We start from the raw sequence: 60948 nt of genomic DNA on the forward strand, positions 1-60948 counted from the left end.
CACATGATATGCACAACACAAAACTCTAAATAATAGTTTTATTGCAGCCTGATAGTATTATTACGCACAGATGTCCAATTCTGCATTAAAATGTTGTGTGGCGTGCAATTCGCCTAAGCAAACATCACACTTTTTGCCCAAGACAAAAAGGGTGGCCCGGAATGACTCTTCGTACCCCTAGTGAAAATTTCTCTCAAAGGCCCTGATGATAGGTCGCAAAAATGGTGTACAAAATGGCTTCGTGATTAATTTCCAGACATTGTGGTGTGGTATTGTGCAACCATAGATTGGAACTATCGGTTCGTCACACTGTAAAATCAGTCAGTAATTTGAATCGATTTCGATCTTTTATGGACAAACGCTATAGCCTTTACCACGCTTCTCCTAACAATAGCAGGGAATTGGGTGAATGTGCAGCGGCTGTTGAAGTGCAGTTGTTGAAAATCGGAAGGGTAGGCCTACTGGACACACGTTGGGTAGCCTCGAGTATCCGCACAGTTAGTGCCGTCTGGAATGATTTCCCAGCACTTTTCAAAAAGGAGGCTATTAGCGACACAAGAGATTCTCTGAAACGTGTGAAATATCAAGGACTCTTGTAGAAGATAACATCCACGGACCACGGATTTCTTGTTGGACTTGGCTTTGATGTACGAATACTCGCAAGAATTATCCGAAATAGCCTAAACCTTTAACTGTAAAACAGAGCATGTAGGCTACTATTTGAGATGCAGATAACAAAATTAATAATCTTGCAAAATTATTTGAAACACGAAGGAACGGACCCAGACGACATTATGGCATTGCTAGGGATGCTGAAGAAAACTGTAAGGTCTAGGATTACATGTAAACAATTGCAGAAATAGCCCGCTAATCAATCCCCGCATCTTCTACACTGTAAGGGACCGTTCAAATATTACGTAACGCTATCGAGGGGGAGGGGGGGGGTTATGAAAAGCGTTACGTTAGCGTGACATCGGGGGGGAGGGGGTTCAAGCAAAACATTACGTAACGCTTACGAGTACGGTAGTTTATTTGTGCTGGCTGGTATCGTCGTTTGGATACTAAATTAAGCTAAAATCATAGGCCTATCCAACAGCACCAGCAAAATCTCTATCAAGTATCAACTACGGTACTGTAATTCCATACAGGTTCTAAGCGCTTAAAACTTCGCATTGCGAAATTGCAAGGCAGCATTTTTACAGTATAGCAACTTACTACTGTACTTACTCGTATACCGGTACCTCACAAATAGCAATGTTTAATTGTGCACAGGAAGTAAAAAAAAACAACTAATAATTAATTAATTGTTTGTTAAAGTGATTATAGTAGTCTTGAACTGGGCACAAGAAACTACGCGTGCAAAAGTGCAAAAAACGTCAAAATTGAAGTTGATTTAATGGCTAGCTTGTTGTTACATTGTTTCGGCAAGTTGGACATAACGTGGTGTTAGCTCTTACTCTATTCTTCCCCGCATTAAAGAATCAATGTCAAGTAGCCTATCGAGTTTTGTTTGTTTGACTTGATCTCAACAAGACTGGGAAAATCCTTCTTCACACTAACAAGTGGTAGGCATTTGCACCAAGATATCAATGGCTTTTTGCTCGAGATTTTTGTACGGTATTCGGGAAATTCAAGAAGGGAAACCCAACATTCTGTGCAATCCACTTCTCGGAATGAGTATTTTTGACTTAAATCAGCCCGTAGTTCCAATAATTCCTCATCCTCAGTTGGTTCTTCATTAAATGGTTGGATAATCTACAAGTTTGCTTCCAGACATTGGTCGTTATCTTCAGGAAAATACGTACGGTAGACAAATTGTCGGCAGGTACTTTCAGGTGACCAACAATAAGGGCAGACAAGTTATCTTCAGTAGAGACGTCCTCAAACTCCCAGCTAAACTCTTTCATGTATTCACTTAATACAGGAAAGTCATTAAAGTTCCTCGACAAAGCATTCTCTTTCCAGAGTGCAATTTTCATTCTCAGCGCATTGATCTTGCTAGTTGACCGAAATATATCACCCCCTCTCCCTTGAAGACTGATTTTCACTTGGTTTAAACGATCAAAAATCGACACCAAGTATGCCAATTTTGCAATCCAGAATATGTCACGAAACTTGGAAGCCCTTGGGTCTGCGTGCAGTGTAAAACGCTGTGAATGCTTGGCACCTAGCAAACAAAATGAGTTTACGCTAGTGTATGCGCTGACGCTGTGACGCCGCCAACTTTTTTTACAAGTTACGTTGACGCATACGGCGTATGGTGTTTCGAGCGTTTACGCTGACAGTGTCAATATTTTTTGCATGCGCGTACATCACTGTTGGCGAGTAATAACCGCACACCATAGTAGGTCCGGTTAAAAGTTTACAAATATGCCAATTGCTGTCTCTGTTGTGACTTCCACTATCACAGATCTTAGCTGTATACCCTTCTCCAGCTGTATAGGCTACCCTAGTTTTGATCTGGTATACACTTGGGTATACAGTAGGCTATACACGGTTGAATAGCACTGGCCCAGGCCTACATATGTTCATTAAGAACCAAACGACTTTGACACAAACCTCTCAACAGGTAGAAGACATTCATACGTGCGAGTCTGAAGATGACAAATATGCATCAAGTTCGAACCACACAAGCGAGAGTACTGCTCCAATATATCATAGAAACATTTTTGAAGCATTGATGACCCCATTCGAAGATGCTTAGCTTTCCTTGCGGTTTCTTTTGCGCTTTTGTGATGTTTCTTTCAAGTTTCAATACATAACTAAACAATGAAAGGCTTGGATCGAAACATTTTGGAAAGTGGGCTACTAAACGTTTTCAGTAGGTAGCCTACATAACGTTTTAATTCCAAAATAAGAATATAGCTAAAATTTCATGTCTCAAACGTAAGCTTTAGGTGCATACAAACCAAGAGATTTTATCAGCACGTGTGTCCACGTCATAATTTTGATATAAACTGGCAAAACGGGCTTTGTAATGGAAAAGCGTCACGTGGGGAAGGGGGGGGGGGGGGGTTGACAAAAACGTTACGTTGGCGTCACATGGGGGAGGGGGGTCAAAAATCCGGAAAAACAGCGTTACGTAATATTTGAACGCTCCCTAAATCAAAAAGTGCAGTTTTAACCACTTCTAGAGGTGGTCCAAAAATTCCACTTCTACTTTTTCATTTCCACCCCACAGCCTATTGGAAAGATGGTCATTTCCACCCTACCAAAAGGTGGTATTTTCCACCCAACAGAGAAGGGTGTATATAATCACTAAGGAAATTCCATCCAAGATCGCTTGTTGAATTCAACAGACTTGTCATTTATTAACAGCTGAAAAATACTTGATTCAACTATTTGGCCAGAGGACACAGTAATGACACACGGAGAAAACGAAATCATTGAAGTGGCAAAGAGATTGCGCTTAGATGAACGCGAAGCTGCTGTGAGAGGACTTTGTTAATATACAACTACGAAAAGAAGATCCCAGAGTCCTCAAAATTTGATAACGTCACTATAATCCCTTCCAATTTCATCGAACGAGTGTGAGCGCGGATTTTCACAAATGAACCTCATACTGACATCTGACCGTGCTTCTCTACACACTATGCAACTGTTTCAAGTTTATTCTTTACACGAATGATTCGTCTTCCACTGAGAAATTTTTAACCAGCAAAATACTGTATGTTGGATCCTGATTACGCCATGAACGTAACCCGGCAATTGAGACCCGAAGTCGCCAGAGGTTTTATGATTTTGAATACGATAAGTGTCTTAAAAATTGTAGGCTATAGGCTATAACTTGAAAAATCAAAAATGGAAAAAACTAAAAACAAATTTTTTTCAAGGCTATAACTTGTATTTTTTTGTATTATTGTTTCACTAAAATATGAATATTTGCATTGAACAACGCTATACCATCTATAAACCATGATACTTACTTTAGCAACGTTTTAGGTACCGTATATCAAGTGTGTTGTTTCAAAGTGTTATAAAGACATATTTCTGAATTTCTTCTACGGCACCTAGCGCATTCGGAAAGTAAAAAAACTAGCGCTCCGGAAGCTAATCTTCTGGAAATCCACCACTGGTAATAACTACAGTATATTTGATTTGATCTTATTAAAATTTTAAACTAAATGCAAGCCCACAGCTTAGCTCAATCAAATCTTTCACTAATCTGGGCCTTGTTACCAAATGACTCAACCCAGTATCAACCAGCAAGCTGTGTCCGTGATAAAACCTTTCAAAAAAATTGAACCCAATAAATTGAATGACTTATACTGCTCCAAGTTTGCCCACACAATCAAGCAGCTTATCGTTGGGGGTATACGTCATATATGGGTCTTCCTTCATGTTCCGGCGGTAGAATTGTTAATGAGGGCGATTTTAACTCCCATAAAGAAAACAACCTTTGCAGAGGTTCTTATGACATGTTTAACACAATCACTGGTTTAATTCAACTTTGAAATATTCGAGCAACATCCGAGGAATAAAATCGAAAGTAGATTTCATTTCCGAAATGATAAAACACAGTGACGAAACATGATCAGTGGAAGAGCTCATCATTAAGACTAGTCTTTCACGTGATCCGGGAGCTTCACCCAGTCCTCTGACAACATCCACAGTTTCTTCGCATCTTCCTCGTCAAGCGCGTTGGCTTCAAGCGGCGTTGCCGTGCACAAGCTGTCCAGGGATTGCAAAGTTATCAGATGTTTACAAATAGACATTGTGGGAAAAGCTTCATTATAATAATTTATCTTTTTTATTTATCGAATATAGTTACTACTTTCTAAAACCACAACAACCTGTGTCACACTAAAAGGAGGATCATCCGAAGGTCCTTATTTAAATAAAATATATTCCATTTGAATAAGGACCTTCTGATGATCCCCCTTTTAAGGGGAAACAGACTGTAGAGGGTTTAGAAAGTAATAACTATATTTGGTGTAATTTGCTCTGCTTGGCATTGAGCACTTTTTGTAGTAATAATAGCATGTAATGTTTATCTATTTTTGTATATACGTTACGTAGGTTACACAATTACTTGAAATATTCTCCCGAAACAGTTTTCAGTTCTGGTGCTATGGCACAATAAATGGAGGTCTGCGCCCCCTCCTTGGGGCTAATGGAACCACACAATCGCAGGCAGCACCAACAGACGCAGAGCATCGCTCGGATGGAGCTAGAAACGTGATTCCCCTTGCCGTGCTGAAACAAGTTCGTTCTGACCACTCCAGGGTGCACGCAGTTGCAGGTGACTCCGGTCCCTAAACAGAAAATTGTCTTCATTGGAAAAGAATTGAATTAAATTACTTGTTAGAGCATAAAACTAGCTTGAATAAGGTAGGCCCTGAGGGATATGTTGTTTAAGTTAACATACTTAAGCGTAATTGGCAACATTTCTCTTGGCAACGCCAATTTTGAAACAAAAAATCGTTGGATCAACTGTCGAAACAATAACGCAACTATAGTTTATATCACCCAATTTTGGACACTTGAGATTTTAATGTCCACCAAAGGGTTAAAAAAAAGACTGAAAACAAACGAGTAGAGAAACCAGCCCACCTTCCAACCTCCTACTCAGCTCTTTGCAGTGAAGTATGTTCGCCAACTTGCTGGCGCAGTAGGCCTCAGCAGCCTCGTAGCCTTCAGTGTACATCACATCATTCCAGTTTATCGTTCCGCGCCTGTACGCCATGGACGAGAGAATGATGATTCTACTCGGAGCACTTTTCTGCATATGTGTGTTTTAGTATTTTAACAAATAGTACTTTTTTGCAAACAATTTTTATTGGAATTCTTTAACAGTTTTGAAACACGCTACTTTGCTACGAACAATTTGGAATAAATTGCCCTTTCGTGCGACCTGAAGTTCTAAAGTTATTTTTACATCTCAGCATCCGTTTAATCGGCTAGCTGTAAAGAATATAAACTAATAACTTTAATTAACACCTGCAATAAGTGGTTTACATAACGACATGGCCACATCATCCATACATATTTTGCAAGGATACTATTACCGTACAGACGTAGCCTAAATGGAAGTAAATAAAATCTACAAACAACTTTTCGAAAATGTAGATATAGCCTACATTGTATACTATACAGAAAACTAAGAATAGACTAAACTTTGAAAAAATGGACCAGGTTCGAATGTGAATTATGTAATTGAACACAATCAGAGTGGTAATTGAACACAATCAGAGTGCTCGGTTGCATGTGCCTAACCTTGCTAATGGAACAACGGCAAGACCAAGCCACAATAATTGGACTCTCGGACTGTGCACGAACAAAGCAATTGAACGGCAGCGTTCCATTCAGTGGCATCGAGTGGATAAAATAGATAATTTGCAAACCACAACACTTTAATAACAAGATTTAACTCTGTAAGGCCTCTTACATGTAACTGCCTCGAACAACTGAAAAGGCTTTGTTAGTGCGAAAGTAAAGATTCTCACAACCTTTTTTAAAGTTGAGAATAGTCTCGCCATGTGGGCTTGTCCATAAATGACATATTACCTTCAGCAAGTCCAAAAGAAGATTTGTGAATAGAAAATGTCCAATATGATTGACACCAAGTTGCATTTCGTAACCTTCTTTTGTTTTCCAATAAGGACACATCATAATACCTGGAAAAACAATAGGCTACTGTGAATACAAAACACCAGTGTTTAGACCTTATGATACAAATTAAAAGTGCAAGTCAGATTGTTGTGTGCCTGAGAATCAGTACAAGTCGGACATAGGACAGAAACACAAAACAAAGAAGATGTGACATGGCATCTTAAGCAGAAGGCTTCATTGACTGAGACTGTACACAACCTACGGTAAGTTAAGCTACACTTGAACCGCTTTTGGTCTGACCTACCATCAGTTGGTTATCTCAGCAGCTACAATTTTTATGTGAAAGCAAAAAAACTTTTTAAATATTTTTGGGTTGCAGGTGTGGCACTAATGATTCATTGATTCCAATCTACCTGCATTATTTATTAAAATATCCAACCGGTCCTCAGAAGCTATTATCTTTTCTGCACAGTTTCGAACAGAATCAAGAGAAGACAAGTCTATTCTTTTCAAGTCAATTTTGGCCTTGCTGTGAACTTTCAAAATCTGCATTCAAAATACAAACATGACAAATGTGTGGCATGAAACATACACATCATTTTAAATTGTCCAGGCAGATGAAAAGGCACAAAATTGTTCCATTTATTAGGATTTGTATTTTATTTTGCAATCAATAGACATTTAAATTTGTAATAAACAATGCACAGCTGTATATCGAAACCTGAAAGATAACCTTGTGATCAGAGTTGATGTCAGTGCGTCAATCAATTTTTAGCATTGACTTGCACAATTAGAATTAGCTTTGCTGTACCTCATTTTTTGCTTTTTTTGCCAGTTCCACATTTCTACATGCCATAATTACTTTAGCACCTCTACCAGCCAAGTCAAAAGCAGTTTCATAACCGATTCCTTGATTTGCTCCAGTGATTACCACAGTTTTTCCATTTAGCTTTACATCCGATTTTACTTTTCCTTTTACACTTGACTTGTTAGCTAAGTCAGTGACCGGGGGCTGAGAGGGTTCCGAAGAAGTTGAGGGTTCAGATGATGAAGCAGGTTTTTTCACTGAAATTGATTTCTTTGGCCTAGAAGCCTCAAGTTCTGGAGCTGTTGTCTCAGAAACTGGTTCGGCATCACTTTCTGTACTCTGGGTCGGATCTGGGCCATCTTGTTCGGCATCAATTTCAATGGTTTGGATGGCAGGATCTGAAGTGGCAACAACCAACTTATATGTTGTCACTTGGCTGCAGTCAGTAAGCTTACTGCTGACTTAATCAAAAATCTATCAGAAGTTAGTTACACATTATTTATTATAGCTACCTGTGTAATCAAAATATCAAAGGGTTTAGTAACTAAATTCATCAAAGCAGAATTAGATCTGGGTTAAACTTTTGGTTTAAAATTTAAGTTATAGCTTTGGCAGAGAGGTACTTTTTAAAAACCATAGACAGATAATTGATAACAACTTAATAACATTGAATTGCATAATTCAAAATTAATACAGAAATAAAATAGATACATAATTTCAAACGTTTTCGGCAAAACTTTCTATATTTTCCTGAAGAGGGCAGAAAGTTTTGCCGAAAACGTTTGAAATTATGTATCTATTTTATTTCTGTATTAATTTTGAATTATGCAAATTTAAGTTAGTCTACCATTTTCATTTAAAATAATTTTGTTTACGACCACAAAAAGATTTCAATATTTTATTTCTTAAAAGTTTGAATAGCCGTTTAGCAGACTAGAACTTTCAAAATCTATCTGCAGGCCTAGAAAAAAAAAAAAAAAACAGGCCTAGAAATTCACGGCGGACATGTCCGCAATCACAGCATGTGATGCTGCGGAAAGTGCCATCTAGATCGGTCATATTTGTCCGCCGAGAAATAACACAGGAACTAGCGATACAAATCGTCATTGCATAGCACGAACAATTGTTGGGAGATTATAAATTTCCGCGCATATAGAAAATGTGAATACTGTGTCTCTTAGCTTCCATCCAAGCAGGAAAACTTTCAATTTTTACGTTGCTTCAACAATTGATGACATTGAATCAGCGTAACAAAGGTGAATTCTTCGCCAAGAATCGATCGGAATACAGGCACTTTTACACTATAATCAGTACGGTAATCACGTGCAAATTAGTTCAAATCTTACGTCATAATGTCTGGCTTTGATCTCCAAGTAATGTAGGGCCATTGTTATTTTGACATAAAAAAAATTTTTTTTTGACTTAATTTTTATCAAATTTTGACTTTATATTGACCTAACGAAGTTGCTTATTTGTAGAGGGCACAGTTCTTCCTTGAATTGATACCAGTTACCCAAACATAATATTTTGTCGATTTCAGACCCAAACGTGTTCAATAAAAGGGGCTTGTACAATGAAAGTTTGCCTTGATTGCGATGCTTGTTGTCGCTTCAATCCAGCTTTATGGCGTTTACTTTTCCTGTGGCTTTCAACAAAATACTTTTTATCGCACTTCACTATAAACTCGCAAAAATTGCACCTTAAATCACCCCCGGGAGTTGCATTAAATTTATCAGCAAAATTTGACAAATCTGTAACTTTTTCTGAAGACGATTTAGCTTGCTTAGGCATTTTTGTGTTACCGTACCGAATGTCAGTAAGCTATTCCAAAAATCGAAACTGTTGATCATCGAAAAGACCATGGACATTGGTGAAGAGGAAATGTTTTATAAGAATTAATTATTTAAATACGTAACAATGAATAAACAATGGACAATTTGCGATAAAAGTTACTGCTGATCCAAGTAGGCATTGTGACATATTTCCTGCTTTTATGGGTTAATATGGTTTAATTGTGTCGCAGTTCTTGATTTACAATGCTTCTACGAGGATTTTGACAAAAATTACTCTCAAGAAACACAAAAATTTGTCAAAAGCCATAATTTGACAAATTTGACTTTATTGAAAATTTTGACTTCATTGTCAATTTGGCTTTATTTTGACCTATAAACTTCTTATAAACAGCCCCTTAAGTGCTGAAAACAACTTTATAAATTGATTCGTGGACAGACAAGGTCCTTAAAAAAATTTAGCTTTATTGACTTTTGCGGGTCCTATTAATAAGGCAAGTGTGGTTACAAAATTTGTTAAGTTTTGATATATATACAGAAAGAAAAGACCCAGGAAAAATTCACTTTCGCTCAGAATATGACATGCAAAAATAAACCTAAACAAAAAAGCCTAGTGATGATGGCTATCCCTCGTCTTCGAGGATGATGGCCTTCGCAATAAAATAAAAGCTAACGGTGAGTTCTTAAATGGCTAATTAGTCCAATCTTGGCTTTAAAAGTTCGGTTACATTTGGTACATTTAAGATCGTTTGGGAGAGTTGGTTGTGGGTGTGATTGTCGTTCTTTTCTTTGCATTCTTTTTTCTTTTAACCTTTTGGATTTAACCTTTTAACCTTCTCAAACGTGGCGACACCTTTTTGAGTGGCAGATCTCCAGAGCAGCCTGTCCTCTGCGGTTTCCTCCCAGTTTGTATAATTGATGTTACACACTTTAAGATTACTCTTCAGTGAGTCTTTATACCGCTTCTTTTGTCCACCTACCGAACGCTTACCCTTAACAAATTCCGAGTAGAACATTTGTTTAGGGAGACGCTGATCTGGCATTCGCACTACATGCCCGCACCATCTAAATTGATTTCAAATAATGCGGGACTCAATGCTTGTTGTTTCATCCTCTTCTAGCACGCTCAAATTTGTTCTTTTCTCTTCCCAGCTGATATTCAGAATATTGCGCAGGCAGCGTTGTTGGAATCTTTCAAGAGTTTTAATATGGTTTCGGTAGGTGGTCCAGGTCTCGGAAGCATATAATAGTGTTGTGATAACTACTGCACTGTAGACGGCGAGCTTTGTACTTTTTCGTATGTTATGGTTGTCAAATATTTGTGAGCGAAGTTTTCCAAATGCAGTGCTAGCACAATTTAAACGATGTTGTATTTCATCCTGAAGGTCAGCGTTGTCTGAAATTTCACTTCCGAGGTAGCAGAAGTGTTTCACATTTTTTAGAGGTGTACCATCGAGAAGGATTTCTGGCAGAGCACTGGTACGATCTTTAAGAAGTGGTTGAAAGAGGGCCTGAGTCTTGTTGATATTGACGCTAAGTCCAAGCCTCTTGTATGCTTTATGGAAAGCATTCAGAATCTGCTGTAGGTGGTTTTCACTCAGTGCTGCTACACAGTTATCATCGGCATATTGAAATTCCATAATACTCCGTGTTGTAGTCTTTGATTTACTTTTAAGGCGGACGAGGTTAAAGAGCTTTCCATCCATGCGGTAAGATATGTCAATGCCAGATGGAAGGTCATGGTGGACTATTTCCAAGATAGATGCAATAAAAATTACAAAAAGAGTTGGTGCTATTACGCAGCCCTGTTTCACTCCAGAGTTAACCAGGAAAGGTTCAGAACTGTTGTTGCTGGTCTGTACTCTGGCAAACATACCATCATGAAGAAGACGCAGAATACGAAGAAATTTGTCTGGACATCCGTATTTCGAAAGTACATCCCACAGGAGATCTCTGGAGACGCGGTCGAAGGCCTTAGATAGGTCAATAAACGCCATGTACAGTGGTTGATGTTGTTTACGGCACTTTTCTTGCAATTGTCTGAGGGAAAATATCATGTCTGTGGTGCTACGCGATGGCCTGAAGCCAGCCTGAGATTCGGGAAGGATCTTCTCGGATATCAGTTTGAGGCGATTGTTTAAAATACGTGCTAAAATCTTGCCAGCAGTTGCTAACAGAGAGATCCCACGGTAATTTCCACACTCTGATCGATTACCTTTGCGCTTGTATATGGTGATGATATTAGCATCTTTGAAATCAGATGGAACAATTTCATTTGTCCAAATTTTGATTAGCAGTTGATGAAGGTTACGTTAGATTAAACTGCCACCTACTTTGTAAATCTCTGCTGGGATTCCATCAGGGCCCGCTGTTTTGTTGTTTTTCATGGCCATGATGGCAGTTTTGACCTCTCCGAGAGATGGTGTCTGAGAAAGAGAGTCTTCTTGTGTCATGTTGGGAATAATGTCAATCACGCATTTGTCAATAACAGCTGCATGGTTGAGAAGCTCCTCAAAATGTTCCTTCCATCGAGATCTTATTTCGGCTTCGCTCTTAAGTATCGTTTCTCCATCCTTACTTCTCAGAGGGGATTGTCCATGCGTGGATGGTCCGTAGACTTCTCTCATTGCATTAAAAAAGCCATGTGTGTTATTGGCATCTGCCAGCTGTTGCATTTCGTGGGCTTTCTTTTCCCACCACTCATCCTTGAGAATACGAGTAGTTCTTTGGACTTCAACCTTACATTTTTTGTACAGGTCACGTTTTATATCAGATTGAGGGTCATTCTGGAGCGTGATAAAGGTTTCTCGCTTTCTATCGATTAGTTCCCTAAGAACTTTATCGTTCTCATTGAACCAATCTTGATGGTTCTTCTTCTTATGACCAACAGTTTCTTTGCATGTGTCGAGAATAGCCGTTTTAAGGTGATTCCAGCAATCTTCAACAGAGTCAGAAATCGAATTTTCCTGAAGACGAGTTTGGAGGCACTGTTGAAAAGTCTCACGTGACTTCGTGTCCTGAAGAGCTTCAATATTGTATTTTTGTGGAACTTTTGCTGGATCGTGGTGTTTTAATTTAGTATGTAGTCTTATCTTTAGAATCGATGCAATGAGACGATGGTCTGTCCAGCACTCATCGGCTCCAGTGACAGCTCTAGTAAGGAGCACATCTTGTTGGTCACGAGATCTTACAATCACATAGTCGATGAGATGCCAATGTTTTGACCGCGGATGTTGCCAAGAAACTTTCAGGCGGTTTCTTTGGCGAAATAAAGTGTTGGTTATCACCAGGTTGTGCTCTGCACACTTAGTGAGAAGAAGGGTTCCGTTAGAGTTGACCTTTCCCACTCCCTCTTTTCCAATTGTACCTCTCTCCTCGGACTACTACCTTAACGTGGTGAGAGAGTTTCCGTACCTCAATGACCTCTAGAGCTGTAGCCTACTGGCGGGAGCTAACTGCTCCCAGAAGGGTCACTCATGCCAGGTTAGTCGAAAGGTAGAGGTCAGACAAAACGTAGTCCAAAGTCCCCAACGGCGGAACAGGCGGATAAAGCCAGCCAGGCTCAACGACTGTGAAGGCGGATGAAGGCTGCAGCATGCCACCAGCTCCAATCGTCTTGGTTTGCTTGCCATTGGATAAAGCTGATGGCCTTGTCAAGTTTATGTGTGCTTGTTGAGTGTGCGCCAGCAAGTCCACGCTAATCAATTCACGCACAGGCGTCTTCGCAAGACACTCAAACCTAACGGCGATCGATAATGCATAACGGGAACAGGCAAGTGAAAGCTGGAAGTTTCTAGTGCGGAACCGACACGTTAGTGGTGGTAACTTGATTCAGTCGCTCTATCTTTTGGAAGAAGCAGGAAAGATGTTCGGCAGCAGTTATCACGACTTCACCTTACCTGACTTCACCTTATTTACCTTACCTGCGGTCGAAAAACGAAATATGTAACTATGAAATTTGGAACCTGGAATGTTAGGACTCTAATGGATAACTCCAGCTCAAATAGGCCAGAAAGACGAATTGCTATCATTGCTCGTGAACTACAGCGTTTCAACTTTGACATCGTGGCTCTTAGCGAAACCAGGAGAGATGGAGAGGGCCAACTAAGGGAAGAATGTGGCAATTTTACTCTTTTCTGGAAGGGCTATGATCTTGTACATCCGAGAATCCACGGCGTAGGTTTTGCGATTAGAAATTGCCTCCTCCCAAAACTGACAGAACAGCCAGTTGGAATAAATGCTCGACTGATGACATTCCGAATCCAATTGGCTAACAATCAACATGCAACTGTTATCAGTGCTTATGCCCCCACACTTGATGCAGAGGATGCAGTCAAGGAAGCTTTCTATAACCAACTCGATCATGTTCTTTCCCACACTTTACGAGAAGACAAAGTTATTCTTCTTGGAGACTTTAATGCAAGAGTCGGAAAACAAGTGGATCTCTGGAGAGGTACAACTAGTAAAACTTTGCACAGTAGAAAATAGTAGCGTTATAGTGTACAAGTTTTCCAACTCGTGCCCAAAGCATTTTGACGCAAGAAGCCACACGACCTTGTTCGGTGGAAGTTAATCAGTTATGCGGCGTATTGAGCAGCTACACGGCGCTTTGACTCTTCAAGCGTTTGTCGTTGGTCTAGTGAAAGAATTTCAGAGTGACTTCGCTGAAATTTTAAAAAGCCTTCTAAACCGTAGCTATAGTTTTGAAATGGCGAAGAATTATCAAGATGAAGTGATTAAGCATGACGATCGATGTTAAAAACTGTAGTGTCAGCCGTGAAACTTAATTTGTCCATCGAGATAGCTGCTCCGATCGGACACGTTTGTCCGCCGTCAACAAAAACGAATTTCGAGGTCTGTACACTGTTTTTTTTTTCAGTCATTTATGGGTCATTTACATACAGAGTTTTTAGCAAAATGTCCAAAAAAAATATAGTCAATTCGGTCAAAATGTCCGAAAAAATATGTAGTCAATTTGGTCAAAATGTCCGAAAAAAACAATTTTTCTCAGCGAAACTTAATGTTGCAGCTAGTCAGGAAGTGCACATTTTGGTTTGTATTAGCTACTTGAAAGGGAATATTTTCATCAGAAAAAATGACCAAAATAAAAAAAAATGACCGAATTTTTTCAAGTCATTTCGGACAAATGACCGAGAAGTCCCAGCCTGTACAATGTACATTGTTACAAAACTCAACCATTATCATGAGGAAGTGCAAAAGCGTCATTGTCACAACTGAAAAACTAGAAAATACCATAAATGATTAAAACTTTTAAAAACAAACGTTACGTTGCAAAGATTTGACAACTCAAAAAAATTTCATATTCTTAAAATGCATTTAGTTCGGACAGATATTTTAGAGAAAGTCATGTGCATGCCACAAATGTAGCATTGTGTAAATTTGAAACCATCTAAATTTGCTCAACACAAAACAATGTGTTTGATAGATATTTAACCCATAACAGTTTAAAAATGATCTATTGTGACATCTTGACATCCTACTCCTCAAATTGGGTATTACAGAAAAAAATAGAAAACTTAAGTCATTATGAAATTTTATTTTAGCCTCAGTGGACCACTAATAAATGGTAGGATAATTAATTGATCACAATTAGGCTACAGAAAGTTTTCCTTTGAATTCTAGCCTATTATCCCTACGGTACGGTAACTAATGGGGTAATTATGGGCTATCCGACTTACCATCCATAGCGCAAACAAAAATTCAAAGCTACAAAGCAAAATAACAAATTTCGGTAACAATTAAAACTTTGCATCACTCCACATTTGCACAAAAAACTGAACCAACAAAACAAAATTTTTGAAGAAAACAAACTTCAAAACAGTGAGACCAACACATTGCAGCAATAATTGCTTCTGTGATGTAATAATTCATGAAAAATTATATAAAAAGAAAAAAGGAGCAACATAGTTCAGGAAGATAGTGTCAGTGGCAGTGTTTCCACTTTTAGGGAAATTTCCCTAAATTAGGGAAATTTGGAGTAAATTTTTGGCTGTAGGGAAATATTTAGGGAATTGCTTGTTTTAGGGAAATATTTAGGGAAATTTAAATTTTACAAAACGAAATCAATTTTTTTTTATAAATTAGAATTTGGCTGGTAATTAAAAAAAAAAAGCTTTAAATTTAAGTTCTTCAATTTTATTTTGAAACACTGGAATTTCGCAGGAAATTTTCAGGCCAGGAGTCAACAAAGTTGAAAATTTAAATGGCCTTGCGCCCCTTGCACTGATTCGCTACGGTATAGAATTTATCGAAGCTGGCTGCTGCGAAGTGCCTTCAAAAGTTCAAATTGTGTTTTAGGCAGCCCATTTTTGAAAACGTGTTTGTTTAAGTATCACTTGTATTTTGTTGTAACTTTTTATTTGGTGGAGTCTTCTCTGACATCAAAATTCATTTTTAAAAATGCCCTTAAAATAAGAAGTTTACAAAATTCGATTTTACAATAATAATACACAATGTACACTCACATTAAAACTTAATTGATTATAAAAGTACATTTACGCTGCTAGAAAAAAAAAACAATGAATCCAAAAAATGAATGAATGCAACGAGTCCAAAAACCGCCTACTGTTGTTCTTTAGCATTTTGCGTGCTGCAAATCGGATCAGAAGTAAACGAGGAGTGTTCAGCAATCAGTGAAATATTCTGTTGTATCATCAACTTGTTCACAGACCAATCTAGTACGAAACTAATCCGTTTACGATGTCATCAGAACTAAAACCAATAGTCATTCTGGAAATTTTTTAAGCAGCAAACAAAATACAACATGACTGCACTAATGGAATACAAACAAATAAACAAACCAGGCAAGCGTAGACCTTACAATTTACAGCAGGTGAATTGATTGTTACAATTTTGGTTGTTCGTTTAACCTAATACTTGCTGCCCTTTGAGGTCAATTTATGTGATTACTTATCACAGCAACGCACAAAGAAAAGTGACCCTATTGGTGTATAAAATGGTTTTCAGTTCCACAGAGTTTCCAATCCCGTAGTTATAGATATCCCTGGGTAAACCATAATCTCTTCGTGGGAAAATTGTAACATAAGATTTCCGGATCCGTTCGTCTGTATGTAATGACCGAAAAAGAAACACTCCTTTGAAACGTCTATTCAAAAAGTGTATTTCTGTAAAATTAGCCCGCGGCTATCGAAAATGGGGTGCAACGCGATACACCACTAAAACTTGTCACTACAATCCAAATTACTTAGATAAAAGACGGAAATTTTATCCAGCTGGCAAGCACTAAGCAAACAGTTAAATATGCCTCCAACTTTCAAGCAACCATTTTACGAATGACTAGAATAATTTGCAATATCTCAAACTCACGTAAACAGTAACTGTGACGCAATAATGAAAGACATTGTCACGCAATTTAAACAGGTGTTCAAAGGTGATGATGCAATGTTTCGTCAGGTCTTACGAACGATGGTGCAATATTTGGACATTTTCTAGCAATTTCCATGACGTAAGATGCCAGCTAGGTCAAGTAGACCATAACGTTTTTTTATGACGTTTGATTTGGTGAAAATTGTCCGTAACAACTAGATCTGGTGTTTTTGGGTTGCATCTAGTGTTCTAGTGTTTTTTTTTGCTATCTAGTGTTTTTTTAGCTATTTACCGCTATGTTGGTGTGCATAAGTTTGGACAGTGTTCAAAGTAGCCCCACCTATTTTTGTTTGGCTGCATCAATGTGTTTGTAGTGCTTTTCAAAATGGACTCGAGTTTTTTGTCTAGTTACACCCAATGATGACCAAATTTGAGATATTTAGCATAAATACTTTAAAAAATACACACAATTGTGTGAAAAGTGTTCAAAGTAGACTAAAGTAGGTAGCGTAGCTTACCATATGGTACCGGAGGCTTATATTTCGTCGCTTACATTTGATGAGTGTGGACAGTGGCGTACGCAGGTACGGTGGACAGTGGCGTACGCAGGATTTTCTGAAGGGGGGGGGGGGCATTGACAGTAGTGTAGCCAGGAATTTTGAAAGGGGGGGTTTTGACGACCGGCGGGCGAAGCCCGATTGCGTATTCGCCTAAGACGACACCCAGCGGCGGGGGGTCTGGGGGGCCTCTCCCAGAAAATTTTGAAAAATTACTTTGAATTTGGTGCATTCTGAGAGCATTTTCAACAAAAATGTAGGTATGAATATTCCTGTAAAATGGTGCTGTCAGGTGGCATAGCAAAAGGATAAGATCATGTTTTCTTCCGCATGTTTAGGAAATAAAGCTAAGTCTCTATGTTTTCTTGTTGCTAATTCCTAACTGAGATGTTTAAATGTTCGGTATGGGCAAAACTTGCTCTTTTAATGGAGTTTTGTTTAAAATTAGGCAAGTTTTTTTTAGACTGAAAGCATCATTCTCAATATCGTGACGTCACACACGTGCTAAAAAGAAGTTGTAACCACCCCCCCTGGCTACGCCACTGGTCATTGATATCCCAGACGTCTTCATGACATCCCAGAATGGTTTTAGTTTAGACTTTATCCATTTCTTTCTCACTATAATAAGCCTACAGATCACTATGCTACATTGGCATACCTGGGGTGGGATAGGTGGATTGGGCCATGTATTTCGTATTAGCTTAGTCTATAAAACAACATTGTTATGCTTTGTCAGTGCAATCCGAAACATATTAAATGCCTTAATCTACGTCGTTAACTACTAAAACATTTTTAAGAGGGGAGGGGCATGGCCCAATGCCCCCCCTGCGTACGCTAGTGAGTGTGGAGTTCTTAAAATGATTGTGAGTAATATTGCATTTTTGACAATATCTTTGCAAAGGCTAAATTTGAGGAAAATTTTGTTCGCCCCCCAAAATGTTTTACTCTCCTACAGCTATGACTTCAGGGCTCTCACTTTCAAGGAAATTCAGTTCTACTTTGAAATTTTAAGGACTTTTAACACTCATTGACGCCATTGGCTGTCATTTTTGTACATTATGCGTGTAAATGATCGTGTATTTATGATGCTAGTGTTTTTTTTGTAAATCTAGTGTTTTTTTTTTAGTCAAATCTAGTACTTTTCCATGACAAGAGAGTGGCAACAGTGGATAGTGTAGCCTACAATTAACTTTGACTGCTACGTAACTTTGACTGACCACCTACTTTTAAAATGGTTCCTCCATCCCTGCTCCAAACCGCATGGTCATATTATCTGCTGTACATTCGTCAGTGGGACGACGACACCCCAGGGCACAATGGTGGCGAGGGGTGATCGAGCCACGAGGTCTTATGATGAGCATACAGTCTTCAATTCTTCATGCAGGACTTATTTTAATAGTACCGTAGCCTACAACTTCAAACAGGAAAGTAAAACATAACTCAGCTAAACGAAGGCAAAATAAATTTAATAGAAACGGAGAATTGGCACTAAAAACGTCACCAGATGAATAGAAACGATAGACCGTCCATGCTTTCAGTGTCACCAAGCTAAACTGTGAAGTGTGAACGGTTCGATAACTGAACATAAACTATGAGAAAGAACCGTTCCATCAGAACAAAAATAAGAATTGCAGGGTATTTGGTTTTATACGTTTTTCTTGAGAGGAAAGTTTGAATTGATAGATGTTTGGTTTTTGATATGTAAGAAATGACTTTGAGAACAGCAGAACCGTTGTCCGTTGCTGACATGACGCTTTCTTTGATGACGCAAGATAGCTTGTGAATGTCAATTCTTTTATTTTCATGAGTTGTTGCTAGACGATGAAAGAACAAAACGAGACTGCGTTTGACAAACAAATTCTGATGTGAATTGAATGATTCTCAGAAAGTTTCTGAACCGCTCAAACAGTAATTGAGACAGTACCGGTATAGAATACTTTTTCCAAACCACAAGGAATTCGAACAATGACTGAATCGTGAATAAGTGATTCAAGAATATCATAATCGGTAAAAAATCTGGAAAAAAATAATAATCAGCAATGCCTATTGTTTAACATTGGTTTGTATGGAGTATTTATAGCATCTCCAGCGTAGAAAAAGGTGGTGCAACTGTAGCAAAAATGTTCAAATATGGGAATTAAAGCAGAGTGGTCAAGTCAAGATAGCTTGTTCAAAAAGTTAAAAAAGGTGAAGTTAGAAAAGGTGAAACATAAGTTCGATAGATTACGCAATAAATTAATCCCTTTCCACATTGGTACAACGATTGCAGACGTTGCATTAACGCAAAAAGTAACGATCCGTTGAAGAGATGGTTTTTAGCCGAATCCAAAGTCCAAATTAACAAAAACGCCGGAGGTAGCCTAAAGATGTTCGAAATAACAAAATTTGAGATTGGTTTCACTTTGGTGTTGCTAGATTTAAAATAATTTCTCCAGTCAAAGAATAGCCTAATTCAGAAATTTGATAGACGTGTGTGGTAACAAAATTGCAATGGAGGACATTTTGTGATTCTAAAAAGTGGTCAGTAGTTATCTACCTCAGGGGTCCGCAAATACTTTTTGGTGCGACCCAAAAAGCAATCGTTCGAAGTCTTCGCGACCCAAACGTTTCGGAAGCATATAATTTTGCGCAAAACACTTTGCAAATTAATATTAATTCCAATACGGTCGTCCCCACTTATTAAGGCCACATCGGGGCCAGACAATTTTGGCTGCAGGAGACAATTTTCTACCACTCCTATACCTTCAGTAATTCCGGAATAGACCAAATTGGGCTTAATAAGCGGGTGGACCTATTAACCGTGCGCTTCGTCGTCGTGCAAGCCTCTGGGGCCGAGGGTCTACTCTATCCTTTTACCAGCCCAGACTCAAGATGTTCGCGGACTACACTGGAAGGCTATTAGAGAGCAGCCAGTCTTTGGTTTCATCATCCATGACACGCAGACCTTCCACTCCGTTAGGTGGCTTGAAGATGGTACAGTTATTAATGATGTGGTCTGCAGTCTGTTCCTCGGCACCACATTCACAGGAGGAGGAAGAGACTAATTCCCCAATGGCGCATGGTTGACCGGAAAAGCCCGACGCACGTACGAAGACGGCTGAGGCGCACGCATGCTTGTCTTTGTAGTGTCAGGCCGATGGGGCATGTGTCGGCGTTGGTGCACGGTCGTTTGGTCGACAGACATTTGGTCGACAGGACGTTTGGTCGACAGGACGTTTGGTCGACAGGACGTTAGGTCGACAGAACGATTCATTTTTGGGTTAATGTTAGAGTCAGGGTTAGATTAGGGTTATGGTTAGTTAACTAATCCTAACCCTAAAATAAATCGTTCTTTCGACCTAACGTCCTGTCGACCAAACGTCCTGTCGACCAAATGTCTGTCGACCAAACGTCCTGTCGACCAAATGACCGGGTACCGTCGGCGTTGGGGATGAACGAATGAAGTCCGGTGGTACTTGACTTCCTTTCAGAATTCCATTTATAGTCCGCCCAAGTAGCCGCAGAGATGAAGTTCATCTGCTGCGTTGATCAGAAGTTGAGCGGCTGGCACGAATGGTTGTCTTGACTTCAGTCGACTGGGGTGCTGGTTTGGGGAAGCAGAGATCTTGTGGTGGAGAAGATGGTTAGGCTTTAGTGCCCGTCGGCTAAGAAACAGAGTGGCTTCTTCGTGACGAAGCTCAGAAGGTTGGATGCCAGCGAGAATGGCAAAATTATCCAATGGTGTGGGACGCATGCATCCGGTAACTGTGCGCAGGGCGCTGTTCATGGCAGTGCCGATGTTATGGCAGTGTGCACTGCAGCACCAAACAGGTGCACAGTGCTCTGCTGAAGAGTAGGGCTAAGGCTGCTATACGCAAAGTGTCAGCCCTCGCCCCCCAGCTGTGGCCTGCCAGGCGCTTGAGTAGTGCAGCGTGGGATGTCATTTTCTGGCGCAGTGATACCAAATGGTGGCGGTATGTGTACGATCTGTCTAGTGTCACCCCAAGATACTCTGGTTCGAGGCAGAAGGTCAGAGGTTTTCCATTGTTCTGAACATGTAGCTCACGATCAACTTCCCGACTGTAGGCTATAGGTGGAAAGCTGCCGCCAAAGTTTTGTTTTCGCTAAGTTTCAGTCGCCAGTTCTGGAGATAGCCTAAGCTGAGAGAGTTTTCATGCCCTGGCTCAAGCTGTCTTCCAGGCTATATATATAACCGTGGCCCCGTGGGCTTAACTACTGTACTACAATCGAAAGTATAAATTTTCTTGTAGCCTACCAAATTGTACGAAACTCAGCACTTCAAAGACTATATGATTGTATTTATTTTTGCCATACAAGTTATATTTATGGTAATTTTAAACCGTTTTGCGACCCACTGTGAATGGTCTCGCGACCCAAATTTGGGTCGCGACCCAGTATTTGCGGACCCCTGATCTACCTCATGCATATGTGAATCAATAGCCTACAACACAGACAAATTCTTTTAGTTTATGCAGTAAAAAAATTCATTAAAACTGTTTGCATTTGTTCACTTTCTTCGAGTTCAAATTCCTTGTTTCAATACGAAGACAAATAATCAGTGTTGTACGTTGACGCTGTCAATTTGACGGCGTCAATTTTTTATTGACACTGAGGCTAGCGCCGTCTTTTTTTTTTGATGACGGATTTTTTGTTATCTTGTTTCACAATGAGAGTTTCACAATGTTGTTTGGCCAGCGCGACTCAACCGAATTACCGGCTTTGGAATGGCTACCTGGAATAAATGTGGAAGAAGTGCGCCAAATGGTGATCACTCATATTGTGAGCATCAGTATCGAGAACGAGGGATCAGAGAGAGAAAGCGAAAAATCAATGAATGTCATCGCGGAGATTGAAGATGCTTTATTTAAAGAGCTCTATGCCCCTGAAAAGAGCGATTTTGTTGCAGTGGACATCGTTAAAAGATTTATATATGCTCAGTGTTGTACGCGTCATTGAAATAAATTGACGGCGTCAGCGTCAGCGCGAATTGCCTAAAAACTTTACGGCGTAAAGTACTGCGTAAGCTTTTAAAGAAATTGACGGCGTCAGCGTCAGCGCTAATTTCTAGCGCTATTTTTTGCCAGCGTCTCATAAAACGGAAATATTTCAACCAAGTTTAGGCTAACAATAGCTAAAAATAAAGAGCAGATATTATGTTTTGAGACTGTATTGTAATTAGCTGCTTAGCCTATTAGTTATTTCCTTACAGAAAAAGCAAGCATTTCAAAACGTTTGTCTGACAATTTGCTGCGTTTGGGACGCATAGCCTAAGCTATTGTCCTTTCCAAGTGAAAACATGCGTTCCACAGCAGCGCTGGTTGGTATTGGTGTGTTGTATTTCAAAAATAAATTGAAAACGTTTACTCGGAAAGGTATCCCTGTTCCTAACGTGCTGTGATAGTTTAGCATGTATAAATCTTTTAACCAGGTTCACTGCACCAACATCGCTCTTTTCAGAGGCATAAAGCTCTTGAAATAAAGTATCTTCAACGTTCCGCGAAGCCGATCATGGATTTTTTCGCTTTCTGTCTCTGATCTCTCGTTCTCAATACATGGGTGATCACTAGGGCCCGCAAAAGTCAATAAAGTCAAAAATTTTTAAGGACCTCGTCTATCCACAAATCCAAGAATAAAGTTATTTTTAGCACCTAGAGGACTGTTTCTAAGAAGTTTATAGGTCAATTTAAAGTCAAAATTGACAATAAAGTCAAAATTTTCAATAAAGTCAAAATTTGTCAAATTATGGCTTTTGACAAACTTTTTGTGTTTCTTGAAAGTAATTTTTGTCAAAATCCTCGTGGAAGCATTGTAAATCAGGAACTGCGACAAAAGCAGGAAATATGTCACAATGCTGACGGATCAGCACTACCTTTTATCGCAAATTGCCCATTGTTTATTCATTGTTACGTATTTAAATATTTTTTATAAAAAGGTCCATCTTCACAAACGTATAGGCTAGTCTTTTCGAAAATCAACAGTTTGGATTTTAGGAATAGGCCTAGCCAAGCTAAATCGTCTTCAGCAAAAGTTAGACAGATTTGTGGAGATTTTCCTATCGGCGAAAAACACGACGCACATTTTACAATCCATAAAAACCTTGACTTTTCGACAAAATATTACGTTTGGGTCTGAAATCGACAAAATATTATGTTTGGATAACTAGTATCAATTCAAGGAAGAAATGTGAGCAATTTCGTTAGGTCAAAATAAAGTCAAAATTTGATAAAAATAAAGTCAAAAAATTTTTTTTTTAGGTAAAAATAAAAATGGCCCTAGACTGATCATCATTTGGCGAACTTCTTCCGCGTGTATTCCAGGGAGCCATTCTAACCAACGCAAAAGCCGGTAATTCGGATGAGTCGCGCTGGCCAGAATACATTGTGAAACCATAGGTGAAACTCTAATTGTGAAACGAGATTTTTCATTTTTTTTCCATGAAAATAAAAAATGACGCATAGCGCTTGACGCTTAAAATCGGAAAAATAGTTGACGGCGCTATCACTTCCGTCAACTGAAAAATAAATTGACGGCGCTAGCCTCAGCGTCAACAAAAAGTTGACGCCGTCAAATGACGCCATCAAATTGACGGCGTCAACGTACAACACTGTAGACCTATATGCTAAACTATCAAAGCACGCTTGGAACAGTGATACCTTTCCAAGTAAACGTTTTCAAGGCTTGTTTTTGAAATACAACACACCAATACCATCCAGCGCTGCTGTGGAACACATGTTTTCACTTGGAAAGGATATTATGCGTCCCAAACGCAGCAGATTGTCCGACAAACGTTTTGAAATGCTTGTGTTTGTACAAGGAAATAACTAATAGGTTAAACAGCTAATTACAATACAGTCTCAAATTCAAAACATAATATCTGCTCTTTATTCATAGCTATTGTTAGCCTAAACTTGGTTGAAATACTTTCGTTTTGTGAGACCCTGGCTAAAATAGCGCTAGAAATTAGCGCTGACGCCGTCAATTTCTTTAACCGTATCTGTTACTGTTTCCTTTTGGCGGCAAGAGTTACTGGCCGAGACCATCAGGTCTACGTCTTTCTTATTGCTAATTACTCCATCGGCTTATATCAAATAACAACGGAAAAAGTATGCCGTTGGTCAAAAGCCTTATCTATCACTTCAATCAATTTATTTCCCAAAATATATTCGTAATTGTGCAGCCTATTTTAGGTAGAAAAAGTGATAAAGACTCGGTTTTTGACCTATTTTCGCCATTTCTTGGTCAAATTTCTCAGTTTATTTTTTAATTTGAAAGTCTTCTTGCGTTGAACGCAGAATTTCATCAATTTTTTTTTCCGTATCTGTGCAAACAGTATTCCATGCACTTTTTGCACTACAAAGCAATTTGCGCAAATAACAAATTACCTTCCTAATTATTGTCTGCCAGCAAAGAATGACTCATATCTCGTCAGATCGCGACTCCCTACCCAGACAGCAAAATCGACATTGAATCAATGTAAAAATGACGGATTTTGCTGCCTGGGTAGAGAATGGAATTTTAGCGCCGCCGACAAACACAAAATGAAACCGCACGCTAATAGTAAACTGTCAATCAAGCTATTGAATATCAGCAAATTTCTTGCATTTCATAACTGGTTGTGACAAAAAGTTTATTGTGAACTTTACAATTATCCGATACCAACATAATCGGGATTAAAAGTTGGAGCAAGAAAAAAAAAGTAAAACTCAAGAAATCTCAGGTTTCTAGCGTCACTGCTTCTATGTGAAATTGCTGAATTAGCAGAGGGCGAGACCATAGAGTCTACGCCAGTAACAGATACGGTTAAGAGCTGACGCAGTACTTTACGCCGTAAAGTTTGTCGGCAATTCGCGATGACGCTGACGCCGTCAATTTATTTCATTAACGCGTACAATACTGCTAATAACAATTAGTACGGTATCCCGTATTTTTGGTTTTATATGTCTGCCCGGATAACTCAGTTGGTTAGAGCGTGACTTCGTGAACGAAGAAGCTTCAAGATCAAGTGGCGCTGGTTCGACTCTCGGGGTGTGCGCTTGAACAACGCAATGTAAGGACTGCTCTCCATTCACCGGCACCTAATGGATGGAATAATTCCCCAGCAACAACACTTCAACAATCGGAAACTTCACTCTGTCACATTTGGAAACCGGCCCTGCGTCAAGAGCCTCTACAAGTATGCCAAACTACCAAGAATAACTTATTAAGGCTTTGTCAGTCCGAGGATAAAGATTCAAAACCAAAACCAATCAAATATGTTTATAAGCTACACGGGTTGTGGTGTGTCTTAATGGCGTTTGAGAAATTAAGGAATGGATATCTGGCAACACAATGACAGCTTTGGTGACACGTCATTGAGCATCAGCCAGCAAACAAAATCTGTTGTGTGCTTTTACTCGTTTTTTTTTTTACATCAAACTGTTAGCTGGATATTTTTCAAGTTTTCCTTTTCATATGCCGAATATTCAATATTGTAGCATTCAATAACAGTTATTTCAAGGTTGGTGTAGTACAGTAGGTGATTCAGTAACGGTTTCATTTTAAGAAGATATTCAAATTAAAAAAGAGTGGGGTTTGCGACACTAAGAAGATATTGTTTGCAGTTTCTGTAGATATGAAAAATACATCTGTAAATACAATTTCAAACCAGGATTGTTTATATACAGGTGAAATTTAGATTATGAGCTTCACCATATAGATACTAACGACCTGTTTTAGCGTGTTGCTGCAAGTTTGCTGTGATAGTAACGGTTTCCACTACGGTACCATTCGGAATCGCACTTCTCTAGTCATTCATGTGCTATTTCTTCAATTAGTTTTTAAATAAAGGTTGTATCAACAAAACTGAAGCTGATGGAACTTTAAAACTTGCCCTCTGAAGAAAAATTGATTTCCCGGCTCTAGTTTGAACTTATACTACCGTACCACTTAAAGTTGTACAAGGTATTGTTTGGCATTCTCATTGTGGTCTAATTAAAAAAAAAACACTTTTAACTTGATACGGATTCCCTGGCATAAAATTGTGCATTGTCCGCAGCAGTAAAGAATTAATGCTGAATGCTAATGTAGAAAAGGCGGAAATCCAGTCTTGGTGTCTTAGCCTATTGTACAACACAGCACTGAAGTCCTGTTCAAAAACTAATCATTGTTTTAGGGCCTATAACTTTATAGATTTCTTTAGACTATACTTTTCTATTAGTTGTGAATCACAGACAGAACCAGGATTTTATTTCCAAGACAACAAAAGCCATACCTTCCTTATTTTCTGATTGATTTTCTTGTCAGTAGTAAATCATCTTGAATTGCCTGTTGTTACTTAGCCAGGCTTCATTGTTATGTGTTGTACAATATAGCCTAATAGACACCAAGATCGGATTTCCACCTTTTTTACATCGGCATTAATTTTTTGCTTCTGCAGACAAAGTGCCAATTTATGCTGAGGAAATTTCCAGATTTCTGCTTTTGAGTGGTGCCTGCAAATCCTAACTTTGCATATGCGTCATAAACACCAAACCTTGACAAAGAAATATATGGTAGCTCAGGGTTCGATCTTAACGCTAGTCCGCTAGCCAATGGCTAGTGAAAATTTGTGCGGACTAGTGGAAATGTTGCAGTACTAGTCCGATTGGCTAGTGAAAATATTTGCCAGCAAAGAAGAGCTTGTCACTGTGTAATTGTATAATATTAATACGTCCCCAAGCTTGAACATTTTTACAAACAATATTTTATTTAACTTTTATTTCGTTTTTTTTCCTCTTTGGATTGCTACCTTGTCGTAGTTGAAGAGCTCGTGTGCCTCCGTGACCTAAAGAGTTATGCTGACCCAACAAGCCAGGCAGGTCTGACGGTAGAGGCCTAACCAAATGCAATCCGTCCAATAGTCCACTTCTTTTGACAGCGAACGAATATTATGTATTGTAGTATTGTACCCTGGGTTTTTTTTTTCGCTGAGACTTTTCGGTCATTTGTCCGAAATGACTTGAAAAAATTCGGTCATTTTTTATTTATTTTGGTCATTTTTTCTGATGAAAATATTTCCTTTCAAGTAGCTGATACAAACCAAAATTTGCACTTCCTGACTAGCTACAACATTAAGTTTCGCTGAGAAACGTTGTTGTGTTTTATCTGAGAAAAGTTAGAACAGACAAACGTTTCTTCAACGTTCATCAGCGAAACCCAAACCTTTGACATTTTGACCGAATTGACTATATATATATATATTTTTTGGACATTTTGACCGAATTGACTATATATATATTTTTTTGGACATTTTGACCGAATTGACTATATTTATATGTTTTTTGGACATTTTGCTAAAAAATTGGTCAATGACTGATAAATGACCGAAAAAAACCCCCCAGATTGTACCACCCTGGCGATTGGTGTGTCATCTTGTACTACAGATGCACACAATGTAATATTACAACATAAATAAATATTAAGCACACAGCCACACACCGTATGCCACATTTATTTTTTATGTTTTAAAATTGCCTTGTTTGCGTCTGTAGTACGAGAAGGTGTTTTTGTGCGTATTGTTGCTCTCTTGTGCGTACTGAAATCTGAAAGCCTTTACTTTAGTTAGTAACACTTATCTTAATACGTCATCAGACAAGTGAAAAGTCAGTAAACTGGTCGGACTAGTGAAAAATCATGCGGGCTAGTGAAAACAGGGAGCAACTAGTCCGGTGGCTAGTAAAAAAAAAAGTTAAGATCGACCCCTGTAGCTATAGCCTGTGAGGCTATTGTCCTTTCAGGGTGCAACCTACTTTGTCCCCTGAAAAGAACAAAAAAAAATTCAACAGAGCCGAAGTCGCTGATCAAAGTTGCCGAAACAGTTGACCGTGCTAAGTATCTTAAAATAATAGTTGGTTAACTGAACCTCACTTTTAGATTAGGGTTATTGAATTAAGATTGCAACTGATGTAGCCCTCTGGCCTCTAATACAAATGATCACGAGCTGCCACACTGGAAAATTCTTGTTCCAAATTTTAGAAGTTCAAATTTGTAACTTAACCTTGAAATTTTCTACTTAGTTTGAGATTGATCGTTGAACCCTTCATTATATATATGTTGTTTTTAGGTTTTCTAAGTCATTATAAGCAATGGATGGGTTGTTACCTCCATCTCTTTACACTATAAAAGCTATATTGATTCTTGATAATGATGGAGAACGACTTTTAGCCAAATATTATGATGACACCTACCCAACTACACGTGAACAAAAATTATTTGAGAAAAATTTGTTTAAAAAAACTCGCAAGTCGGATTCTGAAATTGCTCTTCTGGAGGGTCTAACTGTGGTTTATAAGAGCAATGTTGATTTGTTTTTCTATGTGATTGGCAGTTCATATGAAAATGAACTGATGTTGATGTCTGTGCTAACTTGTCTTTATGATTCTGTCAGTTTACTGCTGCGAAAGAATGTTGAAAAACAGATGTTGCTGCGACATATTGACAGTGTTTTTCTCATCGTGGATGAGATAGTGGATGGAGGCGTGATCATGCAGGTAGATGGATCGGATGTGCTTGATCAAATTGCCACACGAGGTGAAGATATCCCATTAACAGAGCAGAGCATATCCAAAGTTTTGCAGTCAGCAAAAGACCAAATCAAGTGGTCGTTACTCAAATGAAGGCCTTGTTGCAATTATTTTATTAAGCTGCATTACTTAACTATCTTCTGAAAAACTTATCAGTAAAGAGGATGCTTTATTGCTTTTTAACTTAGAGCATGTTATTAGGGGGTTATGTTTCATTGAATATAAAGTTATTTTGTGTTTAGAAAGTATTTGTTATTTTTCTGTGCTTTAAAATGGTAATAGTACCTAACTGAGGCATTCCGTCATTTTTGCATCAATGTAAAAATGACGGATTTTATTGTCTGGGAAGAAGCATGTGATTTACCCTGATTTTCACTTGTTTCACTTACAACTCTCCTAACTTTAAAAAATGTTGATTTTTCTTGGCTTGTTGCTATCTTGTTTCTATTTAAACTTGATTCCATCAAGTGCAGCCTTGAGGCAAAATGTGGGCTTTTCAAGGGTATGTCTCTTAAATAAAGTATATAGAATCCTCATTTGAACAAGGAATACTTTTAAAACTACAAAAAATGCTCAATGCCATGTAGAGCAAATTACATTAAATATAGTATTTCTAAAACCTCTACAGCCTGTTTCACCCTAAAAGAGGCATCATTAAAATGTTCTTATTCAAATAGAGTAAGGACTTTGAACAAAAACCTTCTGATGACCCCCCTTTAGGGTGAAACAGGCTGTAGAGGTTTTAGGAAGTAATAAGTATATTTGATGTAATCCTCATTTGACATATCTTTCTTTCAACAAGTGAAATTAATGAACTGTTACATTGCACTAGTAGAAATGTTTTGGAAATACGACTCATTAACACAGCTAGTTTATTGTGATGCAATCTTGCCTGATATCTTATTTTGATGATAAAGTTTCAGTATGTATATGTATAATATACTATAAAAAGTGCTACCTTTACAAGTTCGGTCATAAATATGTAGCATTTCTTATTGTAGAGAGATAATGAGATTCTGCTTTTAGCTACACATGCTTGAACTACATTACAACATGCATAGACCTGTATGGTATTATACAATAATTTGCAAGTGATTTGTAGATAATTGATGTCAACAGTTCTGTGCAGTAAAGAAATTTGAACCCGCTCTACAACCTTGGGGCAAATGAGTCCAGAAACTTTAAGCTGTTTAGAATTTAAAATGTTTGTGTATTACGAATAAACGTGATTCAAGCATCGGGAGCATACTTGACCCAATTTATTACACCCTGGGTAGAGTTGAGCGGTGTTTCTCAACAACCTGCTTAAAGCAGGAGTCGAACTAGGAAGTCATGGTTGGAAAGCGAGCGTCTTATCGCTGCGCCACTTCACCGCGCGTATTTTTACGTAAACGCAAAGTTTTGTCATGTAGAAAGATTGTTAAAAATACAGACAATTGCATTTATACTAATGCTTTTAATCTTTTATGGTTTGATGTTTTTCCACAACTTCCCAGTTCATTTATCATCAAGTTCGACCAAATACTATCTAACAATCATATTACCGTACAGTAGTTGTTTGGCGTGACACGCTGTAACTGACTTCATTTCACATGTTGGAGTAGTACCGTATATCTTGACCGTGGTCATGAATCATGATTCCTTTTGAGAGTTTCATGCAACTCTTAAGCCCCTTTTCATATTTTCTATCACTTTGATACGATGAAGCTGACTAGCGATGCGGCAGCTGCACAAAAGATTTTAGTAAACACTCAGAAACACTGAAATATCTTCTGACTTGTATGAATAGACCTTGGCAAACTCCAGAATAAAAACGTTGCATTTTCCCCCTCATTGGTTTATGCCTGCAATAGCACTTGGCAAAAGGTACAGACAATAATTCAATTGGCCTTGTTTTAACCAATATTACTTTGCAATACAAGATGTTTTTCACCATACATGGAGTTGGTGTACACCATGGAGTTGGTGTGCACCAACAAACCGTTTACTGAAGTCTGTTACGATAAAATGTATGAATGTTGGTGTATTGTATATTTCATCGCGTTATTATTAAATACAGGCACAATAATATAGCCTACAATGATAAAATTAGTGGTCTGTCTCATAGGCGACTGGACATATATGTCTTGGATGCGAAACAAAGAGTACCGTATATGAAAATAAAACACGCAGTCGTAGCCTACAGTGTGCATCCAATGAGAGTGTAGCCCTGAAGGCGTAGTAGGTCGTCGAGTCTGCACTTTCTCATTCAAACAGTTATACGAAAGCAATCAATCGTTGATGAATAAATTAAGAACCTTCCAGATGAGGCCTAATAGAGTTATAACTTCCGGGGCGGGTGACTTTTATCTTTTTGCTGTTGACTGTGGAGAGTTTGAGCTCCCGATGTTGGGTTATTCAGCGAAGGCAAGTCGACCTTTGTGTTCTATCAGAAACAACTTAGGTTTGTGGTACGTAACGAAGTAAAGCAAATTCCCGAAAACGGATTTAGCTGCTTCATGCCACACAATTCAATGATGTGAGGAAAGGAACAGTTCAAACCAGTTGAATTGTAAAAAGAAAGATGCACAGCTACATACGTTCTTTATTTATGAAGCCACTATCGTTAATATTTTATCATCGCGCTCCAACTTATTTTTACGTCGATCAGTCGAAATTATTTCTTGAGCAACTTTTTCTGTGGGGTGGTTTGATTTATCTGCGCGTGGTGGCGCACGTAAGCAATGTTGAAAGCTTCTTTACATTGGCCGCCAATGTGTGCGTCGTATGGCAATCAACATGTACGAACAACTTGGTTTGTGGCCAACTTGGAGTAAAATCGAAAAAAACTTTGCTTGATTTTATCAAATCTCCGTTATTTTTGAATAAACGTAAAATTAGTTTCAATCTGCTGCATCCCATCCGTGGATCTAACCTCTAGCTAGGCTAACTGCAAACTGCGGTAAAAATAGGCTACTGAAAATGACGAAGTTGAGAAATAAAAGGATAATTTTTTGTTGCAAAAAGAAAACACTTTACTATATGGTAGGTTTGTGTAAGTTTTTAATGTTTTCATGTTTTATCAAAGTTTATGTTTTGTTGTCCGAAGTCAAAAATAATAAAAAAGCACTGAAAAAATCTTAAAACCAGCCGATAAAAAAATCCTTGCAAATAGATCAATTTGTGAGCTTAGAACAAACGAGTGAGCAGTTCTGGTGTGCGACAAAAAATCTCTTGTCTAAAAGTAAGAAGTGAGAGCATTAAAACCTTCATTTCACCAAGAAAATTATTATAATCGACAATATAGCCTACCCTTGACGGTGCTAAGCCTTCTCAACTGATACAAAAAAGGTGGAAGAATAAAGAAGGTGACACGATTATCCTATAACTTAAAAAGTGATCTATTCAGTCTCCTGGCGAACTTGTAGGCCCACTTGGCCTACCGGTCTTGGCCTTTACCTAAAGGGCAAGTAGGCCTACTTGCCCTGACACAGCAAGGGTTTAGGAAAAGCCAGAAGCATGAAAACGCAAACGTTGAAGTGTGCTCGAAGCCATTTGGTGATACTCAACACCCTGAAATATTTAAAAGTAAAAAAGTGAGATATGCTGACCCACACCTTGGTTGGTTGGTTTGAATCTTTATCCTCGGACCGACAAAGTCTTTGATAGGTTATTCTTGGTAGTTTCGCATACTTGTAGAGGCTTTGAACTACTGACGCAGGCCGGTCACCGCCTTCGGCAGAGTGCAGTTTCCAATTGTTGTTGAAGTCTTATTGTCTGTGAATTAATACATCCACTAGGTGTCGCTGAATGGAGAACTAAAAAAAAATGAATTCATAAAAAGTAAAACAGACAAAATAGCTTTGATAGAAAACCACTGCTATGTTGGTTGACTGTGGTGCGTTATTAAAAGTAGGCCTATTGTTGGCCAACGTGAGGCATAGCCTAGTGTTGCTACCAAAATATTTCTGGCGTTGGAAACAAGAAAGACCCAAAATATGCGTAATTTTATTGGAATTTATTTGGGCAGTGTCGTAAAAGAATTATCCCTACTCCATTTCAAGATAAGCTAATTTAATATTTTGTGGCTGCCCAAATCAACACTATATAATTGTAAAAAAGTTAATTAGGCTGATAATATTTGTTGTTTTTGTCACTACACGAAATAATTAGCTTAAATAGATTACATCGATACAAATGTGGAAAATGGAAATTTTACCGCAGATATTTTGTGCAACTTGTAATTTGTTCTTACTGATGTAGTTTCATGGGTTTTCGTTCAGTAACCTTTGCTCAAATAATCGTAGTTTTTTTGCCAAAATTGCGACAATTTTTGACAAAGGAAGAGACAACTGTCCCCTGTTTCCTTGGTTTGTACCAGTGGCGGATTCAGAACGTAATTTATGGGTGGGCCTAGGAAATATCGTGGTGGGCTTTTACCAATAATGCCACGGCGGGCCAGCATACAAAAACGTAGTGTTACCACTTACCGGAGCTTTTACACAAGACGGAGTCTCCTAGGTTTCGAGTTAAAAAGTTGATTATGTCATCATAATCCGAACTGTCAATGAGTTGTTTTTCAAAAGTGTCAAGTTGTCAAGGCGTCCAGTTAGCATGGATGATTTCAAGCGCGTTTGGATCCTGTTTGTTGCGGAGAAAAGTCTCTCAACGATGCAGGACGTGGAAGGCAGTGTTATGATGGTCCTTAAAACACTGTTCATGTTCGAGAAAATGACAGCAGAGCAGCTGTCCAGTACTTTCTTCCTTATTTGGCATTATTGCGTCACTATAATGTTGTTTAAAACATTACTTGTAGGTTTTAACTGCCCTTTATCAGAACTGACGATGCACTGAATAAGTGCGAAATATATTTTCTGTAACATCTACTGACAACTGATCCCTGTTACCTTAGCAATTGAGGTTTTAGCTTTACTTTCATCAAGGTAGAAAAGTTTTCCCGATCTATTTTCCGTTTAATGTGTTGAATGAATACAGCATGTTTAGCATCTGCGATCTGAATGCCATACAGTGCACACGTGCACAGTGATAGATCCAGGTGCGAAAGAGGCCGCTCCCCTGATTAATCCATAGGCCTACGTGTTGTCGATAAAGCGGCAGCTTAACTCCGTGATCTGTCTGTCAAGAATACAGTTCCACAGTGCCCTTAAATCCTCATTGCTCTTGACAGCCGACGTTTTTCCCAGCATTGTCTTCTTTCTTCTTTTGTTTGAGACTAGATCAAATCAACTTTTAGGGCAGGTGGTGGAGAGCCAGGTGAGTGTAGCTTCGTCCAGCGTTGCTATACCATGCGTTCCATTTGGTGCCTTGTAGATGGGGCATTTGAGAACGACATGGTCAGCAGTTTGTTCCTCCGCGCCGCATTCGCAGGCCGATGAGGGAGCCAGACCCCACTTGTGCATGTTGGAATGGAATCGACCGACTCCGGTTCGGATTCTGTTGAGCTTGATCCAAGTCGGCCGAGGCAGGTCCATACCAGGGAGGCGCGCCACCGGGTGGGGTATAAAACCATGTAGTTTGGTGTCGGTGGCGCACCACGCTGCATTCCAAGTGTCTTCCATGAAGTGTGCTGCGCTGATGGCATGATCGCTGAATGGATGTAGTAATTCAACAGCAGCTGGCACAAAGGGGTGTCTTGACTTTAGTTGCCGGAGAGATTCCTGAGGTGGTGACAATAGTGGTGACAATAGACTTGTGAAACTTCGAAGGTAGCTTGCGTTCACGAGAAGCAACCACGTCCCAGCTAGTTACCTCATGATTTACCATCAGTTTTTCTGTTAGTTTGAGCACGTCACCAAAGTCACCTTTCGAATCCTCGCGGAAAGTTGCAAAATGTAGCTTTGTGTAAATTGTTTATGGTTGTTCTAGTATTAAACGTTAATATTTTTTTTTTATGAATCTGATTTTGGGTGGGCCCACTGTCAATCTGGGTGGGCCTGTACCAATCAGGCCCACCCGGTAGATCCGCCACTGGTTTGTACGCTTCTGGCATGAGAGATACAACTTTTGATGCGTAGGCAGAGAAAAAATAGGCAAAGAAAACTCAACGAAAAGGTATGCCGCCGAGCACAAAGCCATTTCAAAACACACTAAGCCTCACAAAAATGGAGCAATAGATAGGCTTCCGTATAGGCCAGCGTTTCTCAAAGTGGGCGAAATCGCCCCCCTGGGGGCGATTTCGAGCGCCAGGAGGGGGGGTGAAAAAATGAAAGGGGGCGATCGGGGGGCGAAACCACTCGAAGGGAGAGAATTTATCAAACCATCAATAACAGTCCAATACGCTAATAACAGTCCAACGCGCAAACCATTTACTGCAAATAGATGAATCCAACGACCGACAATGTATCGCTGCTGCTGCTTGGATATGTGCGATTGTGCGTTTTGTTCATAATATGAAAACCAGAAATGGTTTGGTTTGGTTTGGTTTGGTTTTGAATCTTTATCCTCGGACTGACAAAGCCTTGATAGGTTATTCCTGGTACTTGTTCGCATACTTGTAGAGGCACTTGACGCAGGGCCGGTTACCGAGATTGGCAGAGTGAAGTTTTCCGATTGTTGAAGTCTTGTTGCCGAGAAATTATTCCATTCACTAGGTGCCGCTGAATGGAGAGCAGTCCTGAAATGCGTTGCTCAAACGCACACCCCGAGAGTCGAACCAGCGCCGTGTGATCTTGAGCCCGGCGCGTAACCACTGAGCTATCGGGGCGGACTTTTACGCTCAGTCTTCCTACAGAAATTCGGGCATCAAGCATCTATAACTCAGTGTAAAACTTCTACGAAGAAAAGGGGATTCCACTGAAGAATATTCTACAATGCGCAACTGATGGTGCTCCGGCAATGGTTGGAAAGCGTCGAGGGTTCATTGCACTGATGAAAAGAATAATTCCTGGGCTTATTGCAATAGGCCTACATTGTGTAATTCACCGTCAGCATTTTTTGGTTGCCCGTAATCTCAGTCCTGAACTGCATGAATCATTGAATATTGTGATAAAATGCGTCAACAAGTTGAGAAATAAAAGGATAATTTTTTGTTGCAAAAAGAAAACACTTTACTACATGGTAGGTTTGCGTTAGTTTTTAATGTTTTCATGTTTTATCAAAGTTTATGTTTTGTTGTCCGAAGTCAAAAATAATAAAAAAGCACTGAAAAAATCTTAAAACCAGCCGATAAAAAAATCCTTGCAAATAGATCAATTTGTGAGCTTAAAACAAATGAGTGAGCAGTTCTGGTGTGCGACAAAAAAATCTCTTGTCTAAAAGTAAGAAGTGAGAGCATTAAAACCTTCATTTCACCAAGAAAATTATTATAATCGACAATATAGCCTACCCTTGACGGTGCTAAGCCTTCTCAACTGATACAAAAAAGGTGGAAGAATGAAGAAGGTGACACGATTATCCTATAACTTAAAAAGTGATCTATTCAGTCTCCTGGCGAACTTGTAGGCCCACTCAGGGGCGCCGGAACGATTTTTGACTGGGGGGGGCAAGATTACGAAAAAAGGGCACTTTTGTTTAGTAAAAAGCTTTTCAAGTTTTAAGATAAAATATAGCGATAATGATAATCCGGTATACAAAGTAGGGCACCATCCTATGTTATAATGGTGTAACCTACTGTCAAGCCTTAAAGCAGCCTGTGGCCATGGCCGCTAAGTAGTGCTTGAATGAACCGCCGGTGCTACCTCCTCAATCGGCGAAGTTTGGCCGCCGATCTCTTCTAACCAATTATTTAATTTCGCAATAGAATGATCGTGGATTAACTGTCGAAAATATGTAGTATCAAAGAGTGACGCAAAATTAGGTTAGCGCGTCATAATCGCCACTGTTGCATTGTGCGGGGAATATTTGTTATTGATGGAATATATCCATCTGCGATCGCCAGCGCTGTAAGTCTTGTTTGTAACTCCCGACGTTTATTTTAACAAAGTGTTAATCCGAAGTGCTAATTTACATCGGCTGGCAATATTGTCGTTTTTATGTCGATTCGATGTTGTCGGACATTGAACCGTTGTTAAAAAGGAGAACTAAGCTATTTGACATCAATGGGGAAAACATTTTTTGATCATATTTTGCAAAAATTATATGCTTCTTTTAGTAATGTCTTTTAGTAATGTACATCATTGAAGTAGCTAAAACCTCAATTGCTAAGGCAACAGGTATAAGATGTCAGTAGATGTAACAGAAAAAATATTTCGCACTTGCTAGTGCATCGTCAGTTCTGATAAAAGGCAGTTAAAGCTTACAAGTAATGTTTTAATCATTGAAATACTTATTTTATTACCTTGCCGTCACGTCAACACATGTCGAACGTTGTTTTTCGTTGCTAAAAAGAATTCTAGGGGAGTGGCGAACTTCTATAAAATCAGCCACATTGCAGACACTCGTGCGAGTGTCGTTTGAATAGTAGCCTACTGGATTACAATCCCGATAAAGCAGTATTACGTGGTGCAACGATTCTCTTGTAGGACGTCGCCCAGGCCCAGACTTCAACAACGCTAAGTGATCATTTTAGCATTGTTGCAAGTTTAATTCTATTTACTTGTGCTATCGTTATTTTTATTTTGGCCTCCAAGCACGCAGATTTGGCCGCCGAGAAGGAGCTCCCGGTAGGCCACGATGGCTGCCGAAAAAAAAACGAGTTTTAAGGCCTGTACTGTGTTGCAACAATTTGTGCTGTAAATATTATTTTGAGGCAAAAATGAAAGATTATAATTAGGCTAAAAGCGAATAGCAGAAATTGTTATATTGCAAAATGTGCAGTTGCTTACATGACTTTAAACGTCGGCTGCATAGCCGAGTGGTGAGAGCCCTGGAACAGCAATCGAAAGGGCGCCGGTTCAGCACCGCTCAAGAGCATGCGGCTGTGTCTTTGGCAGGACACTTAAAGGCATGCCTGAAGGTGGACACGAAGATTGGCTTCCTTGCCTTTCCGTCCACTTAATATAAATCTCAGGGAATCTTCAACCACCAGGTGTAAACCTGGATACGACAAACAAAAAATATATTTAAAAAAAAGACTTTAAAAGGGCACCATTGCCCCCCCTGCCCCTCCATCTGCAGAAAATTTGAGGGCAGGGGGAGCATTCGCCCCCCTGCCCCCCCGCTTTCGGCGCCCCTGGGCCCACTTGGCCTACCGGTCTTGGCCTTTACCTAAAGGGCAAGTAGGCCTACTTGCCCTGACACAGCAAGGGTTTAGGAAAAGCCAGAAGCATGAAAACGCAAACGTTGAAGTGTGCTCGAAGCCATTTGGTGATACTCGACACCCTGAAATATTTAAAAGTAAAAAAGTGAGATATGCTGACCCACACCTTGGTTGGTTGGTTTGAATCTTTATCCTCGGGCCGACAAAGTCTTTGATAGGTTATTCTTGGTAGTTTCGCATGCTTGTAGAGGTTTTGAACTACTGACGCAGGCCGGTCACCCCCTTCGGCAGAATGCAGTTTCCAACTGTTGATGATGATGATGGTGAGTCTTCCCCCCAGAGTGCAGTTTCCAATTGCTGTTGAAGTGTTATTGTCTGCGAATTAATACATCCACTAGGTGTCGCTGAATGGAGAACAATCCTTGAAATGCGTTGATCAAGCGTACACTCCGAGAGCCGAACCGGCTCTGCTTGATCTTGTGTCAGACGCTTAACTACTGAGCTAAAGAAGCGGACATGTGGTGGAAAACTAAAAAAAAATGAATTCATAAAAAGTAAAACAGACAAAGTAGCTTTGATAGAAAACCACTGCTATGTTGGTTGACTGTGGTGCGTTATTAAAAGTAGGCCTATTGTTGGCCAACGTGAGGCATAGCCTAAGGTTGCTACCAAAATATTTCTGGCGTTGGAAACAAGAAAGACCCAAAATATGCGTAATTTTATTGGAATTTATTTGGGCAGTGTCGTAAAAGAATTATCCTTACTCCAATTCAAGATAAGCTAATTTAATATTTTGTGGCTGCCCAAATCAACATTATATAATTGTAAAAAAGTTAATTAGGCTAATATTTGTTATTTTTGTCACTACACGAAATAATTAGCTTAAATAGATTACATCGATGCAAATGTGGAAAATGGAAATCATACCGCAGATATTTTGTGCAACTTGTAATTTGTTCTCACTGATGTAGTTTCATGGGTTTTCGTCCAGTAACCTTTGCTCAAATAATCGTAGTTTTTTTGCCAAAATTGCGACAATTTTTGACAAAGGGAGAGACAACTGTCCCCTGTTTTCTTGGTTTGTACGCTTCTGGCATGAGAGACACAACTTTTGATGCGTAGCCTAGGCAGAGAAAAAATAGGCAAAGAAAACTCAACGAAAAGGTATGCCGCCGCGCACAAAGCCATTTCAAAACGCACTAAGTCTCACAAAAATGGAGCAATAGGTAGGCTTTCGTATAGGCTATTGTTCAATTAAAAAAAACAAAAACAGTCATGACCACTGACCAGCCAATTTATTTGAAGCTCAAACAATTTTTCCAAGTTTTTTTTCTGATGATTTTTTTTCCAAAGATTGCTCGGCTGCGTGGCAGAGTTGTTAAAAACTTCTGCATGATACTCGAAAGGACGTGGAATCGACACCGCTACAGAGCACGCTGTTGCGTCTCGGTAAAACAATTGGCGTGCCAAAATAAAAGGAGCAACTGACTCGATGACTATATGTCCCTTTGCTGCTTTCTGTTGTGCTGTATCTATGATCGTAGTGCACTGTATGTTGTCGCAACGGCAGAAAATAAAACACGATTATTGTATTTCCACAATACATGATGTGACTGGTGAAAAACTTAGAAGTGACGTTAAAATTTTGACATTAAACATTTGATTTACGTCGCCACGAGGCTTGCTGTCGGGAAGGTAATAATATAACAAAGTAACCAGTTGATGTTCAAGCAACAAGAAGTGGTTGTATTCTGAACAATCACGTTGTTTAGTAAATAAACATTATTGCGTTATGGTAGCCTATTACTTGCAAAAATTATCAGCCGGTAATACTTCCGCTGAATTAAATGCTACGTTGATGACGACACGCATTGTGACGAGTGTTCTCATGCGAGCCAATCAGATGATGAAACAGTGCGATCAACAAGACACTTCATAAGTTTATAGTTAAGTGAAAGAAGTTTCTAGACTAGCATAGCAAGGTTCTCCCTCAAACTATGCCAGCCTACTTCATTTTTTTAAAGCTGAGTGAATGAAATCTTAAATCGAGCTACGGTAGGCTACTTTTGCAAGGTTTTAGTTCATTGTCTAATGATCTTCCAAAGTTGTTTGTGCGCCAGTTTAACATACTTTTGTGCAGCATAATTCCCTTTCATGATATTGCACTTATAAATAGGCAAGCATCAACAAATCCGCCCCGATAGCTCAATTGGTTAGCGCGTCACTTCTGGAACGAAGAAGCTTCAAGATCAAGCGGCGCCGGTTTGACTCTCGGGGTGTGCGTTTGAGCAACGCACGTTAAGGACTGCTCTCCATTCAGCGGCATCTAATGGATGGAATAGTTCCCCAGCAACAAGACTTCAACAATCGGAAACTTCAGTCTGTCAATCCCGGTGACCGGGCCTGCGTCAGTGATTCAAAGTCTCTACAAGTATGCGAAACTGCCAGGATTAAGCTCTGCAAGAAGCTTTCCCAGTCCGAGGATAAAGATTCAATCAATCAATCAATCATTAAATCAAACTGTAGCCTACTCAACTAACCTTGAAGACTTTGCAGTGTTGCCCAGTTCTACAAATGTGAGTAGAAAATCTATTTGCTAACCCCAACTATGCCGCAACTGGTTTCAAAGGTTTGATACATTGTAAACGTTTATTTTTTTGGAAACATAAAATTGGTTGTGTTGCTTATATGTTTTGAAACGAGGTTGGTTCGATTTTTTAGAAGGTAAAATAGTTCAATAAACTTATACAGTATTTCAAAATCCATTTATGTTTCCAATAGCTTTGTTACCAATTTCATGTCTCTAATTGTGGATTCAAACGAGTAAACATAAGTGACGGATTGGATCCCAGCAGTGTTCATATTTTTTAAAAATTAAAATGTCTTATCTGTTCCTGATGAAAATAGTTATAATGATATGGTTTATTTATTGTCGTTCGGCAACGGCTAAGGTCTTTCAGCAACCAGGCTCATTTTCAATTTTGTATTTGTAGTGTAGGATAGATGCATCGCAGGTTATAATTAATCTTTAATAATATCAAAAATCTTTGCTTGGCTGCCATGTTTTCAGCAAGAAGATCTAATAAAAGCTCCTAATCTCTTTGGATGTATTGCATTGTTATGGACAAAGTCGTAGCTACTGTCGCCATTAAGTGTAGAAGACAAACCATTGGAGCTATAATTAGGAATCAGAAAGAAGTTTACTTTAGCGTCATGGCTATTGTTTTTGTAGAAATTTGAATAATTGTGTTTATTCGTTTTACGTTTTTAATCCCCCTCCCTAGATGTCAGGTTTCTGTTACCGCTTTTAGTTTTTGAAATCGTTTGAAACAATTCATGATTTAAGTAGCGTAGTTGAACAAATGCTATTTTATGCAAAACCGTTAGTTATTATTGGACTTTTCGTTCACATTTAGACCGGTGACAGCCAACAATGCATTGATCAGGAAATAGTCGACTCTGATAGGTAACGCCTTTTCTTTATGACGTCAGAAAGAATTGATCAAGCTTGTTCATTGTGACATTGAATTGTCTTCTGCAAGTATTAAATTAATTCTCGAGAAGAAAAATTTATTCTTGGTTCACACCGATAGTTTGGATAGGCCTAATGCCTACGTTTAAAAAAAATGCTAGACGAAACTCAGGTAACGAACCAGTAGCTTAGCCTACTGTGCAAGCTTACACTTGTAAGCTTACAATGTGTGTTAGTATGAAACTGTATGTTATTATTTCAGTCATTGAATGTTCACAAAAGTACGGCAGTCAGGACAAATTTAATGATGTTTAAAAGCAAATAACGATGGCGGGGATTGAACCTCTGACCTTCTGCTTTTTAAGTGTAGCGAAAATGACAGAAGTTAAAAGCGACTAGATTGGCAAGAAAAAGGAAAAGAATTCGCTCAGCAATGGGTTACAACAGGCTGAATATGATGATGATGAAAAGATTGTTATGAAATATATTCAGTTGCCCAAGTTGAATTACCAAGAACAAAATTGTTAATATGCCACAGCCGTTTTTTCTCATTAACATATTAACATTTTTCCCATAAACAACAAAAGGCTGTATATTATTTAGGCTACTTGTGTTTTAGAACGTAGGCTACTTGAGTGAAACTAGAGTTGGGAAGGGAAAGAGGCAATAATGCAGTAAGCATAGTTCAGTTTGTTTTTATTTCTGACCATCATAACAAAAACAATATGTGCCAAACATAGCAGAGTTACAGAAAAAGGTAGAAGCGACACCGACAGTAGCCTATCATCGCAGCAAAACAATACTTTTTCCCAATTTTTGCAGTAGATAATTTTGAGTGTTTGATGCAGTTAATTTTAATATTACACTAGAAAAGTGCAATACTGCAACAAAAATCTCTACGCGAGGCCAAAGACAGTAGTTGCACGAAATAAATCACAATCAAGTCAAATTTCCAAAACCAATGCAAGCTAATGTTGCTGTGAGCCCACGCTTTGCATCATTTCCAACTACCAACCCACGCAGCCTACGGTCACGAACTATTCATGAAAACATAATTTTTATGTTTTTTATATAACCAAATTAGATAGCTGTTAGTTGTATGATTGAAAATATTGCAGTTTAACCAGTTCTGGTGGTGGATAGGGTCCTTGTCTAAAGAGATCTCACTAAAATTTTATTTGATCTTTTCTGGTTTTGAAAAGTGGAATCTAAAATATGAAAGAGTTTGGTTAAATTTTGAGTGGTCGTTGTTCATTGTTGTTGTTGTTTATCAGTAATTTACAACGCTGTAGGTTTTCGTCAAAATTAATACATTCCAAGCTACAGTTTCCACATGTCACAAGCTAGATAGCTCATGTGTGGGTGTTGTCTATGCGTGTTGCAAGAATTTGAAGTATCCAACACAACGTTACATGTGTGATGTTGCATTGGTAAACTCAGCTTGTTTTGTGATTACCAGCTGCAGTTCAGTTTGTGTTTCTAAATTGAGGATCAAGATAAAGTTTTGAACAGACATTTTTGCATTTGACCAGAATAGACAGGCCTTCAACAAACATTAGTTTTTAAATCTTCGATTACTAAGTGAGCTCTCAGAACAAGATTGGCAATTAGCCTTTTACGTTAACAATGCAGTCTTTAATTTTGATTTTTTTTAGTTGCATAGGAAGTTTTTTAAACATATAATTGCTTTATTGCAAGTTTCATCTTTTGACACCATCCCCTTTAATATGAGCACAGACGAGCAGTTAGACGAAGCTATCCACGAATTGGACGACATCTTTCTTGAGCTGCAATCGTTGGACAGAGTACATTCGTTCAACCGTGACGACCCCAAAAGAACATTTTCTGTCAACGAAACAGCGTTTTCGAATGACCAGATTATTACGTCACCAAACTCGAAAATTAACAAAACTGACTCTAGGAACGTAAGCTCAAGATCACGTGACTTTCATGCATCACCAAGTAAGAAGAGGAACTTTGTATTGCGACCTAGTTCCGGGTACTACAGCGAAGATGACATCTACAAGCAGCCGAAGTCGACGCCGGTTGAGGGAATAATGTACCAGGTGAGTCAAGTTATATTTAGCTTTGGGAGAGTGCTGTGTATAAATCGTTATTGGTTTACAAGATTCTAATAAGAAACTATTGGGTTGTTTTGGTTGTTTAGCTGTAAAGCCAAGTTGATTTTATCAAATCTTCATGCAAGGAATAACTGCATCAATGGAAGATTAATTTTAGGGCTAGATGCAAAAATTGCAGATCTTTTAAGCAGCCGATTAGGCCAAACGCATGATTAGATCAGGGGTCACCAAACTACGGCCCGCGGGCCGGAACCGGCCCGCGAACTGATTTCATCCGGCCGCCACGTGCTGCGGAAATAACAGCTGCACTACAACTGTTAAAGAAAAAAGTTACCAAACTTTTTGTACAGGACTGACGTTGCTGTTTATCATTAGGCCACCACAAATGGGGACAACCTAGGCCAAATTTGGAAAAATGTAGTGTTTTTTCAAGAGCATGATGCCCTGTAGTGTATCACAGCAGGGGATAACTTTCCCAGCAACCTTTCGATTTTCATCACAACTTTGCTATTCCACCGCTGACTTTGTTATTTATTGTGCTCAATTCAAGTCAATGGAGATTCTAAATAGTTGTATATCTTTTCGCAATTTGCATTCGGCCCGCAGCTGTTAATTTCGCAGCAATCCGGCCTTCAGAGAAAAAAGTTTGGTGACCCCTGGATTAGATATTTACAAATGTGCAAATATTTTGTGCAAAGTTCATCTATGGATCAGCAACGGGCAATTCTAATAATATAGGATTGCGTTTGGTAGGTAGGAAAACAAATTCGACTTTAAATTAATTTGCTTAATCAGAAGATTTATTTAATCGGTGGATAAACCTCTGTTGATAATCCTCTGTTGATAATCCTCAATATATCGAGTCCTAAGTTTTCAATACGATTTAAGTTATACACGTTTGGAATCTTTTCATCGTTACGCTTTTTTCACAAAAAAATTGTGATAGTTAACGCCTAGACCTTTCTTTTTGTTTATGATGTCACAAAATTGCAATAAAACATTACAAAGTCGTAGTGAAACAAGGAGCGATTATATGCTTTATATGAAAATGCATGTGAAAGGTCCTCACACAAGACATCCAGTTCTACGGGAAGAGACCTGCCACTTTGAAGTTGATCTGTTAAGAGTTTAATTTTGATTGTGACGTTTAGGAAGTGGTTTGTCACGTCATTAAGGCAATTCGATTATTACATTGCAACAACGTCGATTAACGTTTATAAAAATCTGGTTCAGAAGCATGAGCCAATGGACTGAACAGTGCACATACGAAGCAAAACTGATTGGTACTGCAAATCTAATTGAATGTCGGTAAATGACTGTAAAATTAGTTGGTGCACCTACAGCCAAGTATCTTCGTTATTGATTAATTCTGGTAAACCTTTCAAAATGCACAATTTCTACTTTTTTATTTGTTGCAGATTAATCAGCATATACTTATGAGCTAGCCTGCAATATGCTGACTTCCCATCTCCTACAGTAGGAAGCTGCAACGTGTTGTTCAAATATCTCTTTCTTCTTTTTCTTCTTCTTCACATTTTATAGCACAGTATCTGTTTCTTCAGCTTGCCTTTGTTTCCGGCAACACATACCAGTTTCCTCCATGAAACATTATGTAAGATGCGTTTAATGGCCGTGCTCAGTAACGTCGATAGGGGGGTATTTTTGGGCCCAGGCCTGAGTTGGTTTTGGGGGCCTTTAACTTTTCCAAGGAGCCTGGAAACTTGAAGAAACCTCGTATTATTTACATGTAGTGAGTTGTCCTTAGAAATCCGTTGATTTGAAGCCCAAGGATCTTATTTGCACCAAACCCAAATTATATTCGCAACGGCTCTGGCTGTGCCACAGTAGTGACAGTCTCATATTTAGTTCTGTTTGCAAAAAAAACTGTCCGCAGAGTGTTTGACATAGCCGTAGTACTTATAAGTGTGCGCCACTGAACATGTTTACGTGCTGTCGTGCTAAAGTTGATAAAGAATTTTGCCCCTAGGCCTGAGCTATTTCTGGTTGTACCCAATAGCGATAGTATCATGTTAACCCAGATTGACTATGGAGTGGTGGATTTGGAGTCTAAAATGATGAAAATTTTCGAGGTCGGATCGGAGTGGAGTAGAAGTTTCAAAAATCACACTTCGCTCGACACCGTTCTGTACCCGAGAGTTGTAGCTTAGATTTAAGGTTGTCGCACATCATCTGATACTTTCTTTTCCGTTTAGACACAAAAAAAGGCAAATGAAAATGTGAGGATACATATAGATAAGCAATAAAACAATAAATACTGTTACGGTAATCCTACAAAAAGTGCTCAATGCCAAGCAGAGCGAATTAAATCAAATATAGTTACTACTTTCTAAACCTTTGACAGCCTGTTTCACCCTAAAATGGAAGGTCATCAGAAGATCGTTATTCAAATAGATAAGCAATAGATTTCAGTAGGAAAGCAATATTTAAAACGGATGCCTTGTTATTTTGGTTTTCCCAAATAGGTCACCAGTAATGACATGATTATGTTTAGAGCCCAAAATCGCTGGGAACAAGCCGATTTGCGACCAGTTCTTACCACTCGTCGCAGAGGATATTTTCCGATCCAACGCCAGAGGTATAAACTATTACCTTGTAGCTGTAGTTGTGAAACTCTTAAACGTGATATTTTAGTTTAGGAATAACCTTAGACGATATTTGCAATGGATAAGGTGGCATGTGTATGACGATTGATATCAAGTCTTTGACACTTTCAATGGTTACATGTTACAATATCTCTGCTCTGCATCACTGGAGGAGACCGATCAGTAGATCCTGTGACATTTTGTGCTTCTTCTGACCTTTATAAAATGATTGAGCGGACAGTAATTTACTCGTAGTCTACATTTTCCTCACCACCACCTCTCTGGATCTTTTATAAGAAACTATGTTGAAAAACTTGGCTTCAAAATTAGGTTCATCATGTAAAAGCATGAACTATAGCAACGGTGGTTAGTCCGTGTCGACGGTGGTTTTACAGTAAATTACACAATTAATGTGAGCTTACAGGGATTACAGAACCGAATATTGATGTTGCAAAATTGTAGTTACATTTTACTTTTCTCATATCAGTAAGATAATGACAGAGCTTCCTGAAAATGGACTAAGATGAAAACCCTTAAAGGATATCAAGATCTGCTGTAGGTGTTGTTGATTCAAAGCTACACTTCAAGGCTTTGAAGTCATGTTTTGCGTTTATGCTAATCCCATCATGATGATGTAATCCTTCATGGAATTTCACTCCTTTTTTGCTGCACTTTTCAACTGCTAAAATTAAGCTCTTGAGATGGAAAGAAAATTTATGAATGGCGATGTCTCATTAAAACCTGTTTATTGATGAGTTTTAGAAATAATTACCAGGAAGTAAACCTCCTGAGCTTAAGAAAATTATCATGCAACTTGTTTCGATCTGTGTTACAACTATCCCTGGTTACAACGTACTGTTGTGAATCATTGTATTCAAAAACGGTAGCCTATATGAATCTAAATATCGCAAAAGCAACAAAACTGGTTAGAACTGGTTAAAACTGGTTAGAACTGGTTAAAACTGGTTAGAATTGCTTTAGCGACTTAACGTTTTGGTTTTAAGAAACTTACTGACAGCATTTAGACACACAAATCGTCTGTGACAAATACTTATAGCGTGTGATTAAATATATTGATTGACATCATTACTTTTTGCATATTCATAATTTAGCACATTATGCGGCTCTCGAAAATTGCTGGTATGTTGTAGGCTATGCAGGTCATTATAATGTTCTACCTCACTGAATTTAGTACACGTAACTTTTTAATAAACATAATACAGGTTTCCATATGGGCAAGTAACATATACACACAATGGTTCGTGTAATGGCACTGTGAGAATATAAAGTAAAACGAAGGGACACATGAATACTCAACTCATGATTAAAAAACATTGACCACCCCTAAGCTATCATGTAAACTGTAAAGTAAGCAACGAAAACTATTGGAATAGTTTCTTGGTAAGCAATTGACTGTTTTTGCGACAAATATTTGGGTTAGGGGTTATAAAAGTTACAGGATTATTGAAAATAGTGCCTCGAGTTTCAAGTGAATTCTCTTCCAATTTCAGCCTGTTCATGGGTCACTGGGAGTGCGGTTTGGTACAGTTGGGAATTCACTTGCTGGTTACTCTACAGTCCGAACACCACCAAGAAAGTAAGTTGAAATGAAATCAACTACCAAACATCTTTATGACACAACAAACGTAACAGCAATTACAAATTTCTTGTTTTCAACGTGACGTCAGATTATTGAATTAATATCTATTTAGATATATTGATAACATGAAAGTAAAATTTAGTTTTAGAGTCAGGAATATTGGGTAAGAAGGAAAAATGAAGAAGATGGATGATTTTTTAATGGAATCCAGTGAAGCTTATGTCTAGAGTTGAAGATTTAGCTTACAATGAATGGGGCGAAACACGCCATTTTTTGCATCCACCCTCAAACATGCCATTTAGCGTCTTGCAAGAATATAGTAACTCACAAACGATAGTGCAGGTATCGAACCGACTATTCAAGCGTCAGATTAGTCCCATTCACCCACATAGGCAAGCTAGCTTCACCCAGCGTTACCATGTATGTATCTTTACCAGTTACTTTTGATGGCCCATTTACTGGCAGATGCAGGAGGGTCATCGGGCTTTACTTCCAGTTTTGAAAAAAAGTTTCAGTAATTAACGAAGCAAAGTAGCCTACGTCATTCAATATGTTTTGGATGGCACTGTCACAGCAAATAACAATGTTGTTATAAACTGAGCAAATATTAAATCCATGGCTCAACGCCCATCCCCCTACGTACGCCACTGGGTCGACTGATAAAGAGACAAAAGTTTTAAATTTTTTTTAGCTTTGTGTCTTAGGTCAATTTTTTTCAGGCGAATTGCAAACGAATACGATTTCCCTCAGCCCCTCAAAGCCCAAAATAATTTCCCCTTACACCTCTCAACGGAAGCCAAGCTTCATCCATCTCCTTTGATGTCACATCATTCAGAATCCGACTATGACGAAGTCCCCGATGGCTACAATGATGAGGTAAGTTATTGGTTTCATCACCATCAAAGATTTATAAGAATAAACAGAAAACTCAGTGGTTCTAGCCACATTTCAATTTCATTCTGAGTTATTTCATAAAAATTGTTTAAGACAGTAAGAGAATAAAAAGTTTTTTACTAGGCCTCATCATCATCAGTCGTTATCTCCGCCTGCGGCAGATTGCGCATCAACATGGCTTATTTGCTTCCAAGAGTGGCGATTTTGAGCCAACTCGCCCAGTGTCGTCAAGTGGAGTCCGGTCCATGATTGAATGTTGTCTTGCCATCGTTTTGGTTGTCTGCCACATTTTCTTTTTCCTTCTACTTTGCCTTCTGTGCAAACTTTGCTGATTCCGAATTGTGATCTTTTAGTGTGGCCAAACAGTTTTAAAACTTTTGATTTTATTATTGCTGCAATTGGATGTAGTTTTGTCATAGTTAGAAGATCTTCTATTTTTGTGTGATCAAGTAACCTTTTGTTGGTCATGCTTCTCATGATGTGATTTTGGAAGGTAGTGAGTTTTTTCATGGTTGATGATGTCCAATTTACGCATTCTAGACCGTACAGCAAACTAGGCCTCAAACAGCAAACTAGACCGTACAGCAAACTAGGCCTCAAACATGTTTTTTTATATTGTTTTTTGTTTTGTCAAGTTTGAAGTTGAGTAAAACTTTGCATTCTGCGGGTCTAATCCTAACATTGCTTTTCCTACAGGTCTTTCCAAGGTATTCCGATGAAATTCCAGATTATGACGAAATACCCAATCGTCCAATCGAAAACGTTGCACATCTTGGAAGTAGAGACGATGACGTCATTTTGCGTGACGAAACTAAGACTAACTATGATGCTAACGAAACCATCCCTTACAATGAAAACGTTGTTCCTGACAACCGCCCAAACCCAATCGTCCAATATACTCAAGTCAAATTAAAAAAATCCCCAGCAGGTTGGCAAACTTTTGACAAATTGCTGTCTCAAGAAATAACATACATTACAATTTCGTTTTTAAAGAAGAACGATAGAGAAATCTGGAAGCCAGAATTAAAGGGCTGTGTTGTACATTGAGAGGTCTCCTGGGTCGTGTGAAGGCAAAAACTTGACAGTTTTGTTGTCAATAAAAGATTTGACAATTATTTTTTAAGGGGAGCATAATCACACACTCCTGCTATAGGTTTGCCATTGATGCTCTGTAACTTTTATTATTTGAGACTCATTTACTCGTGGCCCCCAAGGTTTATTCAAATTTTTCTCCCTGCTTTCTTTCCTTATTCATTCTTTACTGTTTCAACATAATGACTGGATATTTTGGACGTCACATTTCTGTCAACAAGATAAGCGTTTGCGACTATCATTCTTCTCTAAGTTATATCCAGCTTCCTGGTCAGAGGTACCAGGAGCGTCCACGTTTGGAAATTTTTAAGAATCGTTTAACATGGACAACCAGGATTTTTAAAATTTAATAAGAACAATGGACAATTGATCGTTGTAGAAAATCAAAATAGTTGAAACCTTATTTAGGCATGGCCGATGATGGTGACGATAAAGTTACTTGCAATGTTTATGTCAGAAATTGTTTACATATTATGTAAACTAGCCTACTTGAATTTAACAAAATATTGGTAATTATTTTGTCATCATGCAAACACAGCAATCCGAGATAAATTTTCTTTGCATCAAATATGTTTAGAAACGAGAGTGGAAACAAAAATAGTGCGGAACCAGTTTTCCCAAACTTCCGGCAATGGTGGTCCGAGTGGAAAGGAAAACTTAAACCACGGAACGGCAATGAGTGAGTAAATTGTACCGAAATCTGATAGAACCACCACCGTAGTTTGTAAAATGTGATGCTAATTTCTATGCTTTTTGTATCTATCATGCGTTTCACTCAAAATCAAAGCAATTACAAAAAATATAAACAAGTAAAATTCACGAAAAGCAATAAATTTTTAAATCTTTATTTTTGTGATGTTCTCTTTATGGTGCATTTCAACAGCCAAGACTTTCAGGTTTTGGATTCTCAAATAAACTTTTTGGCGGTATCCAGAGTGCTGGCGCATTATAAATGCTTCGATTGGTTCTTTATTCTTTTAAGAAGATAGCAGCCCACAAACCAATGCGGGAAGAGACCTGGTAATCACCCATGACCAGTATGAGCCATAGAGGGAAGGGGACACTTAACCGATCTCACAAGCTCAGCAAGACCATAGTTTAGAAATTAAAAAAAAAGAATAACATTGTTTCACGCTATGCTGATGTATCGAAAATAAGCATGTACAGTTATACACGATTGTGAAGTCACACAGGATGGTTGCAGCATGTTGCATTGTTCGTGTGTTGTCTGACCTCACGTCGGCGGCCACCGCCTCTTGTGCCGGACCGTGCTTAGTTTACGTTAAATGTAACTTCCTCTAATTCTTAGCGGTTTTATGAATGAAATTATTTTAAACATTGATTGATTAGACACAAAAAAACAACATCTAGAATACAAATGTGCGCCGAGGTTTTTTTTTTATGTCAGAAAGGTTTGTCAGAGCTGCATGCAATCAAAAATTAATGGCAACATTTTCGCAAAGTAGCCTACTCTAACAAGCATCTTCGTTAAACTGATGCTTTTCAAAACACGTTGGCGTATTTCAGCAATCAGCGTAGTTGCCATAAGTCATCTATTGCGTGGCTTATGTTGAAGAATTACGACCAATTAACAAGGAAACTTGATACGCAGGCATTTACGTTCATGCAATCGAAGGATGACGTCATTTGACAACAGTAATCACTATGACATACATTTGAATTGCATAACAATCGCAAATACAATTGATTCTGTTTGAGATGTCTTTGCGCAAATCAAACACTTTAAAACGTTAGTTTGGCATTTTCCGGTAACAAGCAGGTAGTATGTAATTGAAGATCTGGGTTGTACTACTGTATAATGTATAATGCTGAATACCTGCTTTCAGGTGTAAAATGTGAACCAAAAATGGCTTAACTTCACTATAACACACCCTGGTGTTTGCAGAGAAATTAAAGATTAAACAGCGTTGAAACAACTTTAACTTCTTTTATCTCAAAGTCTTATTTTGGTAGTTCTTCAACTTACTGAAGGTCTTCAATTACAGTACAAAAAGTTCTCTGTTTATTATATTTTCCACCTGATTTCTTACGTCAATCCGTCAGTGATCGATTGTATTTTCTTATTTTTAGGTAATTACAATGGCATGACTGAAGTAAGGCGAATGACGACACAATTAGGTATAAACTTCGATGACGACGAATGGGATGACGTCAGCAGAAGGTATCAAAGGGCTGCTTGCATTTAAAACTTTAACTTGAGAAAAAAAGATTATTTTTAAGTAAACTTCTTTTAAAATAAATCTGTTTTGTACTGATCACATTTACGCACTCTAAGCTTTCTTTTTACAGTTGACTATATATCATCATCATCACCACCATAAGCTAGTCATGCCACTGGCGGCAAATGGCTTTTGCACATGATTCGTAATATTTCATTCAGGTATCACCTAGTGCTTCCTTCCCCTTTTTCGGAGCCCCTGACTATCACAAATCTGTTCATCATCATCTAGCCACCTTTTTAGGTCATCCTCTAGTATTTTTTTCGAATTTTTGGAAATGGTTATTTTGGCTCATCTGCTACACTTAATTCTTACTACATAGTCAGCTAATCGCTATTGCCATGATAATCCTATGGAACAAAAACATGATCTCTAGCAAAAGCAGCAAAGAAGGATCAATTATGGGAATCTTTATTCTTGGACTTGGAAAGCTTCTTTGAGAGGCTATTCCTGGAATCCTGGCAATCTTATATGCTTATACAGGCTGTGAGCCAGTGAGGCAGGCCCAGTCACCGAGTTTGACAGAGCGAAGTTTCTAATTGTTGGAGTGTTATTCTGTGAATTTTTCACCTACTTGGTGACTGATTGAAGAGCTGTCCTTGAAATACGTTTTTTAGAAGTGCACTCCGCGTGAGTCGAACCAGCTATTCCTTAACTTCAAGCGCTTGCAACTGAGCTGTCGGTCAGAGGAATTGGAGCGAACCCCAGAAAATATGTAGTAAGCTGTACTAACTGTAACCAAAAAGGACTAGATGAGAAATTATCAGAAATAAGAACAAATTTAATTGTAGGCCAATAAAAACAGGAAAAGAAAGTCGATTTTCTAATCTCCTTCCGTTTGGCTCCAAACATACAGCAGATTTTATATCAAGGGTTTGTAATGCTTGTGATTAACATTTTTTTTTCTGTTTTTGAAATCAATTTTTTTATTACTGATTTTCCTAGAGCTTCAAGAATGACAATTGGGCCACCAGATGTGCCTGACCCAGTCGGACCGGTCATTGATACCACAAAGACATCATCAAGTAAGTTACTGCATTTGTGTGTTCGCTGGTCTTCAAATCGAAAACTGGTCGTTTAGTTGTTAAGTATACTCCACGTCGCAAGATTAACATGGGACATGAGAGCAGTAACCACTTTCGTTTCTGACGTTTCGCCAGTTAAGGCAACTGACTTCTTTAGAAAGCTAAAGTAAACTGCACAAGTAGAAGTTTGGATATATTCCTTGCTAATCACTAATCAGGCTGGATATGAGGGGCAATGTATAAAACTATCAGACAAACTTAGTTGCGGAACATCAAGATCGAAGCTAATAATAATTATCGTGTTTTGATGACGCTGAGGTGGCTCAGCTAATTTGATTTTTTTTTAGAGACATATATTTTAATTATATTTCAAATCCAGTTTATATTCAATGTAGCTGTAGCCTATATTCGATTTCATTTTTTTTTGGTGACATAAAATCCCTGAAATGGTTACAAACTTAATGTGATGTGATGGCTATCCCTCGTTTTCGAGGATGATGGTCCTCGCAATTGCCAAGACACCTGTGCGTGGGTTGATTGGACTTGATGGCGCACACTCCACAAGCACGTAAACTTGACAAGGCCATCAGCTTTGTCCAATGGCAAGGCAAGCCAAGACGATTGGAGCTTGTGACATGCTGCAGCCTTCACACTTCACAGTCGTTGATTTGATTGACTCCATCCGGTTACAAACTTACAATAGGCTACATGATAGCATTACACTTTTAAGACGCTACGATACGTTTTTGTTTAATTTCCAAAAATGCATTATTTTAATTTCAAATCTATCACATTATGTTGCATTTGCATTAGTATATGTTGTATACATTTTATTTATTACATTATCGCTCTCTATTGTAATCTGCTGGTTGCTTCGAGTCTAAATTTGTCTTCTTAACTTTTCAGCACAGCGGCGACTGCGATGGTTTAAATGTCGATGCCACTTGGCCATGGCAATCCTTTCCGTGCTTGCAATTGCCCTGTTTCTTTTTGCATTTGGCACTTACTTATATATCGGTGAGTTCTCTTCTGCTGCAGTTTGCTCATCATACCACGCCTTTAATTGGTTTGAGGCGAGTTCAAAGTTTGTGACACATTAACAGCTTTAGAGTGGTGGGATTGAGTCAGATTGAAGGGTTTTAGAAGGAACAGTGTAAAACGCTTAAAATACGTTTCCAATGGTTTAATATTTAGCGTGGTTGGATTAATTGACTGGCAATAATGTTTCAACCACAAGCGGCAGCTTCACTTTGTCAACCTCGGTAAGCGGACTTGCAAGGGCCGTTGAAAGGATAATTTGGACCAAGGGCTTCCTTACAAGACACCTACAGTATAAAAAATTATTATCAATTATTGAGGTTGTAAAATTATTATCACAATCGGATGAAAACAAATTTGTGTTTGTGAGACAAATCATCGCGTGTGCTTTGTTGTCATCTCAGGAAGTGCATCTGTGATTCATAAACGTTCTCTGTCTTGAAACAACGAAATCGTTTTCATATATAAGCCAAGACGATTGGAGCTGGTGACATTTTGTAGCTTTCATTCACCCTCACAACCGTGAAGCTTGTGTTGACTTTATTCTCCTTCCCCGTTCTTGGCAGCAGCAGCGTTGACAGGGGTCCAGGGATATTCTTGAACTGGGGCCCGGGATACTTTTAGGGGACCAAAATCTTTCCAAGGAGCATGAAAATTTGAAAGAAACTACCGATTACTTTTTTTGATATTGCGCGTTTTTTCTAGAAGTGTCTTAATTTGGGGCCGTACGACTTCATTGATATCGGGCCCAACTTATTCTCCCAACGGCCCTACTTGGGGGCTTCAGATGTTTTACAGAACCATGCACTTGTTGTTTCAGGCGTGAAAAATGACAATGCAATCAGTGAAAGACATGCAGCTGCAGGTATGCCACATTTATGAAACAAACTTTTACGTTTGTTTCGATAAATTAAGTTCTATGTTGTTGTTATTATGACTCGATGGTTCGTAGTAGTTTTCAACAAAGTATCAATCCGTTTTAGCAAGAAATAACTTTCAAATAAAGTAACTACAAAACGTTTAAAGGGGACCTGAAATAAAAAATTAAAATTTTTTTGGTGATTCTTTAGTGTTTAAGTATTATATTTTTCGAAATTTTTTTTTGATATACCTTTTTGTTTGGGAGATATAACCAAATGAAAATCGGCCACCTGGTGGCGCTATGTGTCTTGTGACGTCATCGGCGGGCAGCCAAGTAAACAGCTTCAGGCATTTGCCTTAGAAACGTCGCATAGGTCATTGTGTATTGAGTAATAGAAGATCAGCACAAACATGCGACCTGCAGAACATGTGGATCTCATAGACCCTGATATGAAGACATTACTCTGGTTGCAACAATTGGGAGATGTTGCCTGCATTGCTGCCTCATAAGCAAGAAGAAGAAGCACAAACAAGATGTCTGAAACTCGACAAGGATTTTTCTTTGAACCAAAAAGACGGCGACTTGACAGCGAAGAAGATCATTCTGATTCGTGCTCTGACAACACCAGTTCGGACAGCAGTCGGATGGAAAATTTGCATTGAAAAAAATGCAGGAAAATAATTTGCTTGAACCAAGTGGTTTATATCAACTAAAAGTAGTCTGTGTATTCAGAGTTGCCTACCCTGCCGATGTTTTACTGTCCTACTGACCTCATCATCATCATCAATCTTTTTATTTTTCGTCATTAACGCGTCCGGGACGAAAAAGATACCAACTACAAAAATCGATATAGACCTTCCAGCACGTTAATGAACGGGAAAAGGTGCCCGATCGTAGCCTACTCACAGACCTGTACCTAGGTCGATCGAGTATTGTGGGTACTGCATTGACAGTGGCTTTCACATATCTTGAACAATCCAAGACAGAAGGAACAGCTTCAGGGATGAGCAGGTGTCTGGACTTGGTGCCTTGTAGCTCTGCCTGTAGATCACGTTGGTAATCGCTGGCCAGAAAATGATTGCTGCACACACGGCAGTGCTTGTTTACAGGTGGGTCTTTGAGTTTCATCGCCGAGATCCATTTCTTCAGCTTGTCGTCATTATTCAGAGGTAAACGATGAAAGGATACCCCTTTGACGATTCCCCAGTCAGTACAACCGGGAGCCATACAAGAAACCACCATTTTAAAGGCGTAAAAGCTCCCTTAGCACAAAATTGTTCGCTGTTTTGGTAGCCTACGCGATTTGTTCCTTGTGTTTGCACGCAAAATAGTAGACCTTGGATTATTGCGTTGCCAGCCAATGACGTCATCAAAAATTTTGACCAATCAGAATCATTCAAATCAAAAAAGTTTTTTTTAGGTTTTTTAATTAATGGTAACACAAAAAATAAAAAAATTGTTGAAAAACGTTTTATTTTAGAAAGATCTACAAATACAAAAGCCATGTATTTTCGTTGCAGTGCACCTTTAAATGCTTTCGGTAATTTTTCATTAAAAACTCTTGTTTATTTGGCAACACTGATAATGTTGGCTTTCCAGCAAACTGCTTAACAAAGACGCAGGTGCACGGTTATTTCTTATTTGTGGTTGAAAATCAGATAAAAAATCTTGATTATTAAACGTATGTCAAAATAGTATTTATTTTCCAAATGTGAAATCAAACACATTATCGAGCTCCACTGGTGGGCAATTAGGGTGTTTGCTTCCCTTATAGTACCACATACCTTACTGCTGGGTGGGCATGAAAGAGCTGAAGAAAGTTGTGAGAAATCGAGAGCTGTGGAGAGAAAATGTTATAGAGTGACCAAGAGTCGGATCTTCTTGCATAACGCAGTGAGGATAAATCGGGTAATAATCAGGTGACATTATCACCCTCTTCCAATCTGCCTTGAGCCAGCATGGAAGCAGTACGGCTCATAAAATCACATGGAACCCTGTCAAGTAACCCTTGTTGATGCGCAATCTGCTGCAAGCGGAGATAACGAATGATTATTAAGATTTAAGAGTCGAATTATGACGCTAAAAGCAAAGGCTCCCTGAGTCACATTTTATGTGATATTATTTACATGAGTTATGACGTCACAAGGCAAGTGAACTAATTATTGTTCACAGAAAGAGCGGCGATCGCAAGAAACGAAATAGTGACAGAAGTGACCATTGTTGCAACAGGGTGATGGAAGGTTGGTTCTTGTCAAAATTCAAACAATGTAAGGTATCATTTGACGTAAAACGACGTTTTCGTGCATTTGTAGTGACGTAATAGGTTGACAAAACACACGTATCCTTTCGAAAGATTTTTTTTTCTACTTTTTTTAATATTCGATTATTTTCATCAAATAAAGTTAGTTTGACGTTTACGAAAACTTTTCATTGCACGTTGTTCAGTTACGTTTGTTTAAATAATTGCATTTCCTATTTATTTCTGAAACTCAATGACTTCGTCTGCTTTCTTCAAATTTATTGAGTGTTTTTACTCCGAAGTACAGTAAGTGGAAACACGTATCGCTGTCATGCTTTGTCTCTTCATTGCGCTTTCACATGAAACGTTTTCACGACAACAGGTAAATCAACCGTGAAAAAGCAAAATAAGTTCAGCTCTCATGAACCATCTTGTGGAAGTCTCATATTATTATCTGAAGAAAAATACATACCGGCAACCATTTTTATTGCTGAAGATTGATTTCGTGTTTAGGTCAACCACCGAACTGCGCTACGGACATGAAACACCCAAATCTGTGTCATCCTGTATTATTTTTCAACACCCAACCAAGCTCAATTGCGTGTAATTCACCACGATCATGAAGAAAAGATCAAGCTACTTTCAGCTTTAGGTGGCTGTTTGAACAAGTAGAACTTTTAGACTTTTTCGCTGTTCGGGCACCAGGAGAAACTAGACTGGGTTATGGATTAGTTGTTATTATTATTATTTTCTTACGCAAGTCTGTTTGTTATTCGAATTATATTTCGTCTTTGTTTGGGATAGTCTTTGTTAGTAAATGAAGTGTTTAATACAAAAAAATGTTTAGATGTTGCAGGTAGCTAAGCCAAGATGGCAGAAATGTGACTGCATATACCAATATGAGTTTAAATAAGTTGTTATTTTAAAAATTTTGCATTATAATAAGCAATTTCTAATTTTCCACGCATGATTATTTTTTGATTAAAGTTATTAGCAGGTACTTAAAGAAAATGATAAAGATCTTTTTGTCGTTTTAAATTAAAGCTATCAGCCCGTTTCATTGCCTTCCAAACCGAATCTAATCAATGAAAAATCACAAAATTTACCACCAACGCCTAAAAAGGATGTGCTCCGATCATTGACGTCTACATCTCCCTGTGGGTTTTAACGGAGCATTATTGCAACTTCACAACAATATTGCAAAAGTTTCAATATTATACATTTTCGACTCAGCACTGCAGTGGATCGTCATCTTGTTTAATTGTTAAGAAAGTAGGTTGCTTTATTTTTACTTTCATTCGATTGCAGTTGCAAGTGAGTATAAAAGATACTTGCTAAAAGATTTCATGAAATTGTATGTTTAAAAGAATACGAAAAACTTATCATATTTCACCCTGTTTTTGTTCCGTTCTATAAATTATAGATTACCGTGTGAAATAACTCCAATGTTTTCGTACTTAATTGTTTAAAATTTACATGAAGAAGACGACTCGTTTTCTTTCAAGATTTGCTTAATGGAATTTCAAGTCTTACAAAACCTTCTGTTTTTTGTCTCATTGTCTAATCTGCAGGTCAACTATCAGGGTAGATATTTTTTCGAGAATGGGAATATTTTCCAAATGAGGATGTTTCAGTCGGTTTATTTTTCGTATGTATATTTTCGGTATGGATTTTTTCCATATGGAATTTTACCTACATTTTATTTCGACTGGACTTATGCCGATTTTCTCATGTGGACGTAAAAACGTTTTTTTGCTTTGATTCAGGGGCCACCAAACTACGGCCCGCGAACTGATTTCATCCGGCCCGCCACGTGCTGCGGAAATAACAGCTGCACTACAACTGTTAAGGTAATAAGTTACCAAACCTTTTTTTAAGGACTGACGTTGCTGTTGAGCTATACACGCAACCTGCTAATGATTTTTCCATATTGTTTCTTCTTAAATGATAGAGCTTCGGTAGAGAGTTTGTCTTGTTGAACCATAGGCATACGAAGCCGAGTAACGTGATCAAGTGTAACATCTTCAAGTTTATTACATTAGAAACACAAAACTACGCAACAAATTAAGTATCGAACGTGTTCGACATCACACGATGTCCTTCTTCTTATGACAGTACAAACTTTGTTGTTCAAAACACCAATGTTTCATCAGTGTAAAGTTTTTTCAAGAGCACGATGCCCTGTAGTGTATCACAGCAGGTGATAACTTTTCCAGCAATCTTTCGATTTTCATCACAACTTTGCTATTCCACCACTGACTTTGTTATTTACTGTGCTCAATTCAAGTCAATGGAGATTCTAAATAGTTGTATATCTTTTCGCAATTTGCATTCGGCCCGCAGCTGTTAATCTCGCAGCAATCCGGCCCTCAGAGAAATAAGTTTGGTGACCCCTGCTTTGATTGTACTGGTATGGCAAGCAGAGAGTCAAATGATTCAATGACCTCTTTGGATAAGACCTGGAATGTCCCGATCTTTGAGTTTGTAGTTTGAGTCTGAAAAATGTAACTGAATTCTAATTTACAACAATTTTATGAATACCTTGGAATTGGTAAATTTAATACAAATTCAACTTTACAAAATCAATCATTTCCGTTTGGTACTTTGTATATTGTAAAGTTAAAAGTTTATATTGTAAAGACTAGTTGCTTAAACTGGTTCCTTGTTTTCCGTTTGTTATGTCAAACTCATAGCAGCGAACTTCTTGAAACAATTAAGATAAGATAATGCAATCATTGCTAAAACTTAGTACGGTACTTTAGTAAATAAACAATCTCTAGGTCAATCAAAATAAAACATATAAGCTCAATTGATATGCGCCTGACTTCATGAACAAAGAAGCTTCAACATGAATTCGTCCGCCCCGTTAGCTCAGTGATTACGCGCCCGGCTCAAGATCACGCGGCGCAAGTTCGATTCTCGGAGTGTGTGCTTAAGCAACGCATTTCAGGACTGCTCTCCATTCTGCGGCACCAGGAATAACCCATTAAAGCTTTGTCAGTCCGAGGATAAAGATTCAAAAACCAACCAAGAATAACCTATTAAGGCTTTGTCAGTCGAACTTCTTGAAACGAACTTCTTTGAAACCATCAAGCAGCGCCGGTTCGACTCTCGGAGTATGCGCTAAAGCATCCATTCAGCGGCACCTAATGGATGGAATAATTTCCTGGCAACAACACTTCAACAACTATCGAAAACTTTACTCTGTCAATCTCGGTAACTGGCCCTGCGTCTAAAGCCTCTGCAAGTATGCGAAACTACCAGGAATATATCAAGGTTTTGTCAGTCCGAGGATTAAGATTCCATCAATTAAAATATATTGAAGTTGTAAACTCATCAGTCAACTTCCAACAAAGCCTTTGAAAACTATGAAGCCGAGTTTACGCCGGTCACACGAAGTTATGTACAGTAGGGTGACACAGGCGCCCTCATGTGGCCGAAATCACCTGAACTTTTTTTCTGGTGTGACATTTCACATATTAAGGCACTTTGCAAAGTTTGATTGAGATTGGACAAAAATTGGATGTGCAGATTGAAAACGAAAGTCTAAACTGAAATACAGTAATATTAGGGGATTTCCCTAGTTTGAACATCAGTTTTTTTGCTATTTCTCATCTTTTTCTCCACATTGAAACAAGGTAAATTGAAGAATTAGGTTAGGAGACCAGCGCCAGTATGTCAAGATCTCAATTGAGGTCAAGCATGACAGCTCCGCGCCTGTTACATTGATTCACCATCTTGCAACATTGAATCAACATAGCTGGCTTGACCTCACCCAGGGTCTTGGAATAAAGGCTTCCGATATTGCTATTAGGTATTGGAGGCTCAAAACTGCTTGGTGTTCCTTATTTGCCTGCACAAACATCCGATTCAAACGGAAAGCAAATAGCCAATGCAAGCATGGAATTGTTAAACAATTGGAACTGTACTGCATGTCTTGCTGCAATGGTGTTTGACACCACAAGTAGCAATACGGGCCACAAAACTGCGGCCTGTATCCAGTGCTGTATTCGTAAAAAAAGCACAGGGTATACTGTCAGATTTTCCAAAATGATAAATAATACACAACTTA

The 60948-nt window shown here is 38.6% G+C and overlaps 2 protein-coding genes and 1 pseudogene across 2 annotated transcripts; 2 read left to right on the forward strand and 1 right to left on the reverse strand.

The window, feature by feature from the left end:
* Positions 1–4421: 4421 nt before the first annotated feature.
* On the reverse strand, positions 4422–14967 carry LOC145770375 (retinol dehydrogenase 12-like). Its single transcript, XM_082582007.1, has 7 exons — positions 14850–14967; positions 7364–7758; positions 6966–7098; positions 6508–6617; positions 5554–5722; positions 5033–5255; positions 4422–4671 (listed from the first exon to the last, which is right to left on the reverse strand). Exons 1-7 carry the CDS (start codon positions 14854–14856, stop codon positions 4560–4562), a joined length of 1149 nt encoding a protein of 382 aa, XP_082438133.1. The 5' UTR covers positions 14857–14967; the 3' UTR covers positions 4422–4559.
* A 13096-nt stretch (positions 14968–28063) lies between these two features.
* Positions 28064–29840, forward strand: LOC145771359 (coatomer subunit zeta-1 pseudogene; annotated as a pseudogene).
* A 13089-nt stretch (positions 29841–42929) lies between these two features.
* Positions 42930–57635, forward strand: LOC145770261 (uncharacterized). Its single transcript, XM_082581859.1, has 11 exons — positions 42930–43268; positions 47398–47483; positions 48206–48362; positions 49077–49308; positions 50050–50151; positions 51564–51654; positions 52658–52737; positions 53644–53754; positions 54596–54640; positions 56810–56909; positions 57390–57635. Exons 1-10 carry the CDS (start codon positions 42930–42932, stop codon positions 56869–56871), a joined length of 1305 nt encoding a protein of 434 aa, XP_082437985.1. The 3' UTR covers positions 56872–56909; positions 57390–57635.
* The last annotated feature ends 3313 nt before the right edge of the window (positions 57636–60948 follow it).

Source organism: Aplidium turbinatum, chromosome 5, assembly GCF_918807975.1.
Source record: "Aplidium turbinatum chromosome 5, kaAplTurb1.1, whole genome shotgun sequence".
Lineage (NCBI taxonomy): Eukaryota > Metazoa > Chordata > Ascidiacea > Aplousobranchia > Polyclinidae > Aplidium > Aplidium turbinatum.

Coding starts and splice junctions, on each gene's coding strand:
- LOC145770375 (XM_082582007.1), bottom strand. Junction 5,723..6,507: donor TTCTTTTGGACTTGCTGAAG/GTAATATGTCAT, acceptor ACACATATGCAG/AAAAGTGCTCCGAGTAGAAT. Junction 4,672..5,032: donor GTTTCGGGAGAATATTTCAA/GTAATTGTGTAA, acceptor ATCCCTGGACAG/CTTGTGCACGGCAACGCCGC.
- LOC145770261 (XM_082581859.1), top strand. CDS start 42,930: ATGAGCACAGACGAGCAGTTAGACGAAGCTATCCACGAATTGGACGAC. Junction 43,269..47,397: donor TTGAGGGAATAATGTACCAG/GTGAGTCAAGTT, acceptor TTCCAATTTCAG/CCTGTTCATGGGTCACTGGG. Junction 54,641..56,809: donor TGAAAGACATGCAGCTGCAG/GTATGCCACATT, acceptor TATTGTTCACAG/AAAGAGCGGCGATCGCAAGA.